At 36.2% G+C, this 67,920-nt stretch overlaps 6 protein-coding genes and 1 non-coding gene across 8 annotated transcripts; 3 read left to right on the top strand and 4 right to left on the bottom strand.

Annotated features, from left to right (window-relative positions):
- Positions 1-16,662: 16,662 nt before the first annotated feature.
- Positions 16,663-17,033, top strand: LOC111984926 (uncharacterized). Its single transcript, XM_024016547.2, has one exon. It carries the CDS (start codon positions 16,736-16,738, stop codon positions 16,943-16,945), a length of 210 nt encoding a protein of 69 aa, XP_023872315.1. The 5' UTR covers positions 16,663-16,735; the 3' UTR covers positions 16,946-17,033.
- Positions 17,034-18,077: 1,044 nt separating this feature from the next.
- On the bottom strand, positions 18,078-26,477 carry LOC111984932 (uncharacterized). Its single transcript, XM_024016551.2, has 2 exons — positions 26,156-26,477; positions 18,078-18,426 (listed from the first exon to the last, which is right to left on the bottom strand). The coding sequence occupies exons 1-2, from the start codon at positions 26,354-26,356 to the stop codon at positions 18,199-18,201; spliced, it is 429 nt and encodes a 142-aa protein (XP_023872319.2). The 5' UTR covers positions 26,357-26,477; the 3' UTR covers positions 18,078-18,198.
- LOC111984931 (uncharacterized) lies at positions 23,649-24,251 on the top strand. The gene has a single exon (XM_024016550.2). It carries the CDS (start codon positions 23,892-23,894, stop codon positions 24,096-24,098), a length of 207 nt encoding a protein of 68 aa, XP_023872318.1. The 5' UTR covers positions 23,649-23,891; the 3' UTR covers positions 24,099-24,251.
- Positions 26,478-27,863: 1,386 nt separating the features above from the next.
- LOC111984948 (nuclear transport factor 2B) lies at positions 27,864-31,036 on the bottom strand. The gene is made up of 2 exons (XM_024016566.2): positions 30,632-31,036; positions 27,864-28,172 (listed from the first exon to the last, which is right to left on the bottom strand). The coding sequence occupies exons 1-2, from the start codon at positions 30,926-30,928 to the stop codon at positions 28,098-28,100; spliced, it is 372 nt and encodes a 123-aa protein (XP_023872334.1). The 5' UTR covers positions 30,929-31,036; the 3' UTR covers positions 27,864-28,097.
- A 161-nt stretch (positions 31,037-31,197) lies between these two features.
- Positions 31,198-31,279, bottom strand: TRNAS-UGA (transfer RNA serine (anticodon UGA)). The gene has a single exon. It is a non-coding gene; the product is annotated as a tRNA-Ser (tRNA).
- A 23,607-nt stretch (positions 31,280-54,886) lies between these two features.
- On the top strand, positions 54,887-59,615 carry LOC111984938 (protein NUCLEAR FUSION DEFECTIVE 4). The gene is made up of 3 exons (XM_024016557.2): positions 54,887-55,730; positions 57,741-58,672; positions 58,767-59,615. Exons 1-3 carry the CDS (start codon positions 55,371-55,373, stop codon positions 59,284-59,286), a joined length of 1,812 nt encoding a protein of 603 aa, XP_023872325.1. The 5' UTR covers positions 54,887-55,370; the 3' UTR covers positions 59,287-59,615.
- An 816-nt stretch (positions 59,616-60,431) lies between these two features.
- Positions 60,432-63,445, bottom strand: LOC111984930 (peroxidase 55). Of its 2 annotated transcripts, none has more exons than XM_024016549.2 (3): positions 63,079-63,445; positions 61,333-61,524; positions 60,432-61,231 (listed from the first exon to the last, which is right to left on the bottom strand). In XM_024016549.2, exons 1-3 carry the CDS (start codon positions 63,280-63,282, stop codon positions 60,656-60,658), a joined length of 972 nt encoding a protein of 323 aa, XP_023872317.1. In that variant the 5' UTR covers positions 63,283-63,445; the 3' UTR covers positions 60,432-60,655. The 2 variants fall into 2 exon arrangements, with proteins under 2 accessions (XP_023872317.1, XP_065623949.1); XM_065767877.1 differs by lacking the exon at positions 63,079-63,445 and adding an exon at positions 62,491-62,595.
- Positions 63,446-67,920: the final 4,475 nt, after the last annotated feature.

Below are 67,920 nucleotides of genomic sequence, written 5' to 3'. Positions count from 1 at the left end.
AAAAAACAACAACAACAATCAAATTAAAAAAAAAAAAAAAACAAATTGAGAGATCGAGGAAGAGAGAGCGTGGAGGCGATGGGTCTGGTTCGTGGATCAGCGAGCTCAAGGAGGCGATGGGTCTGGGTGAAGGCGATGGGTTCGTCGTGATCGTGGGTCTGGGTTCGTCGTGCTCGTGGGTCTGGGTCTGGGTGAAGGCGATGGGTTCGTCGTGCCCGTGGGTCTGGGTGAAGGCGTGCTTGTGGGTCTGGGTGAAGGCGTGCTCGTGGGTATGGGTCTGGGTGAAGGCGTGCTCGTGGGTCTGGGCGCGGTGCGACTCGTGGGTCTCGCGGTGCGACTCGCTGGGTCTCGCCGACGCGGTGCGACTGGTGGGTTCGTGGGTCGAAGGTCGTCGGCAATGGGCTCTGGGCTTGGAGCGCCAGTTCGTGCTCTCTCTGGGTCGAAGGTTGCTGGGTCTCTCTTCGTGCTTTCTTCTCTCATTTTCCAGAAAATTTCATTTGAAGTGAAAATAAGACCGGAAATCCATTTCACCCGTTTTTGGCATTATTTTCGGTCAACCGGAAATGGTTTTCAGTTTGACCAAATTTGAAGGAACAGCCAAACACCCAATTTTTCGGAAAATAATTTCCGGAAACCGTTTGAAGCCAAAACAAACGGACCCAAAATCAGACACCTCATGTGCAAGTGCTGCTCTCACTCACGCCCAAATTCTCAGTTTCTCACGCCAACGTCTCTTTCTTCGTTTCAGCTTGCCAGCCCTGCTGTATTGAGTCACGTTTTTCTTTTTCTTTAAAAATATTGGATGTTATTTTGTTTGTGAGTCACGTTCACTTGCCACATTTTCGGTGAAGAAAGCAACGGTGCTCACAATGTGTGGGTCCCGTGCGGTAGGGACACACACCTTGACTCACGTTTCCAAGTTTGCTTAATAGGTTGGGCCTGTTTTTGAGCCCATGAAAGAAAATGAGTCCATGTTCCATTATATAAGCAGCTTTTTAGGTTAAAGTGTTTTTTAATTTTGTTGAGAGAAAGGAAGCGGCGGCAGCCTAAGATATGGAGAAATGTGTGTGCATCTTTACGCACCAGATCTGTGTATGTTCCAACTTGTTCTCTCCCCTTTTGAAAATGAGTCCACATTCCATTATATAAGCAGCATTTTAGGTTAAAGTGTTTTTTAATTTTTTTGAGAGAAAGGAAGCTGCGGCAGCCTAAGATGTGGAGAAATGTGTGTGCATCTTTACCCACCAGATCTGTGTATGTTCCAACTTGTTTCTCTCCTTTTGTGTAAGGGTTTCATTTCATGTTCGTACTTGTTCTGTTAGTACTACTTGTGCAACTTTTGCTATTGCTAGTAGTTATAATTTCGAAAACCCAGATCAGTTCATGAATTATGTGAGAATTCGATGTAGAGACTTTGATCATGGTTTAGATCCGTTTGATAAACTGCTTCATATGAACCTTTTGTCTGCAATTATAGATTTCATTAGTTTATATTTTGCAATTGCAACAATAAAGTATTATTCGACTGTGATTACTTTGTATAAGGATTTGATGACGCATCTCATCCAGAAAAGCATCTTATCCAGAAAGCATGCATGCATTTTTTTATCTCATCTTGAAAAGCACACAAGACCTGAAGTAAGGGCAGGATCAATGGGATTGGGAGATGCAGATACTCTAGATCAGGATCAAAAGATTTTAGCTTTCTATACAAACCGATAAATTGTGTCTAGAAACAGTCACTGTATCATCGGCGGTAGGGTCAGCAGTTCCAGTTTCCATGGAATTAAAATGCTGAGGCATCTCATCCAAAAATGCATGCGGCACGGACAGCATCCTCCTACGTCTCATCTTGAAAAGCTTGAAGCGCCTCATCCTGAACAGCATGCATGCATTTTTTTATCCCATCTTGAGACGCACGCAAGGGCTGAATCAAGGATTCTGATGGAGGTGACTGTCTAGTTATAGCATCATTAAAAAGATCAATACTTGGAGATGCAGGATGCTCCAGATTAAGAACAGGCCGCCGAAGATGGCTTATACTATATTCCAAAGAAAATTTATTGAAGGGTTTTTGACGTCTAGGAGGCTTGTCGCCATGTGAACGTCAGTAAGGCCAAGGACTGTAGCAACCAAGGCCAAGGCAACTCCCCGTGGGCACGTAGCTAAGGAAATGGCATGTAAATGAGGCAGGAAGGGCAGCGGCAGGGGCATAGGGGGGTTAGCGTCTGGATGGAACAGGACAATGAGTTATTTTTGGGGAGGGGGGATTAATTTGGATTTGAAAAATGAGGGGGGAGGGATGAATCGGAACTGTTTTAGAAAGTAGACATTTCGAGCTTGAATATGAACACAAATTTTGAATTTTTTGGATAACAATCAAGAGTGTTATTGACGTTTGAATATGGCCCGCTGTGTTACTTGAAATTCGGATTCCAATTGTGTTCCGATAGATGGGCTTAAAAGTAGTAGTCTAACATTTTGAGATGTGGTATGGAAAAAAAAAAAAAAAGATTTGAAAGCAAGCTGACAAAAAGAAGAATGAGAATGGATGGATCTGCATAGAAGAAATTATGATGCTAGTTGATGATAATTGTTTGTAAAATTATAAAAGTGTTCATCTCTTATTTTTCAAGTTTCAAGTTTCATGATGTGTTCATCAATGGATATTGTAAGACAAAGAATTAATGAGAAAATTAGTCTCTCCCAAGAAAGGAGAAATGCAAGACAAGCGAAGTCTTGTGTGGTATATTTATTCCAAATATTGCATGCTTGTGTTCCAATGTAAACGGTGAGGTTACTCATTTCAAAAATTGGAAAATATTAAGTTAGATCTCAATATTTTAATCTATAATATCCTTGTAGATAGAATGTGCAAAGCGCTAGGAAACTTGAAACTACAGGTAACTATTCTCTACCTCGTGAAGTGGAGTAGGACTAGCTGACTACTAAATGAAGTAGGTCTGACATTGTAGAAAATGGATGAAAATGGTTGCTTAGTTGATTGCTTGATAGGTAACATGATAATCTAAAAGATATATTAGAACAACAAGACAACATGGACAATGAAACTTCAGCGGAAAACTTGTTTGATGACTGCGGAAATAAAAAATTTGAGGAATCTCCTCAAAAGCTTTTGTGTAGGCTATCTTAATATAAATAATTTTTGTCTTCATTACTGATTGCTCCCTCTTTCCATTTCGTTGGACAAGGTTACAATTTTCATCTTTGTACCTTATTCTCCTTTGTTGTTGCATTGAAAACCATGTTATATTGTTTGTCTCCCAAATTAAAAATTTTAAAACCTTAACTATTACATCTTAATTGCTTTTACTTAATATTTAAATCAACTCAACTAAACCTTAATCCCAATTAAATTTGGGTTGGCTATGAATTCTTATCAACTAATAATTAAGATATTCAATTGAATCTCACTAGCTACGTCGTTACCCCAAGCTGGTGAAAGGGACACTAGTGACTATCCCCATTATTTAACTAGACAATCTTCTAGGTAGACCTAAAACTTCTGAATTAATAGTCAAATTTTGTTATAGATGGAAGGTTGATTAACACCAATGCTGCTTTATAGAACCATTGATGCATATCTCAATAATGTATGGAATTTTGAAGTTGGTTTAAAAGAAAAAATAAATGAAGTCATGATTGATGGGCTTGCATATCTCTTGAGTCTTATATGTGCTATGTTTGTGACTGTTTAGCCCAGAGAGTAAGAGATATGGAAGGAGTAAAGTGGACTGAAAATTTGGTGAGGTAGCCCAAGTATTAGAGTGGCCACCCTTAATTTGTAATATCTTAACGCAAATGTCCACAAGCCCAATACCATCCTTCGGATAGTGATATGCTCAGTGTGCTGTTGAGCACCCCTCCTAGCCAAGCCTGAACTAGGCCTGAAAGTTCAATATCCAGAAGCTTGGGCTCTGGATCTTTGGCTGGGAATGGGTTACACCTTATAAACCTTATGAGACAAAGTAACTCCTTAGGGATGAGCATACATTACTTAAAAAAAGAAAAAAAGCATTTTCTGTTATTCTGCATTTCCATAGACTGTCTAGAGTCTAGAGGTTAATAAATAAAGTTCTCAAAAAAAGATTGGTTCCTAATTTTTTTATTCAAGAGGTTTGAGTTCCTAATTATTTATTTATTTATTTATTTATATTTTTTTATCAAACAAAACTAACTTGACATCTTTTGCTATCACCTGACAAATAAAATCATTTGCAATTTCAAAAGTGGGTCTTGAGAACCAAGAGAAACAACTAGATTTGATTCATTTGAAACTAAGAGAGATCCAAGTCTTCACCTTCATCTTAGGGTACATTTGGTACGCTGTAATAGCTTATGTAATGGAATAGTTATTCATGTATAATATCAATTCAGTCATTTGGTTGCATCTTTATTACATGGATTAGTTATTACATTGGAATAACTATTCTTTAAATTGAAGAATAGCTATTCCAATTTAAAATGGATGTAATAGTTATTCCTTAGTGTATATAATGTGTTTTAAAATTAATATATTTTCAAAAATATAAAGTTCCTTATACATCATATTTTACAAGTTTTCCATATGTAACAACCAAACTTATGAATAGTAATAATTATTTCATTACAATGTCTTCTATTCCCAGTAATAAAGATTACTATTCCTAATGTAATCTACATTCAGTGTACAAAACATACCCTTAGTTCATAAGATAGAAGACTATAACACTAAGATTGACCTATATAATTGCCCCTTGGATCTCATGCCCTATAGCATTGGAAAAATTATTAAGTCCACCAAAAGGACTACTAACGATTTTTTTTTTTTTTTTGGATGAACTGATTGTTGTTGCCGGTATTTATTGTTGTTGTTGTTGTTGTTGTTGATGTGTTGTGTTTTTATTGCCGGAATTTGTTGTTGAATTGGTTGTGATGTTGAAATTTTTTGTAATAAAATTTGTTTGGATGTTGAGAAAATGTGAAAATTTTTCCGGAAAATAGCATTTTTAGAATACATCCAAACACATGAAAATATTTTTCACAACAATTTTCATAATTCAACCAAACACTTAAAAATATTTTCCTTTTCCGGAAAATAACATTTCCGGAAAATATGTATTTTCTGGAAAACGTTTTACACGAAACAAACACAGCCTTTGTGTCTAAGAAGCAAGTAAAGAAGTTTGGATTTTGAATGAAAATTGGATTTGGGCCTCATTGTTTAAAAGACATGAACATATCAAAAGATAATTCTTTTTCCAACTCAAAAGAAAATAAAATAAAGAAAGAATAAAAATACAAGCAAGCAAGAAATATATTCTTGCTTGCCAACTACTTAGAGTTATATAATTTTTTTTTTCTTTTTTATCTAATCTTTTATATTTTTTAATCATACTTATCCATGTCATGACTTCTTACTAACATTTCCTTTTTCTATTTTTATTTTTTTTAAAATGTCCATGCTAAAATGTTAGTTTCTCATTTATTTATGATGAACGGTTTTTAGACCTCTTAACCCAACCAGATTAGTCTAGTTAATTAACCAAGTGATTAACTTAGTCAAATTATGCGAATCTAGGTTATCACAATCAAACAATCATATCAAGAATATAAAGCAGCGGAAAAATAAATGACACAATGATATGATGACCTAGGAAACCACACGATAAAAACCTAGGGAGAATTTGACCTAGCTATCCTCAATGTAAACTTGAATCCACTATATGAAAGAATTGAAGTTCATACAAAAGGACTTACAAGCTCCCCGCTTGACTTCCTAATGCTACCTACTAGTAGAACTTACTAACACGACCACGTGCAAACTCCGAATCTACGGACTCCTTCTTTCTTGAATTCTCCAATCAGCTACAAGCACCCACGTTTGTTATTCTTTAAACTCCAATGGCAGCAATTGAGTTGATCATCAAGATGTTGATATAATCTCTACCTTGAAAACCCTAAGTTTATGTGAAGGAAAACTTCTCAAGGATCTCACAAGAGATTCACACAAACCGCAAATATGAGTAACAAGAGCATCTAGAGCTACTCTAAAACGTGGCTAGGGTTTCCTTTTGTTAGAGATATATATTAGACATATTAGCCCAATGTAATAGGCCCAATCTCATTCTTGCTTGTACTAGTAGTCTAGGGTTTAGTCGCCTATATATACTCATGTTAAAGTTCATTGTAACACAGGTTTTGTACTACACTCTTATATAATAAAGATGTAGCCCTTAAGGGATTCCTCCGTGGATGTAGGCCGACAAGGCTGAACCACGTAACCCTCGTGTTCTTGATGTTCCTATTCTATACTTCCTCTTCTGCATCCACTCTAGCATATACAACATGGTATAACATTGCGTTGCTAATAATAATAATGTTATTTAACATGGTATCATAGCTAATTTCAACATGGTATCAGAGCCAAACTTCGATCTTGGCATTAAACAAACATTTCTACACAGCAAAGAAGATCATCACGTGCACATCATCATCTAAAGTCACACATGCTTGCCTGTGGGATCTAGACTCCACGGCATCATGCAGCCGCCTTGGCTCTGTGCTGTGTCAAAATTCACAACCAAGCGAACCGTGACTTAACTTATCAGATCTGCACAACTCCAAGCTTCGCCTGACGAAACCAACACAACAGACGTGCTCCACGACCTCCCGCGACAAAACCCTAGAAATTCGATCGCTAGAAGCCTCTCCACGCGTCGTGGTTTTCTCCGGAAAATAACCCACTCGCCGTCATAGATTCCTGACGGCCAGATGGTTTTCTGGGCACAAGTGCCACCATGTCGGCCTCCTCGTCCGCCGATCTACGAAACTTGCGATTCTGGTCCTCATCTGAAGTCACACACGCTTCCATACGCCGCTAGGGTATTTTTCTCGCCACCACGTGCCGGTACTTGCCGACACGCGCCTTCCACGCACCGAAGAAGTCCTGCTGATGTCATCTGACATCACAAGATGATGTCATTAATCCACGTCAGCAGCCACGCAGCACGTCCACATCAGCCCTAGTCCACGTCATCGACACGTCATAGGATGACGTCAGCGGCTCTNTGTGTTGTAAGGGAATGAAAAATACTTTCTTTATGATCAATGAAAGCGTTCTTCTTTTATTTTCGATATCTTCACTGTACACACTATAAGATTTATCGTTTATTGTAGATAATGTTGATCTGTTGCTACTTTAACTTGAGTAGACTCCTTAACAATATTTTGTTAATAATGCAGATAACTTAACTAAATATTGGCAAAAATTGGGTTGTATAAGAATTAGTAATGAACTTAGTAAGCAATGGAAGGTATAGGCGTCTTTTATATTCTCTAACACTTAAGCAAATAATTAAGTACTCTACCTTACTTGGGGGTGTTAATCTAAGGACTTGATTAACCATATAGCCCTTACAAGGAACTCCTTTGAGCATTAATTTTAAACCGAGTATATGGTCCGAGAGGCTTAACATGAATTAGGATCCGTTTAAACGCTTATAAAAGTTGTAATGAAGTGTTAAATAACCCATATCATCTAGTCCGAGGACTTCAGACAAGATTGAATTTAAGTTTAAACACTTACAGGAATTGTAATGGAGTGTTAACTAACTCATATTATCTGGTCCGAGGACTTCAGGCATGATTGAGTTTAAGTTTAAACACTTACAAGAATTGTATTGAAGTGTTAACTAACTCATATCATCTAGTCTGAGGACTTCAAGCATGATTGAGTTTAAGTTTAATTACTCATAAGAATTGTAATGGAGTGTTAACTAACTCACATCATCTGGCCCGAGGACTTCAGGCATGATTGAGTTTAAGTTTAAACACTTACAAGAATTGTAATGGAGTGTTAACTAACTCATATCATTTAGTCCGAGGACTTAAGGCATGATTGAGTTTAAGTTTAAACACTTACAAGAATTGTAATGACAACAGAAAATACAAAAACCTTTATATAACAGATAAGCATATTGATGAAGGAAAACTCGTTAATAATAATACCTTTTGAGGTTGTTTACATTCCATGGGCGTGGTATTACATGACCATCCAAGTCTTCTAAAAAATATGCCCCTATGCCAGCCCCTAAGGTAATACGATATGGTCCTTCCCAATTGGGTCCTAATTTTCTCCAAGTTGGGTTCTTTGCAATGCCCACAACTTTCCTTAACACTAGATCACTAGGTGTTAAAGGCCTTAGCTTTACGTTGGCATCATAACCTTATTTGAGTTTTTGTTAGTAATATGCCAATTGAACCATTGCATTTTCCCTCCTTTCTTCAATCAGGTCCAAATTCTTCTCTAGCTGCTCATTATTGCTACTCGAACTGAATGAACTAGTTCTTAACATTGAGAAACCAGTCTCTAGAAGGATAACAGCCTCAGCCCCATAAGTCATTGAGAAAGGGGTCTCTCCGGTAGACCTACGAGGTGTAGTTCTATATGTCCAGAGGACATGTGGCAATTCTTCCACCTATTTGCCCTTCGCGTCATCTAACCTTTTCTTTAATTCATTTACTATGACCTTGTTAACAACTTCCGCTTTCCCATTCCCCCGGGGATAAGCAGGGGTAAAGTATCTATTCGTGATCCTCAATTCACAACAATAACTTTTCAACGTTTTGCTGTCAAACTGAAGGCCATTGTCTGAGATGAGGGTATGAGGAATCCCAAACGAAGTGACAATATTTTTCCAGACAAATCTTTTTGCGTCCACATCTTTGATGTTTGATACAGGTTCAATTTCAACCCATTTGGTAAAATAATCTGTGCCGACTAGCAAATACTTCTTATTTCATACTGCTTTAGGGAATCGACCCACAATATCTAAGCCTCATTCAGCGAATGGTCACGAGCTGGATAATGGATTAAGGATTCCCCCTGATTAGTGTATATTTGGTACAAACCGTTGACACTGATTGCACTTTTTAACATATTCGTGGGCCTCCTTTTGCATATTTGGCCACCAATAGCCTTGAGTAATAACTCTATGTGCCAAGGATCTGCCTCCAATATGGCTTTCACAGATTCCTTCGTGTAACCCCTCGAGAAGTGATTCAGTTGTCTCAAAATGTATACACAACAAATATGGCTTTGAAAATGAATGCTTGTATAATTTCTAGTTCTCAGACAGCCAAAACCTAGTAGCCTTTCTCCGTACTTTGTCAGCTTCTAACCTTTCTTCAAGCAAAGTATCATCCTTCAAGAATTGAATTATAGGGTCCATCCAACTTGGCTCGACTCTGATTTGATGGACTTGAATTTTCTCTCTTCTTATCTCCGTGGGTTTGTACAAATCCTCAACGAGGATAACTCGAGACAAATTCTGTGCCGAGGAGGTTGCAAGCGTGGCTAGAGAATCAGCATGTGCGTTACCACTTCTAGGGATGTGCAGCAAGTTGAAATATTCGAACTCTAATTACAGACATCTAACTTGACTTAAGTACCCCTGCATTCTTTTATCTTTTGCCTCGAATTCTCCTTTTACTTGGCCGACGACTAATCTTGAGTCCGAGAACACTTCCACTGATTTTCCTCCCATTCTTTGAACCATTGTCATTCCCATCAGTAGAGCTTCATATTCAGCCTCATTATTTGTTGCCATGAAGTTCAGCCTCAATGACTTTTCAATAACGATTTTCTTAGGGGATATCAGCACTAACCCCACTCCGGAACCTTTCTGATTTGCTGCACCGTCGACATACACCTCCCAGAATGAAGGGCCTTGTTAAGAGATCATGCCAACTGATTTTTCATCCATGTTCTGTGCTGGTTTCAATTTTTCTAATGGGGGTTCAGTGAACTCAGCCACCAAATCCGCGAGGACTTGTCTCTTTATGGAGATACGAGGCATGTATTTGATGTCAAAAACCCTTAGAATTGTACCCCATTTAGCTATTCTCCCTGTGTAGTCAGCACTTCGGAGTATGGCTTTAAGCGGAAGCTGGGTAAGGACAACAACCGTATGTGCTTGGAAATAATGAGGCAGCTTCCATGTACCAAACACTACTGCCAGGATAGCTTTCTCCAGTGGCAAATAACGAATTTCGACTTCATGCAGCGACTTACTCACGTAATAAAATGGCCTTTGTACACTAAGGTCAACTCATATCAACACCAAACTTACAGCATAAGGGGCCACAGTAATGTAGGCAAACAGAACTTCATCTGGCTCAAGACTGGACATGATTGGTGGCCGAACTAGATAGTCTTTAAGTTGCTGGAAAGATAAGGCACATTTGTCAGTCCACTCAAACTCCTTCTACTTGTTGATCAATAAGAAAAAAGGTTTACACCTATCCGCTGATCGAGAGATAAACTGGTTCAAAGCAGCGGTCATTCCAATCAATTTCTAGACTTCTTTGGGATTCCGAGGTGGTTGCAAATTGTTAATGGCCTTTACCTGGTCTGGGTTGACCTCAATCCCCCTATGAGTTACCATATAACCCAAGAATTTGCTTGATTTCAAGCCAAATGAGCACTTGGAAGCGTTTAAACGTAACTTGTACCTTCTAAGAACTTCAAAAATGTTTCCAAGGTCTCCTACATGCTCAGAAACAACCTTACTTTTCACCACCATGTCATTTGTGTAAATCTCAATATTCTTACCCAACTGTGGCTCAAACATCCTCGTAATCATTCTTTGGTAGGTGGATCCCACATTTTTCAAACCAAATAGCATCACTTTGTAGTGGTAGTTCCCAATAGGGGTGACAAAAGCAGTCTTCTCCTTATCATCCAGGGCTAAAGGTATTTGGTTAGAATCTTGAAAGACATCCAGGAAACTCATCCGATGATGGCCAACAGTGGCATCCACTAGTTGGTCTATTTTAGGCATAAGGAATGGATCCTTAGGGCAAGCTTTATTCAAGTCTGTGAAATCTACACACACTCGCCATTTACCATTCTTCTTCTTCACCACCACAGTATTCGCTAACCATTCAGGATAAAACATTTTTTTAATAGCTCCAGCTTGCTTGAGCTTCATTACTTCCTCTCCTACTGCATCAACGTGTTCCTTGGATGGGTGCCGAGGAGGCTATTTCCTAGAGGTGATCAATGGGTTGACCTTCAAGTGGTGACATATGAATTCTGGATCCACCCCCGGGGCTTCATAAACATTCCAGGAAAATACATCAATGTTTCTTTTAAGAAATTCTATCAACTCTTCCTTCTCTTGAGGAGGCAACTGAGATCCAACCTGAAAGAACTTTTCTGGATCGTCCCCGATAGCAACTTTTACCAAATCTTCACACCTCGCTTCCTTGGCTAAATCACCGATGGGCAACACCGGAGGTTTTAATTGCCATAAATCCTTTCCAACATGGGCCGAGGACTCAGCCTCGAGCTTATGTTGCATGGCAGCCACTAAACATTGTCTGGCCACAAATTGATCTCTCAAAATTTCCTTAACCTGGCCTTCAGATGGATACTTAATCTTCGGATGCAAAGTAAAGGAAACAGTCCCTAGTGTGTGAAGCCAAGGTCTGACCACGATTGCTGTATAAGGTGAATACGCGTCTATAATAATGAAATCCACCTCTACTATTTCCGGGCTAGTTTGCACAGGTAGTTGTATTTGGCCCCTTGGAACAACGACTTTTCCGTCGAAACTCACAAGGGGGGAACTATAGGGCGTTAAATCCTCAGGTTTTAATTTTAGCTCCTTATAGAGGTCGGGGTACATTATCTCAGCTCCACTGCCTTGGTCCACCATCACCCTCTTCACATCATACCCTCCAATTCTGAGGGTGATTACCAAAGCGTCGTCATGAGGTTGGATGGTTCCAATCTTATCCTCATCTAAGAAGCCTAAGACTAGTGGAATTTCCATTTTAGCCCTCTTCAGATCCTGATTAACGTCTCATGTGGATAAACGAGCTACAGACATTACCCTGGACGGGTAGGATCCTATTCTTCCTGGTACAGCGAAGATGACATTGATAGTTCCCAAGGGGGTCTTGAAGAAGCATCTCTTCTAGACTCCAAGCTTGCCTGGCTCGCCTGACCACTAGATTGATGCAGGAGTTGATGCATACTGGTGACAGGTTTACTAGTCAGAGATTTCCTCAAACCATAGTCGGTGGGGAAGCCGAGCTTAAAAGTAGTGATGGCCACTTCATCAAAATCGCCATCCATCTCGTTAAACATCTCCCAGTACCTATCTGAATACGCTTTCAGGGTCTCACCCTCTTGCATGTTCAAGGATAGTAGGGAAGCCAAAGGCCGAGCGACTTTACAACATGTGACAAAACGGGAACCAAATGCCTAAGTGAGCTCTTTGAAGGAACTTATAGAATCTGCTCTCAGGCTGTCGAACCACCTCATTACAACTGGTCCTAGACTGGAGGGAAAAACCTTACACATCAAAGCTTCATCCTTGGAATGGACAGCCATTCTTTGGTTGAAATGGCTCACGTGCTCCACAGGGTCTATTCGACCATTATAGATAGTGATCGTTGGCTGATGAAAACGACGAAGAAGTCTTGCATCTTCAATCTTACGCGTGAAAGGCAACTTGTAGATTTGGTTCAGGGCCTTGCTCATAGCATCATTTCCTACGCCTTCACGTGACGGGCTTCGAGACCATCATTTACGATAATGCTCATCCTCATAGGAAAAGGATTCGCTAGGTGGGGTTCGAGACCTCTACTTGTAATTAACATCCTATTCGTCATCGGAATAATCATTAGAGGTCGAAGAAGTCCGCTTCCTCTTTGCATGGCACAACTTCCTTTTTAATTGATAATCTCTAATTGCATGGTCTTGTTATTCTCTACATGGAAAATATGACTTCCACCTCGAGGTTAGTTTCGATCAGTATGTGTGGTATGCACACTACCTTCACAATCACCTCTCTGCTCTAGGTTGAGAAAAGGATCAACGTGTTGGGATGCCCTGGATTCTGCTGGTTGTGGACCTGGTTCTGCCATCGTCAACCGTTGCTTTCACTCTTGCTCAAGCTCTTCCCACAGAAGGCGCCAATTGTAGGGTCACGATTTGTAGCCCAAGCCTAAAAGATATGGGACGTGAGCCCAATGAGCCCAATACAATAAATTTGTAGAGAGTGGATGAAAGAGTTGTGCTATTTATGAGTTAAACAATGGCTAGTAAGAATTTAAAAGATGAACAAGCACAAAAACACACGGAAAACTTGATGAAATTAGTGTTCAAGGAGATGAACTATCACTTGAACCACTGTTCCTGAAAGCTAATATAAACCTCAATGCTACAGTAATTCTTTTTCTCTCCTCTTTTTCTATCTTTTCTGATCGCCCTCTTATGGGAGGTCTTTTATATTATATAGTTTCCTTTAAGACCATCTTGATCGTATACTTGTTAATCATCTAAACATTTACTCGAGTATATGTTCCATCAGGCATTTTCTTTAGCTCTCTATGAATGGTGGTGGTTGAGACTACACTATTCAGGGGACTTTCTCACATAAATGTGACTAGAAAAGTTGCTGCAGTGCATTTAATGCAGTGGTAGCAGTTTTTCTTTTAGATATTTCTGTATTCTTATCACCTTTGTACATGTCTGAAGTTCATCCTTATCATTGGAACTTCCTGAAAGGTCACCTAAATCACCCAAGTACCTGCTTGACTGATATTCATCGTATCCGAGAAGGGGATACTCCTCGGACTATATGCTTCCATTCTTTTCCTCCGTGATTCCTAACTTTAGGGCCTCCTCTAATCATTTGCTCCTCTTCGAACATATCCACATCCTTGAATAAGGCCCAAGACCCAATATACAAATTTGGGCTCTCATCCCCACAGAAACAAAGCGAAAAGGTAAATAAAGATAACTATGCAATAGATCATTATCAATAAATCATATATCAAAAAGTGGAAATATAAAATAAGAGTAAAATAAAATGCAAAATGAAAAAGTTCCTTAAGTATATAAAAAAACATTAATAGCATAATGATGTTCTAGAGTAAATTATTATTTTATCTTATTCTCTTTTGGGCATTTTCAGTAAAGATGATCAACTAAGCAAAGTAAAAAATTACCAAGAAAGATCAAATTAACTAAAAATTTGATTGTAGAGATGCTAACTATTCTGTAATAAAATGACCAAAATAAAAATAACAAATAGATTTGAGAAAAACATATAAAATTTCTAAAAGAAATTTTACCAAACACATGGGATGCAACATACAAAATTACGACGCTGAATATTTTTTTATTTTTTTTAACGTTACAAATAAAACAACTTTATTCCTTTTTGTCACAATATAGACTATAGAGCGATTAAAATGTTTATTATATTCTCCCCCCCCCCCCCCTAAAGGTTATTTTATAAGCACTTTGATTTAAATCAAAATATGCTTTTTATTTCTTTTTCTTTTTTTGCTCAAAGGCAAGCCAGCCTACCAGATAATCCAAATAATTATCATAAGGACATGCTATAATAGGACATGCGTCTTTGTGAGTTAAAAACGCATTTGCCACAACCATATGCATCTTGTACTTTTTAAGAGCCATATCAACCTTCTCCAAAAGTATTTGTATATCTATCTCTAGTTGTTTAGTCAAGCAAATGAAAAATTTTAGTTCCATTTCATTATAAAATAACAAAAAGTCAAGGAACTTATATCAAAAGGTTTTCTATACAAAACTCCAGTAAAAGGAAGACTAATAAGCCCTCCACTTTCCTCAAGACATAGGGGATTATGGAAGACCATACATCCTTTGCCTACCCTTTTCTCTTTCTCAAATTCATATTAAGAAGTATATGAAGCTAAAAAAATTGTGAATACATCTCTGTTTAGTGGAAGTCCATTGGTAGGCACATTCAAATTCATAACCATGTATATTTTGTTTTGATATAAACTCAGATTTCTATTTATATTAAAAAAAAATACGTATTAACCCAAACCAAAATTCAACCAAAGCTATAAGAGTGATTTGTGATGGGAAATGTAAAAAATAAAACACAAAAAAATTAAATAAAAAAAACCATCAACCTAAATTAGAGTTATAAGAAAGACCAAAATCAAACAAGAGAGAGAGAGAGAGAGAGAGAGTACTCACAGTTTTTGTGTGGAAAAAATATGGATTGAATAAAATAAATGATATCAAATTTATATAAAATAAGATGGGGAAAAGAAGAGTTAAAATATAAGAATAAGGAAATGATGAAGAAAGTTTAACAGAAAAATAAAGAGTAGTAAGGAGATAAAAAGGCAAAGAGAGAGGGAAAAGGTTGGAGAAAGAGAAGAAGATTTTTTTTTCTTTTTTTCTTTTTTAGAATAGGAAGATGAAAAAGTTTAAATATTCAACTTTAACAATTACTTGAAATTAGAAAGAAGAAAACGAAAAGTTGAAATCAATTTAGGTAGCTGAATATAGTCAAAAATTTGCATCTAATGAATAGTCAAACATGTACATATATCCAGTACTAAAAAAATAATAAATAATTCAATTTTAACAATTACTTGAAATTAGTATCCAAAAACAATTACTTGAAAATAGAAAGAAGAAAATGAAAAGTTGAAATCAATATAGGTAGATGAATAGTCAAATATTTGTATTTAAAACAAATGAATAGTAATGAAGTGTACTAACAGGTTTGTTCATGAACTATATTTAATTATGTAAATAAAATAAAATAGAAAAATCATAAAGGATTTTTTTTTTTTTAAAGTATGACGTGACTGATGAGGTGGCTCAATAGGAATATAGCAACATTAAACTTTACGTTTCAGTTTTTAGATATAATATGCAGATAGATTTGTTGAATTTATGTGTTACATTTTGTACATATACATATTTAATAAAATAATGCATGAATTTCTTATTGAACATGATTAATATAACGGTTAAATGCCTAAGTTGAATATATTGGGAAATTATAAATTTTACTTTATTCTTTTGCTTGTTTAAAAACTTCATGTATTTGCATGTTTTTCTTTCTTTGATATTAATATATTCATTTTTTTTAAATTTAATTTTGCTTAATTTAAGTTTCTTAATAATTGCCATGGAAGATATTCCTAAAAACACCACTTAAACTCTTACTAAAACCCAAAAAAAAAAAAAAAAAAAAAAAAGTCATTGATGCTTTGGCCTATTGGTAAATAGTAAACATTATAAAATGAACGATCATAAATTTAAATCCTTTCATATCTATAATCCACTAGTGACTACCTTAACTTTGTTGCTCAATCCTTACCCTGCATGAGTCCAAATCCGTACTCTGCAAGCTACATACCAACACACGTTAAAATTATTTTTTGCCAACCTAACGTCTCTAGTCTCTAGTTCAGAACCTTCAGGTCCTCATCATATTTCTACTCCACCATGATTCTCTACTTTTAATGTAAATATGTCATCCAAGCAAGGAATTAAGCATTCAAAAGAATCAAAACACAGGTAGTCTTGACAAGAAAATAGCCTATTTGCGAGGGAAATGAAGCCTTGTAGTAAACAACTATCAATTAGAAGCAAATGAAATAAAAGGTGTTCCTACCCATCTTCATAAAGCAAACACAGTATCATAATATACCTTTCCTCTCCTTTAAACCTGTACTCTCTTCCTTCTCACTACGTTTAGCATCCCCGTCTCCTTCACCATCAAGATAATAACTCTCACTCGTTCTTCTACATATTAGTTGCTAGCACATCATTGTCTTCTCTCATTCACACTCCAAGAGAAATTCCATAGTCTCCTCCATATATCTCCTTTTCAATTCAAGCAAGAGAGAGAGAGAGAGAGAGATGGGTACAGATTGGGGGCCAGTCGTTGTCTCCGTAGTTTTGTTCATCCTCTTGTCACCAGGGTTGCTGTTCCAAATACCGTCAAGAGTAAGGGTGATTGAGTTCGGGAGCATGAGCACAAGCGGGATTGCCATTCTGGTTCATGCCATTATATACTTTTGCATACTCACCATCTTGATCATTGCAATCGGCATTCACATATATTCATGATCACGTTGATTGGATCTAACCTATGTTCACCCCATATTTGTTTTGATCTTTTTTTTTTTTTTTTGCCCTTTTTAATCTTCCTCATCAGGACAGGGATGTTGTGCTAATTTCTCTTTCTTTGTAACTCTAATGTTCCTTACTTGGCTCCTTGTTTAGTGTTATGCGGGTGCCTAGCTAGTAGGTTTAGTTCATATAAAAAGAAAAATCCATTAATTGTCTTACAATGGAAAAGAAAGAAAAATAAATATATACAACATTGTATTTTAGCATTACTGCTCTTACAACTTATAAAGACTCCATTTCACCTGTAATTAAGGGTATCACAGAAATAGGAGTAACACTGTTTTTTTTTTTTTTTCCCTATACGATTGCTAGTTTGGTAGTGTTCTTTTTCTTCTTCTTTTTAAATGCATTAATTGTGAGTTTTAAATTTCAATTAACTCAATTGTTAAAATTGTTAAAGTCTTTATCTTCTAAAAAACTTGAGATCAAACCCGGCCTAAACAAGTTAAAAAAATAAATAAATAAATGAACTCAATTAATATTTGTGAGCCTATCGTAAAGAGCTAGCATTATAAAATGAACGCTATAAATTTAAATCATATAATGTAACATGTGCATACTCATCCTGTGAGATCTCACCCGTAGTTCATGAACTCAACCTCGGATGAAACAATGGCACTGGAATTAAGGTTTGGAATGCCTATTTAATTAGTTACCAAACGAACAAAATTTCCAAGTCCCAAGTCCTAACACGTGAGGCAGTGATAACCAAACCCAATTTACTCTAAATAAATACAATAGTCCACAAAAATAAACTCGTCCAATCAATCACAAGCTAAAAAGTTACTCCATATTTCACCGGCATTGCTTTTGATTTACAAATTTAATATAAATTCAAATCATAAAGAGATTGATATATTATTTTTTGGATTTAAGCTTACTTTTCACTGTTTTTTAGGATGTGATTTTGGACTAATTTCAACACCACGAGATGACATATCATTATCAATTAAACTCAAATCAAAATCACTGTTAAAACTGTAATTTAACCCAAGTAAATATAATAAGTTACTAGATTAGCACAAGCAAAAAGCTACATTTCCAAATCAAAGAGATCTGTGCTTGTACATGTTTGATAAACCAACTTACCAAGTATTATGTTAATAACTGAGGAAAAGAATAACACATACACAGATCTTGAACAGAAAAAGCAAACCCCCTGAGAAGGCCAGAGAGACAACCGGGTTTAGCTAGCCGGTGTAGATGTGGACGTGGAGAGCTAAGATGAGGATAGCATAGATTGCAAAGAAGATGAGGGTGTGGATAGCTATAGCCTTGCCATTAGTCTTCATGCTGCCGAACTCCAGCTGTCGGTTGTGACCCGGTAACTGAAAGAGGAGACCCGGTTGGAGGAGCACGAAGAGTACCACACCGATTAGTACAGGGGCCCAGTCAGCCATTTTTTTCTCAAAAAATGGGTTATGTAGGGGCTGTGGGTAAAGAGAAGGTGGTAGCTTTTAGGCAACGCAGATAGATGAAAATGAGGATGATGGAAGTGAGAGAGAGCTTCTACTTTTTCTTTTTCTTTTTTGTGTGGAATATTAGGCTTTTTTGTTAAGCTCCATAAGTCAATACTCGATAGGATAGTGCATAGAGTTTTATTGTTTATTAAATTATTAATAGTAGAGCGAGTGAATGGGTGAGAGTCACTAGTGGATGTGGATGTGGATGTGGCTTTGTCTGTATTGGGGCACATGTGACATGTGACATGTGAACGAACTCATATAACGATGGGTACTGGGGAGGGCCAGATGGAAAGGGCCTCGGGCTTCCACTTCTTCTCTGTTAAAAATTTAGGGAAATTTTTCGTATTTCATTTTATATTTTCTCCATTATGACTTATTATGCATTCTTTATTAAAAGAAATTATTACAAAATAATCAAAAAGTTTAAAATTAAAAAAAAAAAAATAGAAACTTGACAAATTATGAATGGTAGAACATGAAATGAAATATAAAAAGTAGTAAGATTTCTAATCATATTTGATTGCATGAAAGAGAAGAAAAAAGACAAGTTATAAATGGTAGAACATGAAATGAAATATAAAAAGTGGCAAGATTTCTAATCATGTTTGATTGCACAAAAGAGAAGAAAAAAAAATAAGGGAAGGAAAAGGAAAAGGAAAAAGAAAGAGGAAGGAAAATACTCATTTGTGTGTGTTTAGATATAAGGGTGTCCCTCCTAGCTTGGGATCTTGGGCTCAAAGATGTTATTATCAAAAGTGATGCCCAACTAGTGGTTAATGCCCTCACTAAGCATGGTCCTCCGCCGAGTACCATCTAGAAGGTGATTGAAGGAACTAAACTAGATTTGTGCTATTTCAACTCATGGAAGACAAACCACGTTTGCAGAAGTGGAAATTCTGCGACACACCTCATGGCTAGACATGCCAAGTTAATCTCAAATTGTATAAGATGGGTGAAGGATACCTTGCCCATAATTGCTAATCAAATTCAATATGATGTAATCTATTTCAGCTCAGGATCTGATAAATGAAAGTCTATCAAAGCTTTTTATCAACAACAACAACAACAACAACCAAAAGATATAAGGGTGTCAAATCATGTTAACGTGCCACGTTCATATCGTGTCGAGGTAGGGGTATTCAACTAAATGACTCAACCTAAACAGAACTCATTTAATAATCATATCATAAACCTTCAACCTTAACATGACTTGTTAATGAAACAAGTTGATACGACATGACTAACTTAACACTCTTAATATTAACCAAGCTGGGTTGACATAAATATACTCATTTCACTCGCTTCAAAGAAACAATTCATTATATTCCAACATGTTTGACCTAATTAATATTGTTTTAAATTTAATACAAACCCATAACATTAAAATACCTATTAAGTATACAATTTGAAAGTTAACAATAACATCAAATACTTAAAAAGATTAAATTCTATAAGGATGTGGTGTAAAACTCATGATTTACCATTCCAATCCCAACATGCCACATCACCTTATCACATATTTAAGAATAAAGGCAAAACTTAGATACAGTACCTTAGGTACTATTCCTTAGGTACCCCTTTTAATTTTTTGACACCTATCTAATTAAATAAATCCACTAACAGACGTTAACTTGTCTTTTTTGTTTTTTTGTTTTCCTTTTATTTATTTTTTTCACCGTCTCCTTCAGCAAGAAAGATGATAGCTTCCTATCTCTCAGACTTGAAACTTCTCACGCTCAATCTCAGAAGAAACCAGATCGCTATTAGGATTCTCACACCCAAACTCTTAGAGTTCTAATCAAAATCAAGAAGGACAAAGGGGCTGGTTAATGCACATCATATCGTCAACAAAACTCTCAGATTTCTCATGCACAATCTCAAAAGATCAAGCTGGCTTTTGTAAATCAACAAACCTTCAGCAGTAGCAAGCTTCTCACACTCAAACTCTAACTCATTTAAATCAAGCAAAGAAGGATAAAGGGGTGATTTTCTTCATTAATCCCATTATTTTCATTATAAAACAAGTCTGATATGTTCCTATTCTTATTTCACACAACATCAATGAAGGACTAGCCTTGGTTCGTGAGGTTGATCTGTTCATGAGGTTGATCCGTTCATCTAAATTGAACCCTTTATTAATATTTGAACTCATCCTATGTGTTTAGCAACAACAAAACTCATCCTATGCGTATAAAAATCAATTTTGCCCCTTCAGAATTCTAGGTTCCAAATGATTTGTGCTTTGAAACCTTTATTGAAGCTAGATTTCATCTTCTCTGAGTGTAAAAGGTCGGAGAGGTTGGGGTTCTAAGGGTTTTCTTGTGTGTTTTATAAATGGGTTTTAACGCAACTGTGAGAAGTTTGAGAGATTTGAAAAAGATGAACCAAAAAAAGCAAAAAGGAGATGACATTAACGCCCCGTTAGCTAACTTATTTAAGTAAACAGGTGTCAAAAAATTAGAAGGGGTACCTAACGAACAATACTAAGGTACTATATCTAAGTTTTGGCCTAAAAATAAACACAACCACACCTAATCAATTCTAATACCCATATATAAATCCAACCAAATTGGGAGTTTATTGAAATGTTATTAAGTGTGGTAAGATGTATTTAATTTTAAATGACTCTTATGGCATGGGTTTAACACCCCATCCTTACCAAATTCAGACTTATACTTAAAATATATCATTTAGAAGTTCATATTGAAGGGTTTAGAGATGTAGGGTTTCAATTATATCCTTTAATAAGATTTTATAATTACTCACTTTTATTTTTAAGTTTTTAATATAGGCTATATATAAAAGGTATTTGAAAAATCTAAAATAAAATGACTATTTATTTGTTACACATGTTAAACGAGTCATTTCAAGTTGATACAAATAAATTAGTATCTTAAAGTATCAATTACAAGTTAACATGCTCTTGAAAACAATTCTAACCCTATCATTTTTAGTTTGACCTGAACTTGCTAAGACACAACCCTAACCCGTAAAAACTCATGTCGTGTTTGCGGGTCATGTCAAATATTGATACCCCTATATAGACATAGAGAAAAGAGAAAGAAAATAAAAAATAAAAATATATATTATTCTACTATTTTATCCTTGTAAATTAATAATTAATTATGATGATATGAAAGTAATTTCACACCACCGCATATCCTTAGTGCGATGGTCACTCTATAAGTATAAGTGCTTATGGAGTATGGAGGGCAAAGGCTAGGGTTCAAGTCTCCATAAGAGAGTTTTACACACATATACACTTAGATTAGGCTAAAATAGAATTCTATCTTGTATAAAAAAAAATAATAATAATAAAAAAGTAATTTCTCAATAAATTTATAACTTTCCAAGAATATAAGAGTAATTTTATGGATTTTAAGGGAAAGTAATAAAATAAAAAATTGGTGGGACCTACCACAAGTTTTATAGTACAATTAGTTGATACCTACTAGTATTTCCAATGAAAACGTTCAGGTTCAAATCCTCCAATTGTCAAATTATCAACCAAAAAAAAAAAGTATTGGGATCCATGAAAACCATTTATCTTCCTTTTTCCTCTCTCATGTCTTTCCTTCTAACTAAACAATGGAACTTGAGTCCACTCTCTTCCCTTCTTTCCCATTCTTTCTAATCAAACATACTTTTCTCCGTTACTATAAATTAAATCCTTTTTTTTTCATTTTTAATCCCAAATGTTATGAGTAACGACAATCTAAACATTATGTTCATATGTGTTAAAAATAAATGAAGAATTCGTTTTGGTATTCAGTATTTCAATTCGACTCTTCAAATATCAATTTTATATTTTCTTATTTTCATTTTAAGTTTTAAGCTTTAATATTTTCTCTTTACTGACGTCCTTTCTCTTTCTCTCTCCATTATGTTATGCATGCATAGGGGTGAATATCCGACCCACTAGCCTAGTGAAACTAACACCACCTAACGTCTCAAATTGGTTTTTGTGGGTTGGCGGGTTGGGTTGGGTTAGAATTTTATTTTGACCCTCAAGTTGGGTTGAGTTCAAATTAATAGTTTTTGACTTATTTCAAGTCATCTAATCAAACCCAGCCCATCATAATATAAGTTTATTTTTCTACTCCTATTTTAATTTTTTTTAGTTTGATTTATTTTGATATTTTAAGAGTTTTTTTTTTAAGAATCGATATCTTGAGAACTAGATATGATGACGATAGAAACTTGTGATATAATTTAGGTATATTATATGAATTGTAAACAATTTTAAATAGTTAATGAAAGTTCAATTTTTTACACAACCCCTCAACCCAACCCAAATGGGTGGCGTTACATTGGTATCTACATTTAATGAGTTGGGTTGGGTTAAGAATGTCTCAACCTACCAAGTTTGGGTTAGGTTGAACAAACCCTCCAACCCAACCTGGCAACCCATACACACCCCTAAATTTATTCACTATTTCCTTTGCATAGAAAAAGACAACCATGCATAGCAAACAATGTTGTTTTAGCTAATAGGCAGCAATCAAAAATTTCTTGCCACTAGACAAGTTGCAATAGCGGTGAATTTTTTTTTTTTTATATCGATATAAACAAAATATTTAGATTGTCATGATTTATTTTTGCAAAGTTGGTCATTTGATCAATTCTAACTTTTTGACCTGAATATTTTTTTTTTTTTAAAAACAGGATTCAATACTACCATTGCCATTGAAACAATTAAATTTTGATGATAGCTGAGCTCCATTAAATAAAATTGAGACCTTGGAGTGTAGGCAAAAGAGACAAAAAGCACGATTGCCCATGCCTCTTATTAAAAGTATTTAAAACAAACATTCACAAAGCTATCTCAAATTTCTTTAGTCTCAATCCAAAGGTGAGAGCAAAAGGGTGCTCCTAGCCTCTCCTCCCATATGCATAAAGCCATTTCACTGGACCCACTTCCTTATTTCAAGCAATTTATTTATTTTGACCAATTCTCCCCCTAGTCTAGCCTCTTTTTCAAAAGAATGCTTATAATAAACTTCTACAAGCGTAACGTGAGCAAAAATGGACGGTGATGATGAATTGTGACCCAACCACGTTGTTAGTTAAATACTGTAATTGATTGCGTGATTGCGAGCTGCAAATCATGCATCCACTCAACCTACTTGTGAGTTTGACAACATTAGAAAATGATTCTTTGCCTTATCCAACGGCGCAACCAGAAACTTTAAAGAAAACGAAAAAACCCAAAAGAAGGATAAAGTGACCGATTGATAATTAAATGTTCTTGCTTTAGGGGATTCCCATCCTTCCTCCTATATGGTCTTGAGGACATAGTAATAATATGGTATCCAAAGCCCTTTTAATACTTTTTATGCCTTTGTGATTATTCTTCTTCTTCTTCCTCTTCTTCTGTGTTGGAAAGTGAAGTTTTGGACAATTTTGTAAGGCTGACAATGAACGATTGGGCTGCACCACTCATAGCTGCGGCACTGTTTGCACTTTTGTCACCAGGAACACTGTTTCAAATGCCCGGAAAGAATCGGCCACTTGATCTTATGGGCATGAAGACTAGTATTGGCTCCATATTTGTGCACACAGTTCTCTACGGTTTGCTTCTTATTTTGTTTCTTGTTGTTCTTAATATTCACCTTTATGTCTAGGAAGCAATAGGCTTCTACTAGGACAAAGAGTTTTACGCTATATATATATATATATATACTATTTTTGTTTTCTGCTTTTGGTCTATGTAAGCTCTCAAGAAATCAGCTTTTTGCTAATGAAAGGGATTATAATTATCATTCAGCCTCCCACAATTTTCAGCAGGGTTTGTCAAGCTAATCATTACTATGGGAAAAGAGATTTACTATGCCATTCATGATAGAGTCATATAGAGTTACTTGTCGCATGGTTAGAATGTTTCTTGGGCTAGCAATTTGAGTAAGAACTAGCAGGAAGACAAATCACAGTGTGGTATTTCAAAAGATAATGACAAATAATTAGCAATAACCTCACTTGATATGTTCTTTAGCAAGCATCGGTTTCTAAGAGACCTTGTTGTTTTGGGAACAAGTACAAATATAGGCAGGGCCGCAGGGGATTTTTATATGCTCCTAAGCCTTTGAGCTCACTAACGGGTTATTATTATTATTATTACTATTCTTATTATTATTATTATAAAAAAAAATAGCCTTATTAATGAGTACCTTTTTTTTAACCGATTAAAAATATTACATAAATATCTCATCCTCCCCTCAATAGGCTCTACACTCCCATGTTCTCTCATTCCATTAATTTAAAGTATGAGGAGATAGGTATTATTCGGCTCAACTCATCCGGTTATTAATGAATATCTTAAAAACACAAAATTAAAATGCATTTAATTTTTTACTATTTTAAAAAAATAAATCGAATCATTTAGAAGAAAAGCATACACAACTAACCAATACTTGAAGTTTTGAGTGCAAAATAGATGAATCATTGCAATTTTTTTTTCCCAATTAACATGTATACATTGTAACTCGTAATTAAACATTTAACATGTATGCATTATAACTCATAATTGAACATTTGATACTTTTCTACATATGCCTTTGGCACACTCCTTAATAAGCCTCCGTAATATGCCTTTGTTCAATCTAAATAAGATTGCCAGTAGCCTAATACTCTTAGTAAAAATAAGGAAAATTATCATTGAGATGTGCTTGCTTATCCTTAATTCAGCCTTTTATTTTCACATTAATGTAAACAACTGGTCTAATCTCAAACAGGAAACACATAAGCGTCAAATTTTTGCATTGGACTGCAAAACTGATCCCTCATCTCCCAAATCCAAGAGTCAAAAACTTCATTAATAAAACATTGTTATTGTTATGTTTGCTTTCACCATATGCGCTAGTCTCAATACAAAACTCAGCGTTTCTTATATAAACCTGCCATTTTGGCCTTGTGATTCTGTGAACCGAGGAAACAACTTGATAAGGTCTCCTCTCCAGGCTTTCCTCTTACTGATTTATTGCTAAATCCAATTATGCATGAGATTGAATAATGAACACGCACCTTATTTATGTAATTGCTATCCTCTCAACAAGATAAAATCGCCAACACAATTACAGGAATGAATCTTTGCTAAATTTGCCTGTAATACAATGGGAATGGAAGCTAGCCTATAGTAAGATATAGAACTTTTTATGTGATCTTTATAATGCCAGATCCTTTCGGATCACTCCAAGTACGCTTACTCACAAAGAGATTTATCAATGAATTTGAAAGGACATCCTCGAGCAAAACGTCAGAGTCACATAGTAGATATCGATCAGTGAACCGAAGTGCAACAAACAACGTATATTAAATTCTAATAAAATTAAGAGAATTCTTTACCTTACAATTGACAATCATATTAGCCAAGAAAAAATTCGAACAAATGATTTATGTCAAATTGCATATCATACTGTGTATGAAATTCGGATGAGTAATTAAGAACCATATATACCAACCAGTCAAACACAAAACCATTTCTAGTTAATTGTACCATCCATGGAGAATTTGCAAGTTTGTAATTCAACTAAATTCATTTATGACACTCTCAATAATTTTAATCCCATTAAAGATACAGAGGACATGATAACAAAGAGCAGAACACAACAATCTTACTAACTGGGAAACTTGTGGATGTCGGGTGTTGTTTATTGTTTGTGGGGGGGCTATGCTATGAGCCGATGTACATGTGAATCCCAATAGCTAATAGGAAGATGCACATGAGAGCAAAGTAGATGATGGAATGAACCAGTATGGATGCTCCACTTGTCTGGAAGTTGCCAAACTCTATGAATCGGCCTTTGCCCGGAATCTGAACCAGCAAACCTGGAGTGAGCAATATGAAGAGCACCACTGCCACAAACACCGGCCCCCAATCAGACATCTTCTTCACCTTCTCTCTCTCTCTCTCTCTCTCTCTCTCTACCAGATCTCTTTTGTTATCTCTCTTAAAAGTCTTTTGAGTAGCAGAAAAATAGACTAAAAAATTATTATAAAAGGTGGGTTTTGCTTTGGGAGAGAGGAAGAGACAAGGAGTTGATGACTTGGAAAGTGAACGTTACAGTATCAAGCTATACCAATTCACATTATACACCTCACACGCACTACGGTCAAGGAAACTTCAAATGTAACGCTCATATAGTACATGTGTATTATTGAATTGATCCTAGCAAAACTATTAGTTAATCCGAAAAATAGGTAAAAGCTTGACGTATTTACCTATTTTTTCCATAATCTCGTTGCTTTTGCGAGGAAATTCAACTTTGTGGGTGAAAAGCACTTTGATTGCTTAATATCATCATTCTGGTGGTGACTTTCGTAGCTATCCCCATGAGCAAGCCACTACTATGTTTTAGCAGTTTGATGTGGGACCAAATTACGAGCCAGTTGTGCAGTCCACACGGATGACAGAACTATAGTCTAATTTGTCGGTGATCTAAGAGTTCATACCGGAAATGTGGATGTTGTGGCCGCAAACTGGATTTGGTTTAAAACGTATGGTAAGAAATGATTCTCATCAAGTTCCAACAGGGACCATTCAAACTCTAATCCCATCTCCAAAGATATTGTGTTATTGGGAGTTTTCTAGATACCCCTCCAATATTTTAGAATGTACACCATAGATAAATTTGCATTCTCATCTGTCCAACCTGATTATAACATTGAATGTTTATTTGATTCCATGGGAACCGTGTGTATTTCCACGAATCTAAATTTGAACATCACACATCTTAAAGGAAAAGAAGTAATCATAATATACATTTCTTGTATCCAATGCAAATTTAACCTTGCCCACCAAGGGCTTGTAGCTCAGCGGAATAGTCTCCTCTCCTTTATTGATCAAGGTTTGAATCATCCCTCCTCCATTGTTGTAACCTACTGGATTTTAGTTTTTTTTTAAAAAACAAACAAATAAACCAACCGACCTTGACCGCCTGACTATAACAAAAGGCAAGGAGGTGGTGCTGTAGTTCGCTTCCAGGGGTAACCCAAAAGTTTGAGAAAACACAATAAATAAAAAGATGTTGAGAATAATTCACTAGCCAAGTTGACTAACCCTAAAAAAAATTGGGCAAAACTTAGGTAAAATACTTAGGTACTATTTCTTAAGTTTCCCATCTTAAAATTCTACCACGTGACTTTTTTCTCATGGGATGAAAGTGTGTATTTTTTAGTTAAATAGTCACATGGCTGAATTTTAAAAAAGAAATCTAAGTAACAGCACCTAAAGTACTATACATAAGTTTTTACCCAAAAAAAATTTAGCTATCCTAGCTTTTCCAAGTATGACAAAAGTGAAACCTTCCCAAGCTAATGCTTGCATCCAAATTAAGGAAGACGAGGCTAAAAATCACATATTTTATCCACTTGCATGGCACAACTCATTCTCATAAATTTGAATCAAGTAGACTACTTGAAATCAATTCATGCAATCAAATTAGTATTCTTTTCAGATGATCAAACATAGAAAACAAGCAAAGCTGCCAACCATAGATAAAGGATGCCTTACCCATTCCAAAAGCATAAAATCTAAACAACACTACACAACTTGGTTTTGTTTTTTGATGTTCAATAAAAACCAAAAAGAACTCCTCCTGTTGAGTTTCTGATGCTCTTAACAGTCCTTATGCATAATTCAAGCGGAATATGTCATTCAGTACGTAAAAGCTCCCCTGCGGTGTCGGAATCAGATGGAACATCTACACAGAAATAAGGCAGTAAATAGGGTTAGAAGGCAAGAATCACACCAGACTGACTAGAACATTTTCACTGACGAGTGATCTACTCATTCAAACACCAAGTGTCCACCATTCTAGCAGAAAACATTGTAAACACACCAATCCCAAGGTTCCCCCATTATGGCAGGTTGGTAGCCAGGTTTTAACAAAATCTCATCCCTTTGGTAAGTTTCGCATTGCAAAATATCAATCAAAATCACCAGCTATTCTGCAGTATTGTGTGAAGTAAAAATATAACCCTTGACTCAGCAAAGATACACCTCTTTTTAACATATAAGTAATAAGTTCTATTAGAAATAAGGAATCACCAAGTACACAGAATGTATATTAGATGTACATCACAATTAAATGCTAAAAGTAAAGCGATCAATTAATAAGTTTGAGAAGGAAAGACTCAGAAAAGATACTCTTAAATACTCATGTATTCCTTATTCAGCATTTCAGCATGTACTTGGTGTTGGTAGATGCGTCAGGTGCACTTGAATACACATGCCTCTTAGAGACTAGACACAAGCAAGCATGCAGCTAATTGAAGGAAGGCGCACATTTTTAGATATAATAACCTCTAATAAAAAGATTCATAACATATAATATATAATAAAAAAAAAAGGTTTATAAACTCAAAAAAGTAATAAATTTTCTGTATTTGCTCGAATGGATAGTGCTATTGCACAAGATTTGTAAGCCCAAATTTTAAATCAAGTTATTTCTATTTCTTAACTTTTTATAGTAAATTTGAAAAAAAAAATATCAATAAATGGACAACATGAAAAGAATTTAGTCATATAAAGTTTAATTCTATGATAGCTATGATCAGAATAAAGTGTATCGTTCAATCAAAATATATCCACAAGGCAAAGACCAAAAAGTACAAAAATCATAAATTAACCTTGTTCGATACTTTGGATATGCAAACAAAAAATTATTTGTGCTGTAAAGCACCTTAAGAACAGTGTTTATATACTAAATCAATGGTCCATGTCATTGCCTTCAAGGTTTAGCATTTAATTTTAATGATTCAAATATTTGTTAGTAAAAATTTATATAAAAAAAAAAAAAAAAAACCTTGACATGCTTCGTGCTTCCTTGAAAAGCACCAGAAAAGTGTGCTTGAAGCATGTTTAATTAAATAAGCTTCTATTCAACCAAGCAAAAAAACTTAGACCTGGGGTTTTGAGCTTTAAGCATGTTTAAACACATATTTAACAACACTGCACGTACTACAACCAAGATACAAAACCTATCAAAATTTACATCTTATGAACAAGGGGAGATGCCAACAGATTAATGAGTGGGCTTACAGTGAAACAAACCAAACTTACATGTCCCTAGAGATAGTTTGGTTATGTGCAAAGAGGAATTAATGCACCAATGAAGAAGAATAATTTTGATTCAAGTACATGGAACAAAAAAAAGTAGGGACAACTTAAAATAACACTAGAAGTAACAAAGATGGACATTTTTACCAAGCAACAAAGAGTATGGTTTTGGTTATAATAGAATGGTGTAGAAGAATAAATAAGGCTGACCTCACTTTGTTTGTTGAAGATCCATAGTCAACCTTAAAAGTTTTAGGACTAAGGTATATAGAATACTTAAACATGCATAAATCAATGACTACGCCTTTCATAACAAGCATTAGCTAAATATTTCATGCAATTAAAATGCCCGAGGAGAAGAAGAAAATAATTGAAAAGCACCAACCAAATTGGCAATCTAAGATTAGTTTCACTTTTCTTACATTTGTCAATTTCCACACAATGTAATATGCAGCTTGAGAACCCTTTAAGCAACAATTAACATAAATGTGTGCAACTACACTCTTTTCATACAGCTTATTAGTTGACCATAGCAAACGCCTCAATACCCATTCAGTTCATACTCTACACCATCTTGTCCTACCTAAATAAACAAAATGTCAGACCATCTAATTCCGATCATGCTTACAGGCAAGACGAGTCCATAGTTACGCATTCCCTGCACTATCAATGCTCCTTTCACACGTATGCATGCAGCCCACATCTTTAGACCTCACATGCATGTCAAAGAGAGGTTGCATACACCCATTACATGAGACACCACCTCACTCATCACAACTCTGAAAACAAGCCTAACTTACTCCACTCACCATAACTTCACTTCCCTTATCTTATTTCCAACCTTGCTATGCCATTGATCACAGCACCCCCAATTCATTCACGCTCAAATGCCAAACATCATTATCCATTCACCAAATACAATGCTCCGTAATTCACAATAAGCAGCCATAATACGACTATCATATAACAGAATACAATTACAAGATACGAGGACATCTGGTTTTTTTTTTTTTTTTTCTTTCTAATGTTTGTGTTTGGATTTACTTATCAAAAAAAAAAAAAAGTGTGCGTGTTTGGCATGGTAGGTGTTTGAAGAAATACCTGACTGAACTTGAGGGCATGTTGTTCGCCGGAAATCTGAAGATTTCCACTGACGAAGACAAGCATGCCACCAGAGGGACCAGAGGGCTGGCAATCGACGGTAGTGATGTGGTGCTTGCACTGCTGGAAGGGGAGGGAGGTGAGCTTAGCGACGATGTTGGGGGAGCCCTGGATCTTCTGCCCCTCGAAGGTCAGCATCGAACCTTCCTGGTACAGGTTCGCAAGAGCAGATCGATTCGAATCGAAAGTCGAGTAGTAGTGCTCGACAAACGCCTTCGACACTTCGTCTGGGTTCATTTTTTTTTTTTTTCGATCCTCTCTCTAGTCTCTCTCTCACCTTTGCTTTGCGGCTTTCCCTCTCCTCTCTCTCCCTCACTGTCTCGCAAAAGTGTGTGACCTTTTGGGAATTGGAAATTCCTGTGGGCCTCTTATTATTTGATTGTGTGTGCTAGGGCAAAAAGAAAGGCAAATCACAGCCGTCAGATTGAGAAAAAGGCGTTTTTTTTTTTTTTGTTTGGGGGGGTGGGTGGGCTATTGGTTTGATTGGGAAAATAAGTAAAAAATTACGTCGACAGCAGGGTTCGAACCTGCGCGGGCGAAGCCCAACAGATTTCAAGTCTGTCTCCTTAACCACTCGGACATATCGACGATCATATCTTAGTTGCTCGTTTGTTTTAATTTTACTACAATCTTTTTAGTACAAATCCTTTGTTCAAAATATTATTAATGTTCACCAATATACTGTAGTATACATGCGTGTGAATTCTTTAAAAACCAACCCAAACAAACTCTATATACACAAAAGTCACTTTTTCTTTTTTTGGCTGAAATACACAAAAAGTCACTTACTAGTGGCGGTGTTCAAGTAATTCATTAAAATTCCCCTTGTTTCTTAAGTATAGTACCGTGCGGAATTTGACTCTACTGGTCACATGTCACAGCCCTTTTTTGGCCCTTTTTGCTATGACACTGGTAAGTAGTAAGTAGTAAGTGGGCATCCACAGCAGTGGAGCTAAAAATTTAGCTTTTTAGCTCCATCAAAAGTTATTTTATCTATTATACCTATACACATGCTGCAGCAGTGGATCTATTTTAGCTTTCAATACAATAAAATAATATAAACATTACAATAAAATAATATATCTACTACAATAAAATAATATCTCACTATAATAAAATAATATATTCACTACACTCATACATCACAGCCACACACAACCACAACCGCCGCCGCCGCCACCACCACAGCCCACAACAAAAGAAAAATCACAGCCCCACACACACAACCACAACCACAACCACAACCACAACCACCACCACCACCACCACCACAGCCCACAACAAAAGAAAAAAAAAATTAACCAAGTCCACACATCACAGCCCCACACACACAACCACAACCACAACAACAACAACCACCACCACCACCACCACCCAACAAAAGAAAAAAAAAAAATCAACCAACCACCTACCACACCACAGCCCACACCAGGAAAACAAAAAAAACAAAAAGTGCTGATCGGCGTGGGACGGGATGGTGTGGGACGGCGTGGGCTGAGGCGTGGGCTGGGAGGGCGACGGCGTGGGACGACGTGGACGGCGACGGCGACGGCGTGGACTGGGAGATGAGAGCTTGAAGAGAGAGATGAGAGAGATGAGAGCTGATGAGAGAGATGAGAGCTGATGAGAGACGGTGAGATTATTTTAATAGAGGATTGAATAAAAAATTAATTTTTTTTTTAGATGTGTGCTACAGTGCACATCTATTTATAGATGTGCACTGTAGCAATTTATCTATAATATTTACCTATGGCACCACTGCTGTATGCATTTTTTTTGTGTTTTTGGAGCTAAAATTTAGTATTATAGCATTATAGCTACACTGCTGTGGATGCTCTAACAACCAATAAAATGGGGAAGAGGATAAGCTTTAAAAGGAGAGTGAAGAAGCTGTTTTGTTGTTGTTTGGGGATAAGCGAAAATCTAGGCTACTAGATATTACAGAATCTGTTAATTTTGAACACAAATCATCATAATAACTAATACTCATATTAAATAAATACTGTAATACTTTTCAATGTTTTCATTATTCAATCTACAGATTCTACACCTCCCTTTCACTTTAATACTTAAATTTTAAATTCTGTATTTTGATTTGATTATTCTCTCTAATTTGTCCCTTCCACACCACTTGACCCGAAGTCCGAACCCAAATGTTATCGTGCTAATATCAGTGTGTTTAGTCCCTGTAGGCCTGATTATCAAACAAAAAAAAAAAAAAAAGTTCCTGTAGGCCTCACTTGAAGAATTGTTTTCCATAACCTTTTTTTAATGCTAGGGATAGGAAGAGACAGCTCAGACGATGTGGACCTCACGTGATCCTAGTATAGAATACAACACAAATAGGCAGCACAATGCATGCTTGCATAAAGTGCGCTCCATCCGCGGGTGTATAAAGATATCATCTCAGCATCAACTGCTCAACCAAAAAGCCTATATTACGATAGGGGTTAGCATTTTTTTTTTCTTCTTTTCGAAGAACAAATGGGTTAGCATTCTTAAGAATTTTGAATTTTTAAAATAATTCTGCCTAAAGTCGAGCACCTTATAATTCAATGATAATGTCAACTCTACTTTACGAAGGGATTTGAGATACAAATCCTCCGTCCACTATTATTATAAGCATACCTATCGAACTAAATAAAAAATCTACCATAAAATTTCTAAAATCATTTTCATTTATTTTGAATCAACATTATAATGACCAGAAAAAATAGAGAGAAAATCTATACACAACTTTTATGGCACAACTCTAATATGATTGACACTCGAGAGTAATGAGAAAAAAAAAAGTAGTTGATCTATATAAAAGTAATTGTTTATCATTTATGGTCAACCACTCCAACATGATGTGACAAATAGTGTGGTCCTAAACAAATTGGACAAAATATAATTCACATATTTTTAATTGATAATTAAAATTTTGGAAGCTCTATGATGGAGTTTCCGTAAGAATTCTAAAGAATTTTAAACTTGATTATATATATATATATATTGTACGGATAAAGGCCCAAAGTCACATACTGGGCCTTGGGCTTGGTCCAAGGACATATGATGGTCCGAGAAGGGACAAATAATCTTGGGGAACTCCAATTCGAAAGTTTCACAAGTCAAAAACAAATGGGAGGTGATTCGAGAAGTAACACCTCCTCAAATATGACGGATGCGACCCAAATCAGTATCCCCATGATCAAGGTGATCTTCTAGGAAGCTCTAGTAATAAGGATGGATATCATACGCCTACAAAGAGTGACGAGAATTTAGGAATATCTAAAGGAAAGCTGCCACCATCGCATTAAATGCACTGCGGCTACTTTTCTGGCCACATTTATGTGGAGAAGACTCTGAATAGTGTCGCCTTGATCACCGCAACTCACAGAAAGCCAAAAAGTATGTTTGATGGGACGGGTCCTCGAGTAGTAAGTTGGATGATTGACAAGTGGAGAGCCAAGATCACCAGGAATGAGGTATATAATGTGAGAAACCCCTGAAAGGGAGAGGGGGGAAATAAAGAAAGAACACTGTAGCAACCAGAATTACACTTGTAATCAGTTTCATTGGTCTATACAAACATTTGCCTCCTCAGCAATACGTTCACCCAAACTTACGTACTTTGTTCTTGCATGATTGTCTTCCAAACCCATCCTAACTGTTGTTAGATTCACTAGGGCCTAGTTCTTTGACCCACTCTCTACAAATTTATTGTACTAGGCTCATTAACCCACAATCTCATATATATTGGGCTTAGGCTGCAAACCGTGCCAATACAATTGGCATCGTCTGTGGGAAGAACTTGTGTAATAGTAAGTACAACAATGGTCAGCTATGGTAGGATTAGGACCGCACGAAGCAGAATCTTTGGGATCCAAGCAAGACGATCCCTTTGTCAACCTTGAATGGAGAGATGATCGTGAAGGGAGCATGCACACCATGCATGCTAACAGGAGTTAACCTCGAGGAGGAAGCCATGTCTCCCATGCAAAGAGTAACAAGGCCATGCAGTTGGAAATTAACCGACTAAAGAGGGAACTGCACCATGCACGATGAAGGCGAACTCCCTCTAACTCTGACGTTTCTTCTGATGACAAAAAGGATGTCAGTTACAGGCGAAGATCTCGAACCCCGCCCAATGAGTCTTTCACCTACGAAGAGGAACGCCATCACGAACGGAGGGTCAAAAGCCCGCCTCACAGGGGCGTGGGAAACGACGCTGTGAGCAGGGCCTTAGACCAGATCTCCAAGTCACCCTTCACACATAAAATCGAGGGGGCTAGACTTCCTTGACGATTCACTTAACCTACCTTCACCATGTACAATGGTAAAACAAATCCCGTGGAGCATGTGAGCCACATCAACCAAAGAATAACTATCCATTTCAAGGACGAGGCCTTGATGTGCAAGGTTTTCCCATCCAGTATGGGACCTGTTGCCATGAGATGGTTTGACAGCCTGAGGGCAGATTCCATGAGTTCCTTTAAGGAGCTCACTCAAGCGCTTTGCTCCCACTTTGTCACCTGCAGCAAACCTCCTCGGCCTTTAGCCTCCCAGTCCTTATGCATGCAAAAGGGAGAGACACTAAAAGTATATTTGGATAGATACTGGGAGATGTTCAACAAAATAGATGGTGACTTTGATGATGTGGCCATCAATACATTCAAGCTTGGCCTCCCGGTCAAGCACGATTTGAGGAAATTTTTGACTAGTAAACCTGTCACCAGTGTACGCTAGCCCATGGATCGAATTGATAAATATAAAAGGGTTGAGGAAAACCAACAGCTAGGGAAAGGAAAGGAGAAGGTTATCCCTTGAGAGAGAAGAGATTTCAGGTCGGACCGATACAATAACAACCGGCCAAGGAGGGACTTTGCCAGGCAACCGGGATCCACCAATCCTTAGGAGGTCAATGCCATGTTTCGAGAGCCAGTGCATCAAGTTCTTGAGAAGATTAGGAATGAGCCATTTTTTTAATGGCCAAATAAAATGGCAGGAAACCTTGAAAGGCACAATCACAACCTCTATTGTCAATACCACCAAGACCACGGACACACCACAGAAGACTGTAAGTCTGTGGGACCACCTGGATCAGCTTGTCCATGAAGGAAAGTTAAAGCAACTCTTGCACCACTCGAGTGGTCAAGGGAGCCGAGCAAACTCAGAATCCCGAAGAAATGAATCTTCAAGATCTCCCTTGGGAACAATAAACGTCATCTTTGCTGCTCCAGGAAGGATTGGCTCCTGCCCTTCACGAATGATGCCTGTGGCACAGCTATCCGCCGAGGACACTAATCAAGAGCTAAATAGGGCAAGACTAGAGATTTAGCCGGTCTTAGGCTTCTCGAATAAGGATAAAATTGGAACCATCCAACCCCACAACGATGCCTTAGTGGTAACCTTCAGGATCGGGGGATATGACATGAAGAGGGTGATGGTGGACCAAAACAACGGTGTCGAGATAATGTACCCAAACCTGTATAAGGGGCTAAACTTAAGACCCGAGGACTTAACACCCTACAGCTCACCCTTAGTAAGTTTTGATGGGAAAGTCGTCATCCTGAAAGGCCAAATTAGACTACCCGTGCAAATCAGCTCAGAAATAGTGGAGGTAGATTTCATCGTGGTGGACGCTTATTCACCCTACACAGCCATTGTGGCCAGACCTTGGCTTCATACGCTTGGAGCAGTCTCCTCCACCCTACACCAGAAGGTGAAATACCCGTCTGGAGACTAAGTTAAGGAGATCCTGGGAAATCAGTCAGTGGCTAGGCAATGCTTAGTGGCTGTCATCTGGCATCAACCTGAAGCCGAGTCCTCGACCCATGCCAAAAGGGGTTTATAGCAATTAAAGGCTCCGAAGTTGCCTGCCGGTGGGTCGGCCAATAAGGCTAAATGTGAGGATCTAGTAAAAGTTGCAATCGGTGATGATCTGGAGAAATTCTTTCAGATTATGGCTCAGTTACCTCCCCTAGAGAATGAAGAGCTGGTAGAGTTTCTTAGAAAAAACATGGACGTCTTCATATGGAGCGCTTACAAAGCCTCAGGGGTGGATCTGAGTTTCATCTGCCATCATCTAAATGTTATTCCATCTGCTATTCCCAAGAGACAACCTCCTTAGCGCTCGTCCAGAGACCACTCTGATGCTGTCAGGAATGAGGTGGAGAAACTAAAGCGTGCGGGGCTATCAAGGATGTGTTCTACCTTGAATGGTTGGCCAATACCATGGTGGTAAAGAAGAAGAATGGGAAATGGCGAGTATGCATGGACTTCACGGATCTGAACAGAGCTTGCCCAAAGGATCCTTTTCCTATGCCTAAAATAGACTAGCTGGTGGACGCAACCGTAAGTCATCCCCGGATAAGCTTCCTAGACACTTTTTGAGGATCCCACCAAATACCACTGGCCCCGAATGATCAGAAGAAGACAGCTTTCATCACACCCATAGGAAATTACCACTACAAAGTGATGTTGTTTGGTTTAAGAATGCTGGTTCTACCTATCAAAGGATGATGACTAGGATGTTCGAGCTGCAGTTGGGCAAGAGCATTGAGGTCTATATAGACGACATGGTAGCGAAAAGCAAGGTGGCGTCCGAGCACTTAGGAGATCTTGGAAATATATTCAAAGTTCTAAGGAAACACAAGCTGTGCCTCAATGCTTCCAAGTGTTCCTTTGGTGTGGGATTAAGTAAATTTCTAGGCTACATGGCAACCCATAGAGGAATTGAAGTTAACCTCAACCAGATTAAAGTAATCAACGGTTTACAACTACCTCAGAATCCCAAGGAAGTCCAAAAACTAACCGAAATGACCACTGCCTTAAGTTGGTTTATCTCTTGGTCAGCAGATAGGTACCGACCTTTCTTCCTATTGATGAAAAAATGGAACAGGTTCGAATGGACCGAGGAGTGTGCCCTAGCCTTCCAACAGCTTAAGGATTATCTCTCTCGGCCTCCTATCATTTCCAACCCTGAAGTTGATGAAGTCTTGTTCACTTATATCATTATGGCTCCTCATGTCGTAAGCCTAGTCCTGATATGAGTTGACAACAGCATACAAAGGCCAGTTTATTATGTGAAAAATTCACTATACGAGGCTGAGATCCACTATCTACCATTGGAAAAAGCCATTCTAGCGATGGTGCACGCCACACGTAAACTCCCCCATTACTTTTAGGCACACACAGTTATTGTCCTAACTTAGCTTCCACTCAAAGCTCTGCTCCAGAGCACTAACTACACAGGAAAAATTATTAAATGGGTCACGATCCTGGGGGCTTTCGACATCAAATACATGCCTAGCACCTCTGTCAAGGAACAAGTCCTCGTGGACCTAGTAGCCAAGTTTGCTGAATCCCCGTTAGAAAAAGAAACGGAAACACAGTCCATGGATGAAAAATCAGTTAGCATGATCTCCCAACAGGGCACAATCTCCCAATAGGGCACCCTATCCTGGGAAGTGTACGTCGATAGCGTAGCAAATCAGAAAGGTTCAGGAGTGGGGTTGGTATTGGTATCCCCCAAAATGATCACCATTGAGAAATCATTAGGATTGGGATTCCTGGCCACCAATAACAAAGCTGAGTATGAAGCTCTGCTGATGGGAATGACCATGATTCGAATAATGGGTAGAAAGGCAATAAAGATATTCTCAAACTCCAGATTGGTCGTCGGCCAAGTGAAAGGGGAGTTTAAACCAGGGATGAGAGAATGCAGGAGTATTTGAGCCAAGTTAGACACTTACAATCAGGTTTTGAATCCTTTAACCTATTGCATATCCCCAAGAGTGAAAATGCCCTCGCCGATTCCCTCGCCACACTTGCGACCTCCTCGGTGCAAAGCTTACCTGGGGTCAGCCTCGTGGAAGACATGTGCAAGCCCACAGTGATGAATAAAGAAGTGGTCCATGTCCACAATGTTAGGGTGGGGCCTAGCTAGATGGACCCCTTGGTACTATTCCTAAAGGAGGACGCCCTACCAGAAGAGAAATCAGAAGCAGACAAAGTACATAAAAAGGCTCCTGGGTTCTAACTGTCCAAAAACCAAAAATTGTATAAGTGCTCCTTTTCCAGACCATACTTGTTATGCGTACACCCAAAGGCAACAGAACTGCTCCTCGAGGAGTTACATAAGGGAATTTGTGGATGCCACACTAGAGGCCAATCTCTAATGCATAGAGCCATCACTTTGGGCTATTGGTGCCCAAATATGCAAAGGGAAGCATAGGAGTATGTAAAAAAGTGCGACCAGTACCAAAGATTCGCGCCAAAAATACATCAACTAGAGGGAGCCCTGAATCTGCTGTCTAGCCCTTGGCCCTTCGCTCAATGGGGCTTGGATATTATGGGCCTTTTTCCTAAAGGCAGCAGGAAACAAGAGGTATCTACTAGTCGGCACAGACTACTTTACTAAATGGGTAAAAGCCAAACCTCTAGCAAACATCAGGGATGTGAATGCCAAGAAGTTTTAGGGAAGAATATTGTCACCCGATTTAGAATCACTCGCACCCTCATCTCAAACAACAGCCTTCAATTTGATAGCAAATCCTTCAGATGGTACTGCTGTGACTTGGGGATTATAAATAGGTATTTTACCCCAGCTTATCCCCAGGGAAATGGGCAAGCGGAGGCTGTTAATAAGGTTATTGTAAGTGGACTCAAGAAGAGGTTGGACGACACAAAGGGAAAGTGGTTGGATGAACTGACACATGTCTTATGAACGTACCGAACCAGACCTCGCAGGTTGACGGGGGAGACTCCTTTCTCAATGACATATAGGGCCAAAGCTGTTATCCCTTTGGAAACTAGTTTCCCAATGCTAAGGACCTATTCTTTCAATCCAACCACTAACAACGAACTGCTAGAAAGAAGTTTGGACTTAATTGAAGAAAGAAGAGAAAATGCAATGGTTCAATTGGTATACTACCAACACAAACTCAAGCAGGGTTATAATGCCAACGTGAAACTAAGACCATTAGCACTTGGTATCTAGTGTTGAGAAAGGTTCTTGGTAGTGCAAAGAACCCAGCGTGGGGAAAGCTAAGACCCAATTGGGAATGACCATATTGTATCACCTCAGTGGCTGGCATATGAGCGTATTTTCTAGAAGATTTGGATAGACATGTAATACCACGCTCGTGGAATGTAAATAACCTGAAAATGTATTATTATTAATAAAAGTTTCTTCTGTCAATATGTTCATTTATTAAATGCATTAGGTTTCTCATTATTCAAACTTTTATAAGTGTTTAAACTAAAATTCAATCATGCCTGATGTCCTCGGACCAGATGATGTGGGAAAGTTAACACACAGTGACAACTTTTATAAGTGTTTAAAATATAACCCAATCATGCCTAATGTCCTCGGACCAGATGATGTGGGAAGGTTAACACAATAACAACTTTTACAAGTGTTTAAACTAAAATCCAATATTATCTGATGTCATCGGACTAGATGATGACAATGACAACTTTAAAAGTATTTAAACTAAAACCCAATCATGTCTGATGTCCTCAGACCAGATGATGTGGGAAAGTTAACACAATGACAACTTTTATAAGTGTTTAAACTAAAACTCAATCATGTCTGATGTCTTCAAACCAGATGATGTGGGAAGGTTAACACAATGACAAAGTTTTTAAGTTTTTAAACTAAAACCTAATCATGCCTAATGTCCTTGGACCAAATGACGTGGAAAAGTTAACACACAATGACAACTTTTATAAGAGTTTAAACTAAAAACCCAATCATGCCTAATGTTCTCAGACCAGATGATGTGAGAAAGTTAACACACAATGACAACTTTTATAACTGTTTAAACTAAAAACCCAATCATGTCTGATGTCCTTGGACTAGATGATGTGGGAAAGTTAACACACAATGGCATTTTTTACAAGTGTTTAAATCGAACCATAGTCATGCCTGAAGTCCTCGAACCAGATGTTATGGAGAGGTTAAAACACAATGGCATCTCTTACAAGTGTTAAACAAATCCTAAGTAATGTCAGGTCTTTCAGACCACATACTTGGGTGAAATTTGCATTCAAATGACATCTGTTATAAATGTGAAGTTAGTATGTTAAATGAAATCCTCGGGTCGAATGCCAAGGTTAAATTAACGTTCTGTGATATTTGTCTATTTTTCACTAACTGCCGAAACAAATTCTAGGTTATAACCAGCCTCTCAGATTTCTAACTTTGTATGAGTTAGTCTTTAATTGTTTAGCCCAATTCACGATACAACTGTATGCTAAACCTTCTCTTTACTGGCACTTAATGAAATTATTCAAAGTGTTAGCGGTTCAAAGCAATTGTGATAAATTCTAAAGCATAATAAGTGAAAACAAATTGGATTGAAAGAAGAAAAACATCTTCATTAACAAATAAAAAGGGGAACACAATATGTCTAGTGGTAGATTGCCATTACAAAAAAAGGAAGCATACAAACAAAGAAAAAACGCTCTACATCTAAGCTTTAGCTGGGGGTGGGTCCTTTTCAGAATCAGCAGCCTTGGAATGGGCACCATCAGCTTTGGACTTGGCTGCCACATCCTTGGATTGAGAGACCACGTCCTTGATTGTAAAGGTGTCCTCGGAGGGCTTATCCGTCACTGAAGGCTAAGCCTCCTTTCCCTCTTCAACCCCTTCAGGAATGGAAGCCTGGGTGGGAAGGAGTTGCTCAGTTAGAGGGTCTGCAACTGGGATTTCTCGGATGTCCTTGGGAAAGAAAATGTTCTTGGCCCTCCTCAGCTCGGAATCTACAGGAACTCCCGCCCAATCCATTGCTACTCCCCAGGACTCAGTGCAATAACCCCTACATACTATAGCCACCTCCTCCGCTAGCCGAGTCTCTATATCCTCCACCCCACGCTCATAAGACATCGTCACCGTAGCCTCAATGGCATCCCTAGCCACCTGAGTTGCGTCCTTGACTTTTTGCAGCTCGGCCTCGAAATCCAGAACGACTTGCTTTTCTGTGGCCAGGTTTATCTTGGTCACGTGTAGTCGTTGGCATTGATCCTCAACTTGCTTCTCTGCATTTTTCAAACCCGCCAAGGCGCTATTGCAAGCTTTAATCGCCTCTTTCAGCTGCTAGGATAGCTCAGCCTGCTCTTGTCTTATAGCTCCCAACTGCTTTTCATCCTCCAACCGGGAATGGGCCTCAGCCTTGGCCTCGTCCTGAGCATTCCTGACCCATTTCTTGGCAACAAAGACTTGATGGGTAAGCTACATAGAAGTAACAAATGGGTCATAAATAGTACACACATATATGAGTGGACTTGCAGGTTAATATTTAACAAAAAAGAATACTGACTTACTTACCATCGCAGGGTCTCTCTTCAACGACATGAAGAGGTTAGGCTGCCTAATGCACCTAAGGCCCTCCATGTCTCTAGGGAGGAGCAGGGGCTACTCTAGAGCCTCGGCCAGAACACTAGCGTACCTCCTCTAAGACTCCTAGATGGTAGTGTCCCAAGAGACGAGAGCACCCTCCACCTCTAGCCGAGGGGCCCAGGAGCACTGCCCTCGGTGCATTTCAACGTTGCCCAGCTCTCCATAGATGGGGCCCTCTTGTCCCGAGGGTCCTTAGCCTTCTTTTGCTGCTTAGCCCCCTTTTGCTGTACTATCTCCCCTTCCTCCAAGACCTCTACTGGCCTTTTCTTCTTTAGATCTTGATTAGCCTTCAGTCTAACATCAATTGGGAGCTGAGGAGGAGAATGAGGGAGATTAGGAGTGGCCTGGGTCTTGGGAACTTCTTTTGAAGTAGATCCCTCTTTTTTTCTGTTAGCTATAAAACCCTTCAAACATGTTCTTTGCCTCAAGTCCATGCCTTCGTTCTCCTCGGAACTAGTGTCAGGCCGAGCAACTATTAGTCTCGACTAGTGGATAGCAGAAAATCCTTCAGACTCGGTCTCGGAATCTGACAACTCCACGGGCCTTTCCAGCGCCCCTTCCTCTCAGAGCAACTACTAGTAGAGGAGAAGGCAGAGGTGGCAGCATAACAAGGGGAAGGTCTCTCCAAGCCAAGAACCCGGGTTTGTAGATGTCTATTCGAGCAAGCTTGGGACTACTTGCTCTTATTGCTTGACCTGCATCTTGGAATATGTGCGACAAAGGCACGTAATCTAGGATCAAGTGAATAGCTCGTAGTTGTCCATCCTCACTAGGAAATATTTCCGACCTTAGTAAGTAGTTGAGCAACGGAATGTTGACGAGGCTAAGTTTTGGAGAAACGTGATCTTTATCTGCAAAAACATCCGAAAGGGGAAATTGTGGTCAAATAAATTACAACTGTTGTCCGAGGAGATGAGTGGCTTAAAATGAATAAAAGAAAGGCTAAGAAAACTAAGGTCCCTGCCAGAGGACCCATCCCTGGGGTACCCCACCTAGTGTGTCCCTCCCTAACTAGGTAGTGAAGACCGTCGTGTCACTCCTTGGAGACGACCAGGTAATCATCCTTCAAGCCTTTGCTAGAGTTAGGAAGACAAGATATCAACTTCATCTCCTCGGATCGAGATTTAAGGTAATACCCTCCAGCGAGTGAATGGCACTTGTTCATGTGAACGACATCGTGCCACGAAAGCCCGAGGTTCATCTGGTCGTTCAGGGTGTCTACACCCCCTAATATTCTAAACATATTGGGAATGCACTGGTGGGGGCATAATCTATGATTGAGCAGATAATCTCGGGTTATCCTACCCATGGGAAGTGTCATCCCTCATTCTATAAAAGCAATCATGGGAATGACAACTTCCCCCACCTCTCTATTGGTCAATACTCGTTCTGGGAGCAGTACTGTAAACCCACTCCCTGTGGGATATGGTATTTGGCCCTAAAACCCTCCATCCCAGTCTGAGAATCCACTAAGTGTTTAAATCTACCCATCTAAGTAAACGTGGATAACTAGCAGAAAGTTTTATAAAAAAAAAAAAAAAAGAGAAGACTAAGGAACTCGACTGAGGAGGAAAAGAAAGTTTGAAGAAGAAGATACTTACGGAAATAGGTGAATGTGTCAAATCCCTAACCTCTAGAAAAGTCTTTAAAAATTTTCTTAAGGAAAGAGCTATGGAGGCTTAGGAGTTCAAAGTGTATTGTAAGTTCGGGCACTGAAGTTCTCTGGAGCACTTGAAAATTTGTGAAGTAGGGGAGAAAAAGAACCCTCTCAAGGCTTTATACAGAGGGAGAAAATGAGTGGGAATAATCCCACTCAAGATTCTAGGAGAAATGTCCACTGTTGGATAAGCACCCACCGTTAGATACAGGGGAACAAAGCGCCGCCCGGAGTAATAAATGATGGTTTGAAGACCCCAAAGCGTCAGAGGCAGTAATGAAAAGCGTACTTCCACACCTGTAAGCTAGAGAAATAATTGATTTGGTCCCTCGAAAATCAAAACCCTACTTTTTCTCCTCGGATGAGAGAGAAAAACTGGAGTTTTAAGGGGCTATTGTATGGATAAAGGCCCAAAGTCACATATTGAGCCTTAGGCTTGGTCCGAGGACATATGATGGTCCGAGAAGAGACAAATAATCCTGGAGAACTCCAATTTGAAAGTTTCACAAGTCAAAAACAAATGGTAGGTGATCCGAGGAGTAACACCTCCTCGGATATGACGGAGTGACCCAGATCAGTATCCCCATGATCAAGGTGATCTTCTAGGAAGCTCCAACAATAAGGATGGACATCATACACCTACAAAGAGCAACGAGAATTTAGAAATATCTGAAGGAAAGCTGCCACCACCGCATTAAATGCATTGTAGCTACTTTTCTTGCCGCATTTATGTGGAGAAAACTCTTGAATAGTGTCTCCTTGATCACCGCAACTCACAGAGAGCCAGAAAGGGTGTCTGATGAGATGGGTACTCGAGTAGTGAGTTGGATGATTGGCAAGTGGAGGGTCAGGATCATCAGGAAAGAGGTATATAATGTGAGAAACCCCTGAAAGGGAGGGGGGAAAAATAAAGAAAGAACACTGTAGCAACCAGAACTACACTTGTAATCAATTTCATTAGTCTATACAAACATTTGCCTCCTCGGCAATACGTTCACCCAAACTTACATACTTTGTTCTTACATGATTGTCTTCCAAACCCGTCCTAGCCGTTGTTAGATTCACTAGGGCCTAGTTCTTTGACCCACTTTCTACAAATTTATTGTGCTGGGCTCATTAACCCACAATCCCATACATATTAGGCTTGGGCTGCAAACCGTGCCCATACATACATATATATATATATATATATCTTAATCTTGAGATCAAATATGAATTATGTAACATCCTCGGATGTTACACTTTTTTTTTTTTTTAGTTACAAGTTACAACAATGGGAGATAAATTTTATAATGGTGTTACACCTCTTTTGAATAAGGGTGTGCATGGGTCGGTTTTGGTTGGGTTGAGAGGATTTTTTGACCCAACCCATCATGGTGGGTTGAAAAAAAATCAACCCAACCCAACCCATCACATAAGTTCAATCCAACCTAACCCACATAGGTCAGGTTGAATCCATGGGTTGGCCAATATTTTTTATATTACTATTATTACTAAATTGAGGAGAAAAAAATATATCACACTTACCACCTGAGTTGATAAACAAAATATACATTAATATATGAACTAATATTTCAACTCAATTATACATTAATATATGAACTAATATACATTAATATTGGCTTTTATATAGAATAGGAGGAAGAGCTGGTTATTTAAAAAAAAATTTATTAATTATATAATATATATTAAATATATGGGTGTGTCAGGTCGGGTTTGGCAGGTTTGAAATTTTATGACCCAAACCCAACCTGACCCGCTATCAAAAAAAATTTTGTAACCTAACCCAACCCACCAAGCCCTAAAAACCAACCCAACCTGGTGGGTTGGGTTGGATTGGGTCAGGTTGGTTTTGGCAAGTCAGTGGGTTGACTGCACACTCCTACTTTTGAGTATAAGCATTTGTCAAGTTGATTTTTTTTTTTTTTTTTTGGAGGAACAAGTCGAATTATTTATTACAAGTAATAAAAAGAGGATATATTAAATAACAATCATTTTGTGCTAATGTATCTCCAGTTCTACACCATAGGTCTGTACCACTTAAAAAGTGTTATATAATGATTAAATGTTTTTCATGTGAAATAAACTTAATTGAGCAGGATGTGAATATGGCAAGGGAAGAAGGTTTGAAAAAGTGCTTTTTGATGGGATGCAACTCTAGCGACTGACCCAAAAATAAACTCCACTATGAGACATTGTATTGGTCTCCCTTATCAAAAAAACAATAATAATCTCCAAAATGCAACCAAATTGAGAGATGTTTCCTAATAGTATTTTGATTTTTTGCAAAAATTCAATTCAGTCTTCTAACTTTTAATTCAATTGTCAAATTAATTCCTAAAGTGTAATTTTTGTCAATTTAGCCCCTCACTTTGTCAAATGAGTCAATTCGGTATTTCTATCTAATTTTGTTAGTAAATGACACCCTTGAAACACACACACACACATATATATTTTGATATATGATAGAAATTCTACTCTAGTATAATCTAATTGTATATATATGTGAAACTCCCTCTTAGAGAACTGAACCCCGGCTCTTACCCCCCATCCCACAAGAACACTGTGCTTGTGAAGTGACCATCACGCCAAGAGTGCGAGGTGCTTGAAACATATATTTTTACTAGCTTACAATCTCTACATGTACATAAGTGTAATTAAAACAATGTTCTCTCTATGTAACCTCTTTATAGGGTGAAAACTCATCCATGAAACCTTTAGATCCCGTTTGGATTGAGGGGGGAATGAGAGAAAGTGAAGGTGAGTATAGTAGAGTTAGTTGAAAATATACTAATTTTGGTCCAAAACTACTCTACTCTTCTTCCTCTCCCTCAATCCAAATAGACCATTAATCTTTTCTTTTTCAAAAACTTGTTTAGATGGGTTAGAAGTTACAACTTGCAAGAAATATAAAATCAGCAAATCAGGCTCTCGGAGAGTGGACTTTCCCTAGTAATTTCTCTGGTTAACCATTGCCAACAGCCTTCCCTTATAGAGTCGAAAAAGCCCTTAAGTTTGATAAATTTTTTTACAAACCTTATGTTTGATAGTTTTTTTTTTTTTTTTTTTTGAGAAAGAAGACCTCTAAATATTATTAGCCAGAGTCGGTGAAAAGAATAGAACAAAGGTGGGGGGGAGTATCCTCCATCCATACAGACAAACCTCTGACATGTCTAGCATGTCTAGCTAGGTTATGAGCAACCTTATTACCATCCCTATAAGTATGAGAAAAAGAAATACCTTATGTTTGATAGTTGTTCTTTGCCTTTGGAGTATTATTACAATTATTATAATTTAATTAAATCTTTGCAATTAAAAAAAAAACATAAATACAATCTTATGCAATAGCAGCAATACTGCCCAAATAAAAGTCCAACTAGGCCCCATCCCACGCTATCTAAACTAGTAAGCAACTATTTCAAGGTCCAGAAATGAAAAGATTTTTGGATAAGAATTAGAGAAGAAGTACGTGGCTTGGGGATACATGACCGTTTGATAGGGCATTTTTTGGCAGTGTTTTTAAATAATACTATATGTTATAGAGACGTTGTCGTAATGCAAAAATTCAAAATCTTAGGAACGAATTCCAATTACAAAGTACAGGATGATAATATCAATTTGAAAGAGCAAACAAACTAAATAGATCACAAAAACCACAGCTCCTATATAGGACAACATTAAAATTAAAATAAAATAAAATAAAATAAAGGGCAAAAATGCACTTTCAACTTTACATTTTAGGTCAATTCTCATTTTGGTCTCAAAATTGATTTCATTACTAATGTCATCTCTAAAAAAAATAAAATCGATTTCATTTTGGTCATTGCCGTCAACCCACTAATGGAAACATCTTACGTGGTAAACGGAATGCCCTGCTTGATAATGTGGCGTTGACGTGGCCATTAAAATATTATTTAAAAAATTTATTTGGCATTTTTTAAATGCCACATTAGCATTTTATTTTTTATAAAAGCCATGTCAGAAAATTTAAACCAAAAATAAATTAAGTTTTTAAAAAAAGCCTTAAATCTAATTTATTTTTTTTAAAAAAATTATTTTTCATTATTTTTTTGTAAGAACATAATAGTTTGTTCTTCATGTTTTTCCCAAATCCAAGAAACAAACCCAACAGCCAAACCAATCTCCAACAACCAAATCCAATCTCCATCAATGCCAAGAAAACAAGAAATAAATCCAACAAACCAACCAATCTCTAGCAAACCCATAAACTCATAAATTTCACATTCAAATTATCAAATTCCTATTCCAAATTCATCTTGATCATGAACACACAAGAACAACACAAGAACAACAAACCCAGAATATTCAATTCCAAGAACAAAAGAATAGAAACTCAAAATATTCCAAAATTTGTACACAAATTCTTCCACAAAAATCAATTATACATTCAACCAAAAATTATTATCCTAATACAATATTTCTCATAGTGGTAGTGTTGCGATGGAGCCGATGGCATCATTGTCCAAGATCCACAACCCAAATCACCCAAACAACCACTTATCAAAAGCTCTGCGTCACTCGAAACCCACCATCTCCCTCGTCAACCCAATCATATGGGTTTGAGAGCCATTGCTTGGGGTGGCGACATTGGTGAACAGCAGGGGTGGAGGTAAAGGTTTTGGTCATGGCTGGGATCGGGCCTGAGAGAGAAAAAGAGAGGGTGAGGTAGAGAGAGGTTTCGCCATTCATGGTGGCTTACCTGGCACACGGAGAAGCCAAAGAGGGAGTAGTAGAGAAGCCAAAGTCGAAAAGGGGTTCAAAAGTTCCTTCTCCCCCCCCCCCCCGATTTGCTCCAGATTTGGCCTTCTCTCTCTCTCTCTCTCTCTCTCTCTCTCTCTCTCTCTCTCAAAACCCAGATCATAGGTTCAAAATGGTCTAATGAAAAAAAAAATCATTTAAATTAAAAACAATTTCTGATTTTAGATTAAAAAAATAATTTAATTAAAATTTAGAAATTTAGAAATTCAGAATTTTGTTTTTAATTTTTTGTGATTTTTTAATTTATTTAAATGTTTTTAAAACACTTTTACCCAAAATAATTTAAAACTTAAAATGCTGATGTGACATTTAAAAAAGAGAAATGATATGTCTACAATATTTTTACAATAAATCCTAAATGACAAGTTGTTACTAGTTGTTATTGTTGGGGCAAAAAAGTAATTTTATGTTAGTTTAAATTTGAACCAATAACAACTAACCACCTGTAATTTGTTATAAAATTGTTGTAGACGTAGTATCTTTTTTTAAAAAATGTTAAATAATTTTTTTAAATAATATTTTAATGGTCACGTCAACAGTACCATATCAGTATCAATAAACAGGGTGTTTTGTTTGTCATGTAGGAGGTTTTCGTAAGTGAGTTGATGATAAGGACCAAAATAAAATTAATTTTCTTTTTTTAAGGACGATATTAGTAACGAAATCAATTTTTAGATCAAAATGAAAATTGGCTCAAAATATAGAGATCAATATTGCATTTTCATCTTTAAAAAATTGGGAGAAACGTGGAGAACAATCTTGTTGTGCATTTCCACCAAGACATATTTCCTAAAGTTTTGTTTGATAGCCACCTTGTGACCATGTTCCCCACGTGGTTTTCTACATTTATGAACAAATTGACAAATTATTCCAAGAGGTACCCGATTATTTTATTCGTATAATTTGACAAAATCTCTACATGTACATAAGTGTCATTTTTTTTAAATGTAAAGAGGTACTTTATTAATTTTCTTTGATCATAGTTACAATGTGCTCACTAAGACGTGATACAAGATTCAAATAAGCTCAAAAATTACAGACTTAGATGGCTGTCTATGCCTCTAAGACTTGCAAAGTTTGAATCCTTTTGAATATGAGTATGTGCTATAGTGGCTGTTTCTGGGATACCGGGAGATGTTTCTTTGTTTTCCTTGAATTTGACAGAGTTCTCTTAATGATTCTATTATGATTTTTTCTATTGCTGGATGCCTTCAATGTTGGTTACTTCTTCCTTTTATAGTGCGACCCTAGGGCTTTGAGGTACCAGTGATTTCTCTCTTTTGCCCCTCCCTAGGTACCCGAGCTCGTTTTGTGCCTGTCAATCGGAAGGTTGAGCCTTTCTCTGTTTCTCATAATCTCCTCCTTTAGATGCTATTTCTTTGAAAGTCCATAATTGACTTTCCATTCCAGGGTGTGTTTAGAAAGTTGTTCTCAATTTCACATTCCTCAAAACTTCCTACCTTTTCGGACCCAGCTTTTGGCCGCCCTCCCTTTTGTCATTTTTCCCAAGTGAGCAAAATCCATTTCTGCTGGGTTGAAAGTTTCCTTCCAGCCACTTCCATTTATAGTTTTCTTGTTCTGAGTTCCTTGAGGTACCGCTCATTTGTTCATGAATGGTTGCTTTATACCTTCTAATTCCTTACTGTATCACTGGGTGCCTAAGAGGGACTTATCTGTCCTTCATTCTTTGTGCTCTTTGGTACTTTCCTTTGTGCTCTTTGGTACTTTCCTTTATGCGTCCCAGGGATCTCGGGCCCGTGGCAGTCTCTAGGATTCTGGCCCAGTTCTTCCTATTGGGCTTCTTTTAGCTTATTGATCTTGGCCGATTGGGCCTTTCCTTTGCTTCATTGGTTTTAACGCTTGTTCTTCCATGGGTCTTTAGATTCCACCTCTTTGGGCCCCTTATCCTTTTCTTCTTTTCTTCTTTCTCTCTTTATTACATGAGTCCAACTCTTTTATCTCTCTAGTTTTATTTTCTCATAGGGTTAGTCCAATGTGTTATCTCTTTAGGCCTTAGGCTGTGATTTTTTTAAACCTCAACAATAAGTCATGTGACTTGTTTAGATAATACACATAGGTAATTTTATAAATCGTCACGTAATGAGTGAGAAAAAATAACTGCAAACATGTTTAGTGCCAAATTTTGTCCATATTTATAACCTACTATATACACAAATCATCATTTGACATATATTTGGGAGAATTTTTTTAATTAAATATTTGGAGAGAATTATGACTTCTTTTACTTGGGTATTATCTATAAGGCAAAGTTTGGCTATAAACTTAACTGTAGCCAATGGCTATAACTCCATTCAATATCTTTTTATTGAATTTCAAGTTTAATAAATCCACAATTAGATTACATTTTCTTCTTATATTCTTTATACTTGCAAAATTTCTAAAATATTAAAGATCAATAACTATGTCATAAATCAAATGTTTAAATTTTAAATTTTTGTGGTCTAAAATTATGCATAAAAATTAAAATTTATGGATTGAATAGTAAATAACATCTGATTGACATGCATGTTAAGAACATAAAGAACACACAATCTGATGAATATATTTCAAAATATATAGTAATGTTAATTTTTTTAATGGGAGTTGTTACCATTGGATATAACTAAATTTGTAACCAAATTTTGTCCTTATCTATAAATATGTTTATAATAACATTTTTTTAGATAATTACAATATATTGCTAACCTTGCAATTTGAACATTTTTCCCCCTACACCCACAACCACTTTATATATGAAAACGTGTCAATTAGGCTACAAGACACTCAATCAGTTAATTGGTATGCATTACAAGGCAACTAATGTTTATATTATGACTTAGTGATTTACGCAATTTGAAATAGGTCAATTATCAATTTATATTTTGAATTTGAATATTATACCAATGATTCAATATAACTTATTACTCAATCCTTAAGAGAAGTGTTATGTCCACAACAATTTTACAATAAATCATATGTTGTAAGTTGTTATTGATTCTAATTTAAATTCACTACTTATATTACTTTTTTTTGCCTACACATAATAACCAAAACAACCTACCACTTACAGGATTTGTTATAAAAGAGTTATGAAAATATTGTAAGTATAGCACTTTTCCCATCTTTTGTACTCTTTTTCTACAAACATTCTATATTTTGATTTAGCTTTCATGGTTTGGAAAGTAAATCCTACCTTCCCACGATATGGTATTGGTAATAATGTAATATGCAAATATGCTAGCTTGTGTCTTGTGTCTTGTATTTTACCATTCGTGGGAAAATAAACAAATCAAGTTGATAATCTGACAATCACAACCACGTACCAAAAAAATAAAATAAGATAAAAAGCACGAAAACGAAAGAAGTAGTATCATAATTGTTGTGGATATCAATTATCAGACCTATTTTTTTAAGGATACAAATACTTGATGTTGAGTTAATGTGGCGTTTATGGGGATACGTAAACAATGACTATGAGTGCTTGGGTTTTCTAAAGTCATGTCCTAAATGATAACTCTCCAATTACAAATAAAATTTTCTCTTTCCCACTCAGTATTGAGATTGACCATTTGTACATAATGCAGTATAAAGTAATGTTTATTACTTGAAGCGTGGAAAGGTAGTACACAAAATAGTAACTAATTTGAATTATTGCGACCAATGATAGATGTATATGTGTTTAACCTCTATATATATATATATATATTTTTTTTTTTTTTCTGTGTGTGTTAAAAATATTTAGTATTTTAAATATATATATATATATATATATATATATTGGTGCAAAGAGAAATTTAATTTTAAAAATTATAAATTACAGGACCACATGTTTAGCTACAAGCACTTTTCTATGAGTGTCTATTTGAAAACTATTCTTAATATACTGTTCATATACAAAAATAGGGCAGGTTTCATAAACAAACCAAAGATGGATATTGCTTCCACCAATCCAAATAACAACCTTTGATTTTCAGTTTTTTTTTTTTTTTGGACTTGGCTTGGGTGCAAAGCTTCAATGCACTAACCTTGTGGACTGAATCTTTACCATATTTTTTGTTCAACTCTATTGCAACAATTAGAGTGATCAATTTCCATAATCCACCATATCTTTTTGTTTTACAACATGTTAATTCAAGCTGGATCTTGGTGGCCTTTTTGTGATTTGTAAATTGAAATTTTCCTTTCTAGACCTTAGTAGTGAGTTGTTTGAAGTAGATTGTTAAGGAATGGAAATTATGGTTGCTGATGGGGAGGAGGTTCTTTCTCTCACTCAAAATAATTATCGGCCTATTACCTTATCTGCCCTATTTACCTAAAAAACAAAAGCAAAAACAGCAGAACTGAGGATAAACTCCAACCAATTAACAAACACAAACCTAAGAACGGGAGAGTCATGATAGCTTCCCTTTTTCACATGAGAAATGTGGGGTCGTAAAGCCCAGTGATATGCATCCGCCTTCTATATTGGGCCGAAGGCCCATGGTTGCATATGAAGAAGACAATGGTGATCATGGCAACCCAGGAAACCATGCTGAGGACAATTTTATCCTCAGCTAACCAAGGCCGAGATTGATGTAGAGTGATTTATCGACAAAAATAATCTTCCAAAGTACTCCAAGAAAAAAGATAAGTACAGCAAGTAAGCACACTGGAGCATGGCGGTAGAGCAATTATAGGAAAAGCTGCTGCCTCCACATAAACTGCTCCACAACTAACACTCTGACCGCATTAAATGTGGAAGTGATACCTGAGCAGTGACTTTTCAAATTGACAGCTACTACCTAAGAGCTTTGGGAGGAGATTGATATGACAAAGATCAACAATAGCATATCTGACATGCACGTGTATGGTGGAGATGAAGGAGGAAAGTAGTATATAAGGGAGAATGAGCTTCGAGAAAAGGGGGTCATGATTTTATCAGAGAAAACACTATAACATTCTGAGCTAACTTTGTAAACATTGTCGCTGTCACTCAAGAAATAATAAGTTGAAACTCATCGGACTAGTGCCGAGAATTGAATCACTTGCCTAAGTCCGTATTCATTTTACTTATTCTTTCTTTAAATCATCTTCAGCTACTGTTACACTCATCAAAGCCCAATTCTTCTACCAACTCTCTACAAATTTATTGTATTGAGCTTGTTGGGTTTGAGTTCACTTATCCATTACTTATAGTGCTCAAACCGAGCCCCTACAAGAAATATTCCATAAACAAAAGGAGGAAATGAGATGTATATTAATTTATTAAAGTCTGCCATGTTCATGAACTAATTCTCAAAATGGATACTTAAAATATTTGGGAAAAAAATAGTGGTTTTAAAATATTTTTAAAAAATGAAAGAGGTTTATAATTCAGTAGCATAATTTCATTCATTCTTAATTGTTGTAATTATAGAACTTGCATTAGTCAATATAAAATGGTATAAATGCAAAAATTTCGACCAACCAATCAAAAAAAAAAAAATCCACAACAATTTGTCTAAAATTATACATATCTTATCCACAATTGCAATACCCTTGTAAATTTACACAGCAATTGTACACATGTAAAAATATATTTTATTTATTTCTCATATCATTTTTTGGTTTTTAAAAAGTGGTTTATGTAAATAAAAATAAATATTTTATTGAAACAAATTTTAAAATAAATAAACGGATGTAGATGTTTTTGGAAAGTAGTTGAGTAAAATAGAAAAATTAGATTCTTATACAAAAATAGATAGAAATTTTTGCCGTAGTTAATGCAAATTCCTCTCCGTCTACTATTCGATTTTTTTTTGGTTGAGAATACTAAGTATTTTTAACACACACACATGAAGAGAGGGTGAAATGTTTTCTTAAAAAACCTTATAGTAGTGTATATAAAAAATGGTCTTACTGTCTGATTTGTATCAAGTATCAATAGCCTAAGCATGTAATTATATTATGATTTTTTAGTACTTGTTTGAAATATACTTATAAGTAAGTTTGTTACTTTTTTTTTTTCAAATCTCACAAACTACCTATTTATTTTATTTAATTTTTATTATTAATTTTTTTGTCTTTTTAAGAAAAGAAAACCAAAAAGGAAATAATCAATGTCAATTAGTACAAATCTAAAAACATGTACTAAATGTAAATTGCGTATCCTTTTTTTTTGAGAAGCGTAAATTGCGTATCCAATTCAACTTTGTCATCCCATATTTAAAATAAAGGCAAAGAGGTTGGAAACCAAGAGTATCGGCCATGGAAACGGTCAACCACCATAATTTTTTTTTTCTTCCCATAAACAGTAACCCTTGTCTTTCTTCTTCTTCTCCTTCCCAAAAAAAAATAAACATCATTGTCACACAGTGCCATTAGAATATACGGTATATATTATGTTGTCGCTTCGTTGTCAATTCTCCCATCTATTATTAATTTTTACACACTCACGAGTCACTCATGACTCACCGAGTCAGCATAGTGTCATTACCCGTAAATTTCTGAAATGAATACATATTAATTTTATTTTTTGTCGTACAGTACATTTGCTTTTGGTTTCGGCTTTTTATTTATGAACATAATTCCAATCCAGCTTTTTTTTTTTCCTCGAAAAATTAAATAAAAAAAATTCTAAGCCAGCCCCCCAGTTCAGTGTTCCAATCCAACGCATCATCGTCAAACATCATCATCGTCAATCATCATACCCCACCTATCTCTCTGTGTCTCACTCTTTGTGCTTTTGTCGTTGTCGTTGTTCCCACATAATAAAATAAATCTCAACCTTTTTTTTCCTCACAGAATTTAATTCAGAAGCTATGGTGTGAAGTGACTGAGAGAGAGAGAGAGAGAGAGAGAGAGAGAGAGAGAGAGAGAGAGTCTGAGTGAGTGAATGAATGAAAGATACAACAACAATAATGGTGGGTTTTTGGAGAGAGAGTTTACGTTCGTTTGTGAACAACAGATGGCTGGTGTTTGTGGCAGCAATGTGGTTGCAGTCGTGTGCAGGGATTGGATACTTGTTTGGCAGCATATCACCTGTGATAAAGAGCTCGCTTAGCTATAACCAGAGACAGGTTGCGAGGCTTGGTGTGGCTAAGGATTTAGGTGACAGTGTTGGGTTCTTGGCTGGGAGCTTGTGTGAGGTCTTGCCCTTGTGGGGTGCTCTTCTTGTTGGTGCTATCCAGAATCTTATTGGGTATGGCTGGGTTTGGCTTGTTGTCACTGGGAGAGTCCCAACTTTGCCTTTGTGGGCTGTAAGTACCACTTCCATTTGAATTTTTATTATTTTCTCTTTGTTGGGTTTTTGTTTGTTTGAGCTTTGCCATATGTCTATTCAATGTTTCGTTTGTTTGTTGATCGTGTTTGGCTGTTTTGGATGTTTTTGGGATCATGTGACTATGTGAGTTTCAACTTTCAATCAAGAGATGGACTTTTTTCCTGTCTCTTATTTTTTATTCATCGTAGATTTAGCTGATGATTTCAGCTTCCGATGATTTAAATTTCTGTGTCTTATTTTTTATTCATCATAAATTTAGTTGATGATTTATTTTAAAATTGCATGTGTTTCAGTTTGTATGTTTCTTTGAAAGAGAGAAGAATTCTAATGCAACATGTTTTCAGACTTTTATTTCAAATTTTTCGTTGAATATTCAAAATTTCCTGCTCTGTACCATTCTTGTTTTAGTATCTGAACTTAAAATAAAAGAAAAGTTGCAGTGATCCAAAAGATTACCAATCTTATTCGTTCTGTGTTTTTAGTTTTTACCCTTTTTTCGAACTAATCTTCTGTACAGAGATCTTGATTTTCTCTGGTTTTGATGTTTTACTACACCAAGAAAGTGAAATGAATTATTTTAGCTGATACTATAGTTTAGTTGAAACTTTCATGTGATTCTGTGTTATTTGGAAGGAATCTATTACATTAAATACGAAAATAAATGCAAATAAAAATAAATCCAAACCTAAATGATCACAGAATCAATCAGCATTAATTACATGCTAAAAGTTTTCAGCATCTATCAGCATCAATCAACATTAATTAGGATCAATTAGAATCCACCATCAAAAAAAAAAAAAAAAAAGATCAATTAAAATCAATCGGGTACAACAGGCATATCTGGTGTCCGACCGAAGGCAATAGTCTTCTTTTGTTGTTATCTTCTCATTAAGAATCTATGAGATGCAGGTCCAAATTGTTTGGTCTCTGACTTGTATGTTGCCCCTTAAATGCATTAAATATAGATTTCTAACATTGTTGCTGAATCAGAAATTTGTTCTTTCCATCAGATCATATTGTCCAACTAGTTGTTCTCATATTCATAAAAAAAATAAACTAGTTCTCATGCTATGTATTAAATTGAACTTTTGTAACACTTGGTCTCTGGTATATCTTCTTAAAGGTCGGCCCTGCTTCTTGCAAGATGGTTATTTTACTCCAGCATTTCTTTTGTTGGTAACTACATATACAAGGCCATGATTGAGAATTGGATACTTTAGTGATATGCTTAACTATTTGGCTATGTATTTCACCAGAATCTTTTTTATGGATGATCTTCAAGAAATAGCTTGCTTTCTGTGGTGATAGAAGAGGGAAGTTTCTTTTCTCTGTCTTTTCCCAACCGAATAGAAGGACATAAGGCTTAGTTAAAGAGAAACGCTTACAGATTGACCGAGCAAAGGATTCTGAGTTCTTATTTTGTCTCCATCAAACTTATATAATTTTATTTTATGTTTATCTCGGTCTAAGAGCTATTGAATTTAGTTTTAAAAGTAATTTATCAGCTCACTTAAACTGCACATGTGAAGTGAGTCCCGTGAGCTCTAAAGGATGAGCTGTGAGCTGTGCCGAGCACAAGCAAGTGAAGCTGATAATCCTTTACTGATCAATAAGCCAAGGCCAGCTAAATTGAGGGCGGTTCTTCTTCTTCTTTCAATGTTACTTACTAGTTGTCATATTACACATACTTTATTGAGACCCTAAGGGTGACATTTGGATGCAATCTATTTCACATTACTTGACTGCTATTAAGGACACCAGACATTCGGCTCACACTCATAATGATTTTCTTTTCCCCCCTTCTGGATTCCGAGAATGTATTTCTATATTAAGAAAATTATCTGAAGGCTCAACATTAGTGCTAATGTTTTTTTTTTTTTTTTTGAGAAACAGTGCTTATGTTTTTTGAGTCTGAGATATTTAGAAAACTTTTGAATCTTATATACCATCTTGGCTGGTTATATCATTAACAGAAATCAGTTTGCAGATGTGCGTTCTTATATTTGTGGGAACGAATGGTGAGACATACTTCAACACAGTTGCTCTGGTTTCTTGCGTGCAAAACTTCCCAAAAAGTAGGGGTCCTGTGGTTGGAATTCTGAAAGGATTTGCTGGATTGGGTGGTGCAATTTTGACTCAGATATATGCAGTGATTCATTCCCCTGATCACGCATCTCTAATTTTCATGGTTGCAGTCGGTCCAGCAATGGTAGTTATTGCTCTAATGTTCCTTGTCAGACCTGTTAAAGGTCACAAACAAGTCCGGCCAACTGATGGCGTATGCTTCACATATATCTATAGTGTGTGCATCCTACTGGCTGCTTATTTGATGGGGGTCATGCTTGTTGAAGATCTGGTTGATTTGAACCATACAGTGATCACGGTTTTTACTGTAATTTTGTTTATCCTTCTCCTGATTCCAATTGTGATTCCCGTGTCACTGAGTTTTTTGATAGATCCAAGACCTCCAGAAGAAGAGGCACTTCTGCCTGAGCCACAGAAACAAGAACCTGGCGGACTTCAACGGGAGTCTAGTGAGCTAATATTCAGTGAGCTGGAAGATGAAAAGCCTAGGGAAGTGGACTTGCTTCCAGCATTAGAGAGGCAAAAACGAATTGCCCAATTGCAAGCAAGACTCTTCCAGGCAGCTGCAGATGGAGCAGTAAGGGTCAAGAGGAGGAAAGGTCCACATAGAGGGGAGGACTTCACTCTGATGCAAGCTTTAATTAAAGCAGACTTTTGGCTTATGTTTTTCTCACTTCTATTGGGTTCTGGATCTGGGTTGACAGTGATTGATAATCTGGGTCAGATGAGCCAGTCTCTAGGGTATGATAACACACATATATTTGTATCCATGATCAGCATTTGGAACTTTTTAGGTCGAATTGGTGGTGGTTACTTCTCTGAGCTTATTGTGAGGTACAAGTTGATCTCATTTCCTGCTGGATGTTTATTAAGCTTTAATTTTGATTTTGAGTTTTTTCCCCCTCACCCATGTGATTTCATTCAATAGGGACTATGCTTATCCAAGACCAGTGGCAATGGCTGTGGCGCAATTCATTATGGCAATTGGTCATATTTTCATTGCAATGGGGTGGCCTGGGGCAATGTACATTGGTACACTGTTGATTGGACTTGGTTATGGGGCTCATTGGGCGATTGTGCCAGCTGCTGCCTCCGAGTTGTTTGGTTTGAAAAAATTTGGGGCTCTGTACAATTTCCTCACATTGGCAAACCCTGCAGGTTCTTTAGTCTTCTCTGGTCTAATTGCTAGCAGTATATATGACCGTGAAGCAGAGAAGCAAGCTCATCAACACCATTACCAGCCACAGAATTGGGGATCAATTTTCTCAGGCATGTTTGGTGTGGATGAACCACTGAAGTGTGAAGGTGCCATATGCTTCTTTCTCACTTCAGTAATAATGTCTGGATTCTGCATTATTGCGGTTGTATTAAGCATGATTCTTGTTTATCGGACCAAGATTGTATATGCTAACCTCTATGGGAAATTGAGTTCAACTAGGCTTACATAACCAGATTATCATCCGAATTATTTTGGTTTGTTCAAGGTTCTCTAGTTATCATCCATGTTATTATAAACGTACATGATACATCATGAGAATGATCAATGATGAGAAGGAAAGCATGGTCTAAAAACTTCTCTTGAGAGTGAGACCTTTGCTCCTCGTAATGTGTTGTAGTTGGTCACTAAGGGCTTAGTTGTGTTGTGTGAGATTCTCATTTGAATGTTGAGATGTTGTATTTATTACCTCTCCAAACATTAATTGGCTTGAAGTTTTTAGAATCACTGCCAGTTTTGTCCACTGTGCTTCACAAATGAATAAAACATGCTTGCCCAGTATGTTCTTGGTTTCTGTTCTTTACCATTGTTTTGAAGGTGCTCTGTGTTGAGGCTGTTTTTTCTCATGCCATCTGATGTAATTTCATTTGAACTCGTATCAAGCCACATAGGTTGAGCTTTTGGTTCAAGATAATTTGAATTTCAACGCAAATGAGGCCCAAACTTGTATCCAACCACATGGGATGAGCCTTTGCCCAGTATTTTTTATACTTTTCTAGTTGGGCTCATGGTCCACAATTGTTTTCACCTCTAGGGAATGGGCTAACGATCTGATTTCAATTACATCATAAATGGGCTCATGGTCCACATTATTTCTTCCCTTCACCGTTTGGACTCTTATTGGACCCTTAGCTTGTATATATATATATCTATATTTTTTTTTTCCTTTTTCTTGGATTGGGTTTATGGCCGAAATTTCACAGAATGAGGTCAAGGTATGCATGTTTCCTGTATATTATTTCTTTCATATCTTTATAATGGGATTCTACAATTAGTGCTCATATTTTTCCAAAATGTATTTGAAGAAAAATGTCCAATTACAAACTCATTAAATTATTTGGGCCAGAAGGCTACAAAATCATTAGTCCAAATTAATCTGATGTATTGAATTTGTATTGCTCTGTTTTAATGAAATATCTTCTTCCTACACCCAAAAAAAAATCTCATAAAAAGTTTACAAACTAATGTAAAAATAAATAAATAATGCAGTTGGTTCCACTTCAACAACTCAACACAACAACTCAATAAATAAATTGTAAGGCATCTATTACCAGCTTAATGAACGCTCTTATTGGAAGCAATTTTATAACCGAGAAGTAAATAATGGAACACATTATTATTGAATATATCTTCCAACCCAGCCGACATATTCTAATTAAATGAATAATAATACAAGTGCAGCAATTGCTATCTATATTATATATAGTAATCAATTTTTGTGATTGCAGTTTAAATTCTTCTGTTCTTCGGAGGGTATTATTTCACAATGATCATGCTTTCCTCACTAGAACCTGTAATTGTCGCTAGGATATATCCTATCTTCATGAATTGAATGCTGTGCAGTCTGTCCTAATCTGTCCATCCTTACCAGTCTTAACACCAACTCTACCGAGCTTCCTCATTGCCGCGGTAAAAGCTCCATTGAAGTCACCAGGATTGTTTGCAAAATCAACTATAGTAGGTTGAGATGTTGGGTCAGTGTAGAGCACCTGATCTGAAGTTAACAAGCCCTTTCCTGCAACCAGGTTTTGGTAGTACACATTGTCGAAAGCTCGCGGGGTTACAGGATCAAGATCAACAGCTATGCTGGGGTCTACATTTTGAGGACAACCTGCTTCCAACTGCTGGGCATAAGTAGGATTCAAAGAAGGGTCGACAGGAGATGATGATGAAAATGAGTACAAGCGGTTTGAAAAGCGACTGCAGTGTGAGAAGCCTACGGTATGAGCTCCAGACAATGCAATCATATCATTTTGGCTAAGATTGTTTTTGGCAAAAATGGTTTTGAGCTGGTTGAGATTAAAGGTTGGTTCTGGCAAATTACCAGCTACCAGAGATGCCTGAGAAATAAGGCCATCGCGGCGTCCAAGTTCTACATTGAATGAAGGGCCTCCAGCCTGAGAGTTTTGTATATATTAGTTCAATTATGTAAGATAGAAATGTAGTTAGCTTTGGTTTGAAGTACAGATAATTGAATAAGCAACCAAACCAGTCTTACCAAGACAACAACATCTCTTGCAGCAATAGCTAAAATGTCGGCACATGAGACTTTGCCAGGGCAGGCTTGTTCCACGGCTTGCTTTGCCTTGATGACAGTGTCAAACCCATCTCCAGCTAGGGAAATATTATCTGGGGCATCCTTTTCTGCATCATTATTTGGCGATGATATCATGATTGAGGCATCACATCCCTACCAAGAAAGGTATAGAGAATTATTATAACTAATTGTAAACGGTAATAGATCACATTTATGTATTTATCTATCTATACTATTAATAAAAAGATTTATTAATAAGAGGATTCTCTGTTTGAATTTCAATATTAAATAATCTTACAAAAATTTTTAAACTCTCTAAAATACCACTATCTTTTAGTTAAATAATTTTAAATTAAAAACACAAACTGGTTAGAAGAGTAATTTACTGTTTCTAAGTTTTAGGTTTTTTTCTTTATTTTCTCCATTCAGTCTAAAACTTAGAATACTATCTCTATCTCATTTTTAAACATTATTCCACGTTACCTTTCATCTTTTTTTTTTAAAAAAAATAATTACACACAGTTATTTATATATCACTTTTAAACATTATGACACTAAACTAAAAAAAAAATAAGTAAATAAAAAAAAGTATTATTACACGCACAAAGCGTGTGCGACGAATCTAGTGTTCTAATAACACTTTTCCTAAACGTAGTTATAATTGTTACCGGATATATTTGAAAATTGCTTATTTCCGGTAGCATATTTGCATGATATAAGAAAAAAAAAGTATAAAGACTAACTTATTTTCAAAATGTTGAAAGTTAAATTATTTAAAATAAAGCTGAGAGAAAAAGTAACGTAGAACCCGCAAACAGTACATTAAAAAAAATTAAACATAATCATTTCCCAAATACACACTAATGAACAATTATTCAATTATGGAATTTGAAAAACCTGCAGGCTTCAAAAGTTTTCTCTAGATAGGCTAGGCATATTTATGTTTAAGCGTGTCATGTTTTACAAAGCCTTTTAAACCTTTTGTGCACTTTACTCTACCGTGACCTTCCTAAATGCGGAGTAGAATCCTCTCCATTTCAGGTCAATTTCTCACTATCCCTTTAATGACCATATATAAATTCCACGAATGAAAAGAAACAAAGAGTAAAAGTTTCAAACCTGTGGAATTAATGGAAAAACACATGTAGACACTACAAAGCAGAAATCGACAAATCTAGAAGAATTATATCCAAGGAAACTCACAAACATTTTACTTGGATATATCATATATATATATATATATATATATCTAGTAATTATTTGTGTCCTTGTGATCTCAATCAAACAAATAGTTGTTGAAGACTTAAATGTTACATGTCGCTATCCATTTAGAATTATGTGATTTAGTATTTCAAGTTACATCCTAGCTAGTCAAAAGTCCAGGGTGTGCATGAATACAACAGCATCCAATTGTGACTGATTCCAATAATAATTAAATAAAATAAATTTATCTTTTTAATAATAAAAAAATCAGTATTTCAGAGCCTCATGTATTGCATATTCACTGCAAAATGCAATTTTGGGTTTCCACTATCACCATGACTACACCTTCTATATAGAACTTCCTTGTTGTATGAACAATGAGACCCTGTGACAAGTGACAACTATGAATGCATATTGGTGATACCATTATTGTCTCAAGAGTATCAATATCAAACACCTAATAATTGTTAACAAGTTAATACAACTGAGACAGAAACTCAATACCTCAACAAAGCAATCATGGAAAAATAGACGCAGAGTGGCTGGGATTGTGGTGAAAGTCTGACTAAACTTTGTAGAAACTGCCTGTTGCACTATGGACTCCACGTTTGGGCAGCTCGAGCGGTAGAAATTTTCGACTAGTTGCCCCTCTCCTCTCCCTATGATCATAAAAGCCAGTAACAAAACTATCCCTCTCCATAACCCCATTTCCCTCGCTTATCTATATTCAACTTTTCTCTTCACCTCTTTAGTTGTCTCTCTGATCTCTCTCTCTCTCTCTCTCTCTATCTGTAGCTATAGCTCAATATTGATGACTGCTATATATAAGGAAAGAAAGAAACATAGAGAGATGCATGCTTTGCCTGCTTGGTCTATGTGTTGAAGGATTCAACATTTTAATAACCAAACCGTATTTTAACGTGTTATTGGGTATTAGTCATAGTGCTATTGGACCGCCTACCCAGTAAGATTTAGCCACATTATAATATTCCATTATTGCATGGTGGACTTCCAAGTTCCTACGATCAGAGCTCCTATAAAAGCTTTAATATATTAAATAAATAAACAATCAATTTCTACATTTTAAACGGTACTCTGTAGAGGCGCCTATGAAAATGTCTCTTTACCAATCATTTTGAAAAGAATAGTTTTATCCTATACAAATTGTTTTACACAGTTTTATACGTACTCCAAAAAATAACTAAGATTAAAAAATTTTCAATTGACTTTTAGGGCGTGTGTAAAATAATTTGTGCATCTTTCGATTGTTTTATAGGGCATGTGTAAAACAATTTGTGTAACAATTTTAACCCTTTTGAAAATTTAGACTTACCCTCAATCTTCCATTTAAAACATCTTTCATATAATTTTTTAAGATCTATGACATTTTATTTTATTTAAAAAAAATTTGAGATAATAGAAAATAAATGCAAATAACTTAAACATTTTTTTTAAATAAAATGACAAACCCAACTTTCAAACTATTGAATTGGAATGGTCTAGTTTGAGTTCTATTTACTCTTTTTTTAACTACAGAATTCTATTTACTTAAAAAATTATATTTATGTAACTTTGAAATGTAGGGCTTATTACGTACGATTTTAATATTTCGTGTTAAAAGATTAGCAGGAAATTTTTTAATGTGAAAATTATGATATTAAGGCATGTTAAGTAACGTGCTTCTGTCAAAGAAATTAAACTCAAACTAGACCATTCCAGAAGAACAAATTAATTGACAGCTACCAAATCAATAGCTATTGATTTGGGAAAAATTCTTAGGCATACTCTCGAAGTATGAATAAATGTGCTCATTCCTCCTACAATTATGATAGATCTTACCATAAATTTAATAAGTGAACTCTATCATAAATGTGAAAAGAGGGAACATTATTTTTCGTGCTCCAAAAGTACCTAAATACAATAATATTTATTAGAATACACACAAAAATAGTAATAATAGTGTTTTAAACCGAGTTTATAATACATTACATAATTAGAGTATAACTACAAAAGGGTCTACTAGGGTTATAAACAACGGACACTAGACACACATAACCAAACATCCCTATTGGTTGTATGTATCTAGTGTCCGTTATTTATAACTCCAGTTTACAACTACAAATGTTAGGCCCTTTTGTAGTTGTACTATGATTATGTAATGTATTATAAACTTGGTTTATACACACTATTATTACTATTTTTGTGTGTATTCTAATAAATATTACTGTTTACTAAAAAAAAATTAATAATAATAATAATTTGTTCTTTTGGTATAAATGCAGGTGTAGATGCATGGGTTATGGGAATGATCAGATGCATCACCCTTATAACCTTATTGCTTGCAAGTTATATAGAGATGAAAATGACGCAATAACAAATCCCAAATAAATCTGGAAGTTCCGCTAGCTAGCTCAAGAAGACTTGTCTAGTCTCTAGAGGTCAATTGCGAACAGTCGAACTATATTATTAGAATTTGTCAATAAACGAGCACTGTTTCTTAATATTCAATAATGATGTTTAATTTCATTTTCAAATTTGGTATAATTAATTGCATGGTTTAGACTTTAGACTTTAGACATGAAATAATTAAATTACTCCATAATTAAAAAAACAAAAAACAAAAACACACACAGAGATGCATTATCAAGGTTGCGTGTATTTGTTTGTCAATAAACGAGCACTGTTTCTTAATATTCAATAATGATGTTTAATTTCATTTTCAAATTTGGTATAATTAATTGCATGGTTTAGACTTTAGACTTTAGACTTTAGACGTGAAATAATTAAATTACTCCATAATTAAAAAAACAAAAAACAAAAACACACACAGAGATGCATTATCAAGGTTGTGTGTATTTGTTTTTCATCAGAAAAAAAAAAAAAAAAAAAAAAAAAAAAAAAAAAAAAAAAGAAGTCAGAGCCAGAGGGGGTAGAGCCCCACCCAAAACAGCCCCTCCCCCCTCATGGTACGATTTTTTTTTTTTTTAATATATATATTTGTTTAATATAGCTATATTATTTGTCAAAAATCATCACATGCAAAAGTTATAAAATATAATTCAAGATAAAAAAAAAAAAAGAAAAAAGAAGAAGCAAACATTTTAATTGAAGAGAAAATTATTAAAAAAAATATTGTTATCTTTCAATCAGACCTCAAATTAATATCTATATAATAATTTACTGTTTTTTTTATAAAAGTGCGTGTATTATAATAAAATTTGGAAAAAATATAGTATATCAATGATTTTATATTGTTTTCAAGTTAAACTCTAGGGTTTAAGATGGTAAAATGGCTACTATATGATTTTAAATTGTTATAATTTAATCATTTATGAGTTTTTTTTTTTTTTGGAGAAAAAATCATTTTATGAGTTTAATATAATGATATAAGTTGTAATTAACATTTTTTTAAATTACTAAAAAGTAAAAACCATTACCTAAGAATAATAAGTGAAAATTTGACTATTAAAAAAATAACATGGTTTATTCTTATATGAAAATAAATCCAACAAAAAACTCAATAGAATGTAGTTGCTATCTTTTTATGGACTTTTAACGTTAAGAATATTAATATAAGTGCCATTTTATGTATGAATTGGTCTTATGTATTATATATGCTAGTGGTGTATATGCACAGTACAATAAAAAATAATCACAATTGCACATATATTTGTGGTCAAATTATACCTAGTGTAAGAGTTACACATTTTTTAAGTCATAGATGTGTTTTTCTCTCTCTCTCTCTCTCTCTCTCTCTCTCTCTCTCTCTTAGTTTTTTTTTTAAATTTTTTTTTTACACACAATAGTTTACTCTTTCTTCTTTTTTTTTGTTTATTGGATTTTTTTTTTTTTACGGTTTATTTATATTAGACTATTCATCTTTTGCACAATATTAACTCACCTGGAACAAAAATTAAAAAAACTTAAATAGGACATGTGATGCAAAATTAAACAACAATTGAAATCCAACTTAGAATATAACTGGATTTTCTCTGAACTTTGACTTTATATATATATATATATGTGAAATCCATAATATATGTGTAGTTACATATGCTTGTAAGATTGTCAAAATCAAGATTCTACATAGGATGGTGAGAGATAGGTGTGATCGTGAATCGTAAGATCCTACATTATTTGAGAGAAAAAAAAAAACACATTGGTATGTTAAATAATTACATAAATTATACATTCATTCCTGAAAAAAAAAAAAAAAACCCAAATATTTGCATCTCTTTAATATAATTATTATACATCACTACATCCATTTGTAAGCATCATTTGAAGAGGCCAAAAACCTCAAAACATGATACTTTATTGGGATGTAATTTTTTATTTGAGTCCAACTGATATTCTATCTCTTAACATTGGAATGACAAAACTTGGTTTATTGGGATGTTATTTTTCATTTGGGTCTATCTGAGTTTTTTGTTAAGTTAAAGAAGATTACAAGAAATTAAGATTGTTTGGAATCGTTAGAATTGTACGATCCTAATAATCCTGAAAGATCGCAAAAATACTTGAAAGATCCGGATCATTTTGGACAAGTGGGATCATAAAATTGTAAGATCGTAGGATCCAGATTGAGATTTTGACAACCATATTTGTAGGTATATATAAGAATATGTGTGTAAATTATAAATTTTGTCTCCCCTCAAGTCAAATTTTGACTCCATCATACACTGAAGACATATTTCACCCCGCAATTAAAATTGCAGATTTTTCTTAATCAATAAAGTCACTGATTCATCAATGGCTACATAGAGGAGTAGGTTCATTAAATATTAGCATACCATAAACATACATGTACTCTGAATACAAACAGTGCCTTATTAACCCGTAATTCTAAGAAATGAGAACTATTCCGTTCATCCTAAATTAGATAATTTAGAATTTTTTTTTTCTTGGTCCGGGGGTAGGCCTACCAAGACACACCATAATTAAACTCGACTAATAATCAACATATAGAATTTCCTAGAATGTACCTCTGCGCACAGTAGACAACAATATGGAGTGGTAAATGGCAATTCAAGGTATTTAATATGATATTGGAATGTGAATAAGTGGAGGGACACAATTTTTGCCACAAATGCTTCAAACTTGTTGAAATGATCATCGATGGAAGAAAAATTATAAATTTATTTAAAAGTGATTAACTATCATTCACAATCAAATCATTTCAACTAGTTATGAAAAATGAGTGTAAGATGACATAGTGGAATGACTCCAAGACTATCAAATGGCCAATGATACCCCGCTGCCACTACCTGAAGCTACTCACCTTGCTCACTGGATTTCACCATCACCTGCACAGTATAAAGCCAATTGCGATGGAGTAATCTTCCT

Source organism: Quercus suber, unplaced genomic scaffold (assembly GCF_002906115.3).
Source record: "Quercus suber isolate HL8 unplaced genomic scaffold, Cork oak 2.0 scaffold_857, whole genome shotgun sequence".
In the NCBI taxonomy this organism is placed as follows: Eukaryota; Viridiplantae; Streptophyta; class Magnoliopsida; order Fagales; family Fagaceae; genus Quercus; species Quercus suber.
Note: the sequence above shows the minus strand (reverse complement) of the source record. Positions and strands in the feature narration are given on the sequence as shown.

Coding starts and splice junctions, on each gene's coding strand:
- LOC111984930 (XM_024016549.2), bottom strand. CDS start 63,282: ATGGGGTTATGGAGAGGGATAGTTTTGTTACTGGCTTTTATGATCATA. Junction 61,525..63,078: donor TCCATGATTGCTTTGTTGAG/GTATTGAGTTTC, acceptor CTTTCTTGGTAG/GGATGTGATGCCTCAATCAT. Junction 61,232..61,332: donor CAAGAGATGTTGTTGTCTTG/GTAAGACTGGTT, acceptor CAAAACTCTCAG/GCTGGAGGCCCTTCATTCAA.
- LOC111984931 (XM_024016550.2), top strand. CDS start 23,892: ATGAACGATTGGGCTGCACCACTCATAGCTGCGGCACTGTTTGCACTT.
- LOC111984926 (XM_024016547.2), top strand. CDS start 16,736: ATGGGTACAGATTGGGGGCCAGTCGTTGTCTCCGTAGTTTTGTTCATC.
- LOC111984938 (XM_024016557.2), top strand. CDS start 55,371: ATGAAAGATACAACAACAATAATGGTGGGTTTTTGGAGAGAGAGTTTA. Junction 55,731..57,740: donor CAACTTTGCCTTTGTGGGCT/GTAAGTACCACT, acceptor ATCAGTTTGCAG/ATGTGCGTTCTTATATTTGT. Junction 58,673..58,766: donor TTCTCTGAGCTTATTGTGAG/GTACAAGTTGAT, acceptor TTCATTCAATAG/GGACTATGCTTATCCAAGAC.
- LOC111984932 (XM_024016551.2), bottom strand. CDS start 26,356: ATGTCTGATTGGGGGCCGGTGTTTGTGGCAGTGGTGCTCTTCATATTG. Junction 18,427..26,155: donor CTATTGGGATTCACATGTAC/ATCGGCTCATAG, acceptor CCCCTACATAAC/CCATTTTTTGAGAAAAAAAT.
- LOC111984948 (XM_024016566.2), bottom strand. CDS start 30,928: ATGAACCCAGACGAAGTGTCGAAGGCGTTTGTCGAGCACTACTACTCG. Junction 28,173..30,631: donor ATGCCCTCAAGTTCAGTCAG/GTATTTCTTCAA, acceptor ATTTCTGTGTAG/ATGTTCCATCTGATTCCGAC.